Raw genomic sequence first — 72,089 nt, 5'->3', positions numbered from 1 at the left:
TTGGCAAAACTAATACAATATTGTAAAGTTTAAAAATAAAATAAAATTAAAAAAAAAGAATATTAAGGAGTAGAAGCTGGATATGTTTTATAATTATTTTTATTTATAAATAGTATTTATGTTAGTATTTATTCATTTAGTACTTATTTCTTATTTTAGATTTAGAAAAATAACCATGAAGCATTAGTAAGGCTAAAATTTTGAGTGAGAATTTTTGTAAACAGACATTTTATTTAGGCATGTAGAAGCCGGCTCACTGGAAAAGACTGATGCTGGGAAAGAATGAAGGAAAAAGGAAAAGGGGGCTGCAATGGGGATGAGGTGGTTAGATAGAATCACCAACTCAATGGATATGTATTTAAGCAAACTCTGTGACACTGTATAAGACAGGGGAGCCTGGTGTGCTGCAGTCCGTCGGGTTACAAAGAGTTGAACAGGGCTTAGCAACTGAACAACACCAAGCAGAAGTCAACATTGGGCTTAAGTTAAAGATCTTATTTGGGTTATCTGATTTGAATATGAAGAAGACACGCTGGTCAACGCTATCACTTACTTGACTGCCTCTCCACAGTTCCCAGATTCACATCCACAAGTGTCACTTGGTTAAATTTGTGACATATGCCTCCCTTAACAGTTTAAGAAGGGTGAATGATTAAAGCTTTGAATTTAGCAAATCAGTACACTGAGTCATACTTTGCAGTAAATTGTGTATAATTAGCTAGTTGAAATACATAATATATGTATATATATAATATACATTCATAGCAACATAGTATACACATACATATATTATTAACAAATAGTGTGGAACCACATTTCAATTCCTTTTCACTGACACATTCAGGTACCTCTTTGGCCATATTAAAAAAAAAAAAAAAAAAAAAAAACCTCCTATAAATTCTCCCTTTCATCATTTACCCATTATTCTCATTTGCACTCTTACCCTGGCTCAGAGATTATGCTGATCCTGTGATTACTATGATTAATTAAATCTTTATCTCAAAGGTTTTTTTCTTAAGTTGTGCAGTTTTCACACCACCTACAATGTTTAGAATGTTCATTCTACAAAGCAAGAAAGATTCATGTCTATTTATCTTGATCTAACACTTTCTGTCTCTATGGTACTGAATAAACTCATAAAAATGCAGGATTTTAAAGACATGAATCCACTCTTCTAAAGACTGCCTGCCAAAATGACATTTTCTTTAACATTTTTTTTTTTAAAGGATGGATATAGGATACAAATCTCCCTGATTTTAAATGGAAAAAATAACTTTAGGTTAAATGATACCTGAAAGAGAGGTCCTTAAATTTATGGTTTCTAGACTCAAAATCCATTGAGATGTCTCTGGTGTTTCAATATATAGCAATTTCTGAGGCAAATAAAAGCATTAAGACAGATATCTATGGTATATTGGCAGTGGTGTTGGGGAGAGGGGGAGAAGATCTCACTTATTTTCCATTTAATTTCCTCCAAACATCTAATTTAAGAAAGACTGTCAATGAAAGTGATCTCATCCTCAAATCAGTATTTGCTAACTAATGTATGTACATAGATCCCTTCAGTTCAGCTGAGCAAAACAAATTATAAGTGTGCCCAATTTGTCATCTGGTGATGATTAGGAGAAAATATAGTGGAACTTAGCCATACCAGTTAGTCTTAGAAAATCTACTTACAGCGGGAGGTAGATATGTAGTCACATAAATATGGTGACATTATCATCACATTTTGGTGGTATTTGCAAAGTGTTACAGTAATGCATGAGGAAGTTATACATTTCATCTTCGGAGCTGAGGATATATTAGTGTTAGTTTTTGAACAATGACCACAAAGTTTCTAGCTGGTTTGGCAAAGGCAATGCAAGAAATAGAAACTGTACTGTCAGAGAGCTTTACCAGAGCACAGATCTTTGTGAAAACTGTTGTGGTTTCAGACTCAGATCTGTTTGTACACCTGAACAGAGAGTTTTTAATGACAGGGATAGATCCTCTGGAGAAGGAAATGGCAACCCACTCCAGTATTCTTGCCTGGAAAATCCCATGGGTGGAGGAGTCTGGTAGTCCACAGTCCATGGGGTCTCAAAGAGTTGGACATGATTGAGCGACTTTACTATATTAGGAATCTGGAATTGGAAGGTACGTTATTTGGATTAGAACGATAAGGATAATGAACACGTGAACTTGGGCAAAGGTGTGGACGAAAAAGTTAAGTATATGTGTATATATGGTTCAGATGGCACAGAATCTGCCTACAATGCAGGAGACGGGGGTTCGATCCGGCTACCTACTCCAGTATTCTTACCTGGAGAATTCTATGGACAGAGGAAGCTACAGTCTGTTTTACAGACAGGTGTACTACGGTCCATAGCGTTGCAAAGAGTCGGACACAACTGAGCAACTAACACACACACACACATATGCACAGACATATACACTTCTTTGTTATATAAGATTTCAAGATTCTTTTGATAATGGGCCACAACACACTGACGCTTGCATAGTTAAAAAGCAGAAGTCTGTACTAACAGCTCAGAAAGAGGAAAAGGCCACACAGAAAATAGTGTCTGAGCACAGGGAAAGAGCAAACGGGGGCTGTAGGCAACTGCTCACCTTTGGCGCATAGAATGAGGTTAGCCAGGTTTCTCGAGTTCCTGGTGAGTTTCCTAGTTTGAATAGATCCATGACATAGGGGTTGTCCCCAGTTGTTTGGACCTAACCCTGGGAAGATTAGAGCAAGTGCATTTAGTGGCCCAGAATGTTAGAGCTGAATAAGAGATGCGGTTGGGCTGTGGAATTAATAGGCTGTTTGAGGACTAGTTACACCATCTCCAAACAAGATCAAGACAGCATTTAAAATAAAAGTTAAAAACCTGTATTATACTCCTTGTAAATATTTCCCATGAAGTCTACATCTTTTTTCTCCTCTATGTCCAAATTTCTGCATTTCACCTTACCCTTAGAACAGAGTACAAGCAACATTTCTGAAATTCTGGTATTAAGAAACTTAATACTGTATTTAGTTTACTTAAATTTATAGACATTGTACCCACTAAACCATATTCAGGTAACTTTATTTTTCATGGAAAATACATGTATATGTTTTACCCAAAGTTTAGAAAATTCACGCTGGCATGAAGAAGAAAATATAAATCACTGTAGAAATTATAATCCCCCAAATATATCCTATTCAAAAATTTCTCTGTATCTTTTGTTTTCTTCTATAATATAAAAATTTCTTTGTATTTGACATAATCCCATAACTCTACCCTAACTACCATAAGGTTTTATAACTTACTTTTATCATGTGATGATATAGCATGAATATCTTTTCATATTTACCCATGTTATATTTCTACATCATTTTAATAGGTACTTAATACATGAACGGGGCTTCCCTCATAGCTCAATTGGTAAAGAACCTGCAATCACTGCAGATGGTGACTACAGCCATGAAATAAAAAGACGCTTTCTCCTTGGAAGAAAAGCTATGACAAACTTAGCATACTTGAAAAAAATAAAAATAAATAAAAAGCAGAGACATTACTTTGCCGACAAAGGTCCATCTAGTCAAAGCTATGGTTTTTCCAGTAGTAATGTATGGATGTGAGAGCTGGGCTAGAAAGAAAGCTAAGCACCAAAAAATGATGCTTTTGAATTGTGGTGTTGGAGAAGACTCTTGAGATTCCCTTGGACTGCCAGGAGGTCACACCAGACAATCCTAAAAGAAATAAACCCTGAATATACATTGGAAGGACTGATACTGAAGCTGCAATCCCAGTACTTTGGCTACCCGATACGAAAAACTGACTCATTGGAAAAGACCTGATCCTGGGAAATATTGAAGGCAGGAGGAGAAGAGGATGACAGAAGATGAGATGCTTGGATGGCATCACCGACTCGATAGAGATGATTTTGAGCAATCTCCAGGTGTTGGTGATGGACAGGAAAGCCTGGCGTGCTGCAGTCCATGGGGTCTCAAAGAATTGGACACAAGTGAGTGACTGAACTGAACTGATCAATTCTCCCTATCATCATTTTCCAATTATTCTCATTTTTCTCATTTGCACTCTCAGATATTATGCTGATCCTGTAGATTATTATCAGATTAATTAAATCTTTATCTCAGTTTTTTCCTTAAGTCATGCAGTTTTCACACCACCTACAATGTTTAGAATGTTCATTCTACAAAGCAAGAAAGACTCATGTCTATTTATCTTGATCTAACACTTTCTGTCTCTATGGTACTGAATAAACTCATAAAAATGCAGGATTTTAAAGATATGATTCTCTTCAAATATGAATCCGTTCTTCTAAAGATTGCCAAAATGACATTTTCTTTAGCATTTTTTTTCATATGGATATAGGATATAAATCTCCCTGATTTTAAATGGAAAAAAATAACTTTAGGTTAAGTGATACCTGAAAGAGGTCTTTAAATTTATGGTTTCTAGACTCAAAGTCCATTGAGATGTCTCTGGTGTTTCAATATTTAACACTTTGTAAGCCACATAAAAGCGCTAAGACAGATACCTCTAGTATATTGGCAGTGGTGTTGGGGAGAAGGGGAGAAGATCTCACTTATTTTCCATTTAATTTCCCCCAAACCTCTAATTTAAGAAAGACTGTCAATGAAAGTGATCTCATCCTCAAATCAGTATTTGCTAACTAATGTATGTACATAGATCCCTTCAGTTCAGCTCAGCAAAACAAGTTATGAGTGTGCCTAATGTGTCAGGTGGTGATAGTTTGGAGAAAATATAGTGGAACTTAGCAATACCAGTTAGTCTTAGAAAGTCTACTTACAGAGGGAGGTCGACATATAGTCACATAAATATGGTGACTATCATCACATTATGGTGGTATTTACAAAGTGTTGCAGTAATGCGTGAGGAAGCTTTCCTTTTTTTTTTTTTTTCCATTTGCAAGTTGTTCCTGTATTTACTTTATTATTATTTTTTAATCTCTTTCTTCTTTTTTTATATTTATTTTTTATTTTATTTTATTTTTAAACCTGAAACACTGTATTAGTTTTGCCAAACATCAAAACGAATCCACCACAGGTATACATGTGCTCCTTCTTAGGAGCGGAGGACATATTAGTGTTCGTTTTTGAACAGTGACCACAAAGTTTCTGGCTGGGTTGCCAAAGGCAATGCAGGAATTAGAAACTGTACTATCAGAAAGCTTTACCAAGGCACAGATCTTTGTGAAAACTGGTGTGATTTCAGACTCAGAAATGTTTGTTCACCTTAACAAAGAGTTTTTAAGGACAGGCATATTAGGAATCTTGAATTGGAAGATACATTATTGGATTAGAATGATAAGGATAATGAATACTTGAACTACAGCAGACATGTATAGGAAAAAGTTAAGTGTATGTATGTGTATACATTTATGCAGGGACATACACACCTCTTTGTTTCATAAGATTTCAAGATTCTTTTGATGGTGGGACACAACATACTGATACTTGCATAGATGAAAAGCAGAAGTCTGTATTATTTACAGCTCAGAAGGAGAGAAGGCTGTCACTCAGGGCCACACAGAAAGTAATGCCTGGGCACAGGGAAAGAGCAAACTGGGGCTGTAGGAGGCAGCTCACCAATGGCACATAGAATAAGATTAGCCAGGTGTCTTGACTTCCTGGTGGGTTTCCTAATTTGAATAGGTTCATGGGCTCCATAACATAGGGGCTGTCCCCAATTGTTTGGAACCTGACCCTGGGAAGATTAGAGTAAGTGCATATAGTGGCCCAGAATGTTAGAACTGAATAAGAGAAGTGGTTAAAGTGTGGAATTAAATTAATAGGCTGTTTGAGGAGGACCAGTCAGAATAGCATTTAAAATAAAAGTTAAATGCTAAAAAAAGTTAAAATCCTAAAATGTAAAAGTTAAAATAAAAGTATTATACTCCTTCAATGTTTACCACCTCATGTACAACTTTTTTTTTTTCTCCTCTATTTCCAGATTTCTGCAGTTAACTTTTCACTTAGAACAGTGTTAAAGCAACATTTCTGAAATTCTGGTATTAAGAAACTTAAAACAGTACTTAATTTACTTAAATTTACAGATACTATACCCATTATGCTATGCTAAGTCCTTTCAGTCATGTCCGACTCTGTGCGACCCCATAGATGGCAGCCCACCAGGCTCCCCCATCCCTGGGTTTCTCCAGGCAAGAACACTGGAGTGGGTTGCCATTTCCTTCTCCAATGCATGAAAGTGAAAAGTGAAAGTGAAGTCACTCAGTCGTGTCCGACTCTTAGCGACCCCATGGATTGCAGCCTAATAGGCTCCTCTGTCCATGGGATTTTCCAAGCAATAGTACTGGAGTAGGGTGCCATTGCCTTCTCCGACTATACCCATTAAATCATATTTAATAACTTTATTTTTCATAGGGCTTCCCTGAAAACTCACTTGAGAAATAATCTTCCTGCAATGGAGGAGACCCCAGTCCAATTCCTGGAAGATCCACTGGAGAAGGAAATGGCAACCCACTCCAGTATTCTTGCCTGGAGAATTTCATGGACAGAAGAGCCTGGTGGGCTACTGTTCATGGGGTCACTAAGAGTCAGACACGGCTGAGTGACTAACACTTGCTTTTCAATTTATCATGTGATGATAAATCATGAATATCTTTTCATATCTACCCATGTTATTTTTATACATCATTTTAATAGATGTTTAATATATGAATGGGTCATAATTTATAAAATCTTATTTTGTAAATTGCAAGCATTTTTGAATATATTTATTCACATAAATGCCTGAGTATACCTTAAAATAGTTTCTGTTTAAAAATGAACCATTGATTTGAAGAATATGACACATTTTAACATTTTTTGTATGTATTACCATATTTACAGGGCTTCCCCAGTGGTTCACTGGTAAAGAATTTGCCTATAAAGTAGAAGACATAAGATAAAGTGAAGGTGAAAGTCACTTAGCCCTGTCTGACTCTTTGCAACCCCATGGACTATGCAGTCCATAGCATTTTCCAGGCCAGAATGCTGGAGTGGGTGGCCTTTCCCTTCTCCAGGGGATCTTCCCAACCCAGGGAACAAACCCAGGTCTCCTGCATTGCAGGTGGATTCTTTAACACCTGAGCCACAAGGGAAGCCCAAGAATACTGGAGTGGTTAGGCTATGCCTTCTCCAGCAGATATTCCTGACCCAGGAATCAAATCAGGGTCTCCTTCATTGCAGGCCGATTCTTTACCAAGTGAGCTATTAGGGAACACAGGTTAAATTCCTGGGTGGGGTAGATCCTCTGGAAGAGAGCATGGCAACCCACTCTAGTATTCTTTCCCAGAGAATCCCATGGACAGAGGAGCCTGGCAGGCTATAGTCCACAGTGTCACAAAGAGTCAGACATGACTAAAGTGACTTAGCACACATGCATGCACCATATTTACATCCAGAATAGACTATCACATTTGTTACAAGTTCTCCAATTTGAGAATATTTTTTTAATGTTTTCAACTGAACACATGCCAAATGTGACCTGATTTAGTTCTTTGGTTTATTGGCTACTAAATGGCACCCCACTCCAGTACTTTTGCCTGGAAAAGCCCATGGATGGAGGAGCCTGGTAGGCTGCAGTCCACAGGGTCGCTAAGAGTTGGACATGACGGAGTGACTTCACTTTCACTTTTCACTTTCATGCATTGGAGAAGGAAATGTCAACCCTCTCCAGTGTTCTTGCCTGGAGAATCCCAGGGACTGGGGAGCCTGGTGGACTGCCGTCTCTGGGGTCGCATAGAGTCGGACACCACTGAAGAGACTTAGCAGCAGTAGCAGCAACTTACTCTTTGGAAGAAAAGTTATGACCAAACTAGACAGCATATTGAAAAGCAGAGACATTACTTTGCCAACAAAGGTCTGTCTAGTCAAGGCTATGGTTTTTCCAGTGGTCATGTATGGATGTGAGAGTTGGACTGTGAAGAAAGCTGAGTGCCGAAGAATTGATGCTTTTGAACTGTGGTGTTGGAGAAGACTCTTGAGATACCCTTGGACTGCAAGGAGATCCAACCAGTCCATTCTGAAGGAGATCAGCCTTGGGATTTCTTTGGAGGGAATGATGCTAAAGCTGAAACTCCAGTACTTTGGCCACCTCATGCGAAGAGTTGACTCATTGGAAAAGACTCTGATGCTGGGAGGGATTGGGGGCAGGAGGAGAAGGGGTCGACAGAGTATGAGATGGCTGGATGGCATCACTGACTCGATGGACGTGAGTCTGGGTGAACTCCGGGAGTTGGTGATGGACAGGGAGGCCTGGCATGCTGCGATTCATGGGGTTGCAAAGAGTCGGACACGACTGAGTGACTGAACTGACTGACTGACTGAACTAGGTTGAACTCTGTCTCACAATTTATTGCAGTTTTGTTTTCATTTCAGGCTATTTCTTTTCCTAATGATTAACTAATCCTTCTCAATATACCAATCAAGCAACTCATTCTACAGATTTGATATAGCTCTGTGTTTACTTGCTAATCATGTACTTGTAGATGAACGTTTCTGAACTTAACACTTCATACTGACCTGGCTTTTTAACCATGATTTTCTATCTTACTGTTTTAAAAATTACAGCTTTTTAATAGATTTAGATATCTAGCTTTTAATCTAGGCTTATATCACCATTCTCTTTTTCATTTTGTACATTGCTGATTCTAAATAAGTATTAGCCTGGTCCTCTAGAAAGCAAAGCTTGAAATAAGGCAAATGTGATGACATTAGATTTCAGGGGTACAAACTCCCCATGAGGGTAGGGATATAATTGTGATGAAAAGGGGGTGGTGAGAAACAGAAAGGTATGGCGTGAGACAATACAATGTGTTTAACAAGAAGACTGAAAGAACCCACCAGATCTTTTGGTGGGCGTGTTTACTGAGGATTTGTGTCTCAACTGTATCTGTGGGATTTTCATTTATAAAAGTAACTGATTAATGACATAGAAGTCAAGGCCATTGAACAAGAAGCTATTACTTACATTTTCTTTTCCCAAGAGAAGGGTACATGCCATACCATTCAAGTCTACATAGGAAAGAATAAAATTTGGGTCAGGAGACAGAGGAGGAAGTGAAAGCACAGGACATAGCCGTAATTGTGGAAAAGGCATGACAGGATGGTGTAAACATTTAGGACTGGCTGCAGCTGCTACTGCTAAGTTGCTTCAGTCGTGTTCGACTCTGTGTGACCCCAGAGATGGCGGCCCACCAGGCTCCCCCGTCCCTGGAATTCTCCAGGCAAGAACACTGGAGTGGGTTGCCATTTCTTTCTCCAATGCACAAAAATGAAAAGTGAAAGTGAAGTCACTCAGTCGTGTCCGACTCTTCGGGACCCCATGGATTGCAGCCTACCAGGCTCCTCTGTTCATGGGATTTTCCAGGCAAGAGTACTGGAGTGGGTTGCCAGTTCTGTGGGCTCTAGAGTTTAGGGTCTGGCTTCTAGTTGACTTGTATGTGACCCCCAGTTGATTCAGGTAAATAGAAATATGGCTTGATGTATAAAAGATACAAAGATAAAAGTGGTATATGGGCTTCCCTGGTGGTTCAGATGGTAAAGAATCTGCCTGCAATGCAGGATATATAGCCAGCTATATATCCTCTATGTGTCAAAACATTATGTTGTTATACATGTACAAAGTCATGTCCTACTCTTCGTGACAGTTTCAATCCCTGGGTCAGGAAGATTCCCTGGAGAAGGAAATGGAAACCCACTTCAGCATTCTTGCCTGGAGAAGCCAACGGACAGAGGAGCCTCATGGGCTACAGTCCATGGGGTCTCAGAGGGGGCACAACAGAGCCACTTTCACTTTCAAAGATGGTGTGTAAAGATATGAATTCAGAATCAGCTGGTTTGTATAAGAAAGGTGAACTCACTGAAAAGCTAGCATTGTAGCAATTAATAAAGACAACAATTATAATAGAGTCAGAAGTCAGGATGCTCTTTCATCCTACAACAATAGTAGAGCCTAACAGAAGAATGACTTTCTCTTTTTGCCTGACAAGAAGGTAGCCAGTGAGAGACTGTCACGACACAGCCAATGAAAGTCACTACACTTCAAAGTGCAATCACTCTAGGAGACTTTTTTTACTCTACCCAGCTTCCTTTTCCTCTCTGGGGGGAAAAAAAGTTATTTTTGCTTTGTTGTGCAGGGCTTGCATGTGGCTTGCCATAGTTGCAGATCTCCACTTGCAATTCTTTGCTAATTATAAAGAAGCCCAATTTTGCTTTAGAAATAACTGTCAGTCTGTTTTTCTAAGGTCTGCACTATCTCACAAAATTAGCTAAGCTGGAAAGAGCAAACTTTCCTTAGACAGCTATATGTCTCCTATGTGTCAAAACATTGTGCTATTGTTATACATTCACAAAGTCATGTCCAGCTCTTTGTGACTCTATGGACTGCAGCATTCCAAGCTGCTTTGTCCTTCAAAATCTCCTGGAGTTGGCTCAGATTCATGTGTTTCCCTGGTGGATCAGACTCATATGATTTGAGTCAGTGATGCTACCTAACCGTCTCATTCTCTGCTGCTCCCTTTTGCCTTCAATCTTCCCCAGAATCAGGGTCTTTTCGAAAGAGTTAGCTTTTTGCATCAGATGGCCATACTACTGGAGCTTCAGCTTCAGGATCAATCCTGTGAATAAATATTCAGGATTGGTTTACTTTATACCTGACTGGTTTGATCATCTTGCTGTCCTAGGGACTCTCGAGTGTTTTCCAACACTACAATTCAAAAACATCAGTTTTTCAGCATTCAGCCATCTTTAGGCTGAATGAATTCTCACGTTCATGCATGACTACTGGAAAAAAGCATAGCTTTGACTGTAGGGACCTTTGTTGGCAAAGTCATGTCTCTGCTTTTTAATATGCAGTCTAGGTTTGTCATAGCATTCCTCCCAAGGAGCATGCATCTTGCAATTTCATAGCTGCAGTCACCATCTGCAGTGGTTTTGGAGCCCAAGCAAAGAAAATCCATCACTGCTTCCACTTTTCTCTCTTCTATTTGCATGAAGTGATGGGACTGGATGCCATGATTTTAGCTTTTGAATGTTGAATTTTTAGCCAGCTTTTTCACTCTCCTCTTTTACCCTCATCAAGGGATCTTTAGTTCCTCTTCATTCTCTGCCTTTAGAGTGCTATCATCTGCATATCTGAGGTTATGGATATTCTGCTGGCAATCTTGATTGCAACTTCGGATTCATCCAGCCTGGCATTTTGCATGATGTACTCTGCATATAAGTTAAATAAGCAAGGTGACAATATACAGCCTTTTCATACCCCATTCCCTATTTTGAACCAGTCAGTTGTTTCATGTAAGGTCCGAACTCTTGCTTCTTGACCCACATACAGGTTTCTCAAGAGGCAGGTAAGGTGGTCTGGTGTTCTTATCTCTTTAATAATTTTCACAGTGTGTTGTGATCCACACAGTCAAATGCTTTAGCATAATCAATGAAGCAGAAGTAGAATTTTTTTCTGGAATTCCCTTGCTTTCTCTATGATCCATTGAATGTTGGCAGATTGACCTCTGGTTCCTCTGCCTTTTCTAAACCCAGCTTGTACATCTAGAAGTTCTAGGTTCACATATTTCTGAGGTCTACCTTGAAGGATTTTGAGCATAATATAAGTATATATATATATATATATATATATATATATATACACACATATATATAGTCAAATTATATTATATATTACACATATCTATAATGGTAAAACATTATAGAATATAAAATCACAATTAACACAATGTAGTCATTCTTTCTAGAGTTTGGAAAACAAAATTACACCTCAAAGAAATCTTAGGGTACTTATCTTTCCAGTTTCTCTGTTATATGTTGAACTTTGCACTTCCAAAAATGTTGAAGTTCTAACCCTTCATTTCAGTTGCTCAGTCGTGTCTGACTCTTTGCAGCCCCATGCACGGCAGCATGCCAGGATTCCCTGTCCATCACCAACTCCCAGAGCTTGCTCAACATCATGTCCATCCAGTCAGCGATAACATCCAACCATCTCACCCTCTGTCGTCTCCTTCTCTTCCTGCCTTCAATCTTTCCCAGCATCAGGGTCTTTTACAATGAGTCAGTTCTTTGCATCAGGTGGCCAAAGTATTGGAGTTACAGCTTCAGCATCAGTTCTTCCATGAATGTTCAGGGATGATTTCCTTTAGGATTCACTGGTTTGATTTCCTTGCTGTCCAAGGAACTCTCAAGAATCTTCTCCAGCACAACAATTTGAAAGCATCAGTTCTTCAGCACTCAGACTTCTTTGTGGTCCAATGTTCACATCCGTACATGACTACTGGAAAAATCATAGCTTTGACCATATGGACCTTTGTCTGCAAAGTGAGGTCTCTGCTTTTAAATACACTGTCTAGATATATCATAGCTGTTCTTCCAAGAAGCAAGTGTCTTTTAATTTCATAGCTGCAGTCACCCTCCACAGTGATTTTGGAGCCCAAGAAAAGAAAATCTGTCAGTGTTTCCACTTTTCCCCCTTCTTTTTCCATGAAGCGATGGGACTGGATGCAATGATGTTAGTTTTCTGAATACTGAGTTTTAAGCCAGCTTTTTCACTCTCCTCTTGCACCCTTATCAAGAGGCTCTTTTGTTATTCTTTTTGCTATTAGAGTGGTATCATTTGCATATCTTAGTTTTTTGACTATTTCTCCATGTTACAATTTCAAATTAGGTCACAAATTCACTCCCAAACATCTCATGCTGAAGCTGAAGCTCCAATAGTTTGTGTAACTGATGCATAGTGCCAGCTCATTGGATTGACCCTGATCCTGGGAAAGATCGAGGACAGGAGAATGGTGCAGCAGAGGATAAGAGGTTTGAAAAGCATCACCGGCAACCCACTCCAGTGTTCTTGCCTAGAGAATCCTGTGGACAGAGGAGCCTGGTGGGCTGCTGTCCATAGGGTCACACAGAGTCCGAAATGACTGAAGCAACTTAGCATGCGTGCATGCATTGGAGAAGGAAATGGCAACTCACTCCAGTATTCTTACCTAGAGAATCCCAGGGACAGAGGAGCCTGGTGGGCTGCTGTCTATGGGGTTGCACACAGTTGGACACTACTGAAGCAACTTAGCAGCAGCAGCAGCAGCACAGACTCAATGGTCATGAGTTTGAGCAATCTCCAGGAGACAGTGAAGGACAAGGAAGTCTCACACACTGCAGTCCATGGGATGGAAAAGAGTCAGAGAGGACTCTTGAGGACACTGCATATCTGAATTTAAATAACTTAAAGTAACACAGTTGGTTTGATATGTAATTATGATCATCTGACTTACTCTTTCAAATGGGTAATTCCTCTGAATGACAGAAATAAGCTGTTGGAAACTCAAAACAGCATACATGGAGAATTTCCAAGAAGATTTTTTTATGTAAATTTATGTGATTAAGATCATTCATATTTCTGTTTCCAGCTATGGCTCTGCTCTGCTTAGTTGACATCACTGAAGTTAAGATGATCAAATAAGCACATATGTTCAATTAAAATAGATTCTTATATTTAGTGTCAATATTTCAGTTCCTGTCTAATATTGACAAACCCACAAACTAGGAAATCTTTAGTTATATAAAATACCATTAATAATAGAGAGTATATTATGTAACTCAAATGACGATTATACATATTTCAAATTTGTATTTCCGTGTTGTATTACCAATGGTTCATGTTATTGAATCCACTTATGATATTTATGTTTGGCTCAACATTAACATAAAATTGAGCCTAAGGAAAATAACAAGAACAGTCAATCTAAATGTGAAAATACAGCTTAACCTTTCCTTTATAATTGAAGATCTGTCAAAACCAATTGTGTATCTAACAAACATCTACAAGAAATGTTTGCTTTTGCTTATCTATACTTAAAAAACTATTTTAATAAAATAAATCTAGCAATTTCCTACAATGGAGATATAGTATAAATTTAGACAGTGGAAACTATTAATTTAGGACCCATGGCCATCTTGAAAATAAAATGTAAAGTGTATTATTATTTATCAGCTATTTAAAAACATTTACTTTTTGTGTGATGATAATTTCCTGGTAGCAGTAGGAGGTGGGGCTGGGACAAGAAAAAAATCTTACTTTTTCCTCTGTTTTACTCTTTCTTCCATTTGGATTTGTACCTGCCAAAAGAGAAAAGCAATTCATAATCCATTCATTGCCTCCTATTGTTTTGAGGAGTAATGTTAGCAAAATCTTGAGAGGGTAATGTTAACAAACTTTTCTCAAAATACACAATAATCTCAATTTTTTGCTAGTAGTTTTTTGTCTCTTTGTTCTTAGTTTTTCCCTGACTCTTCTCAAAGAGTTCATTCTGGAGAAATATAAGATTGCTATGATCCCACAGAAATTTCCAACACAGTACACTACAGGAAGAGTTCTTTCTTTATTCTATAAATGGTTTAGAGAGAAATCTGGTCAAATACAAAAGTATAACAGATTTATTATCATACCACTGTATGTTTCTATAGGCAAAATGAACCTCAGCTTATTGTTACCTTTTATATCCAGGGGCTTATTCAATATTTTTGTCAGTTATTAAATATTGCATGAATAATACATGGAGATAATCTCAAAATGACAATAACAATTTTATGAGATTTAAAAGACCAATTCACCATCCTCTTCCATTTAGCATGCTCTTTCCATAAATGGGGCCTCTCTGGTGGCTCAAACAGTAAAGAATCTGCCTGCAATGCAGGAGACCCAGGTTCGATCCCCAGGTTGAGAAGATCCCCTGGAGAAGAGAAGAGCTACTTGCTCCAGTATTCTTGCCTGAGGAATTCCATGGACAGAGGTGACATAAATAAAGCACTACCAACAGCTGGTACAGATTATTGGTTCTCAACTCGGGATGGTTCTTGCTCTGAGGTGCATTTATAGACATTTTTGAGACCCACAGTTGGAGGGCATGGAGGCTGCTACTTATTTCTTTTGTGCTGAAGCCAGAGATAATGTTCAATATCCAATAAAGCAAAGGACAGCCTCAAAACAAGGTGCTGGTTCCAACTCTGCCACTAGTCTTTCATTTTCCCCTCCTGGATTAAATTTATACACATGGACATGCATGCTTTGTTTACAGCTATTTGTCCAGACTTAAGAAAGTATCAGGAATATAGTAGTTATATTATACATATATGTATTACATCTGTATAAATGCTTGCTCGGTCGTTAAGATTGGAAGATTTAATACATTATTTGCCTATTAAAGCTACCTTAAAAATGTCTCTTTAGAAAAAAAGTTAGGAACTTCTCAATTTTATAAAACACTTAGCTTTCTAGTAGTTCACTGTAGCATAAACATCAAATAGGTGTTTTAATCTCTTTAAATAAAACTACCCAACTTTTCTATGATTGCTGGATTTCCGTTTGTCACTTCTAAGATTTGTCAAATCTTTGAGTCATGTTAGATTGCTTCTGAACTTTCACTCTTTCCAGTATTGTTTTAATCTATGAGCAGCATTCCCGAACTTCACAGTACTCATCAATAACTCTCTCCACCTCAAGAACTTGTGAGAGAGATGACAGACATATCATGAAAATATTATATGCAGAGAACAAGGTTATGATACACGGTGAGTAAATGAATAAAAATGGAAAAAGTAGAGAGTTATTTTCAGATCTGATGGATGATCTGGTTATATCACATGTGCTTTCTAATAACAAACTAATAAAGCTTACTCTAAGAAGTGTACAACTACAAAATTCTCTCTTTTTTTTTAATTTAACAATTTTAGCTGCAATGCTGTAACTAACTGTTATAATACTCAGTTGACAACTAACTTCCTTTTTCACACTGGAACCTTGTTTCTTTTCAATGTAGATAGTTATAATTATTTCTTTTCCTTCACATTAATAGTCTATTGCAATATTACTGAATTTGACAGATGAAAAATCATCTCTTTTTTAATTAATGGACTTTTCACACAAAAAATAAGGATTTTTGATTAAATATAATAATTTAATACATTTTTAATTTGCTCTATACCAGAAATCTCTCATCGCCTGCATGTGCAAAAAGTAAAGGGAAAAATAAAAGGAAAGGAAAAAAACAGAAGGAAAAACAAACAAGAAATAAGAAAGACAAGGAGAAAGAATAAAAGGGAGAGTCAATAGGGGAAATATATATATAGACGTATATATATAATTTAATAAGAAATAGGCTACAAGAAGGATTTTTTAAAAAAATATCAATGCTGGTAATATTTTCAGATGGATAAGAGTGACATTATCTCTTGAAATGTGCATTTTTTTCCAATTCAAAGCCTAGCAGCACTTCAGCACTTTTCACTATTGTCCAAAAAAAAAAAAAAAAAAAAAAACGCTTAAATACAGCAGTTTCTTGCTGAATCACAGCTTTCCATGTGTGTCACTAAATCCATTTTATAGCAATTCAATGGTCCAGTAGTTTCTACTCCAGTGTTCTTGCCTGGAGAATCCCAGGTACGGGGGAGCCTGGTGGGCTGCCATCTATGGGGTCGCACAGAGTGGGACACAACTGATGCGACTTAGCAGCAGCAGCAGCGGTAGTTTGTATTGGTGGCTACTGACTAGTAGGTGTGCGATGGAGGTAGACCATGCGTAAAGTTTTTCCAGTCTGTCATGAAAGGAGAAAAATGAGGACAGAAACAATCCTTTCCTATAAAAATAGATATTTAATTTGAAAGCAATGACCTTTAACTGATTTTACAGATTAGCTATTCTATAATATTAAAATGTCCTGTGAATTGTTGATATGTTGTATTTTTGCTGTCCGTACTGATTAAAGAAATATATTGCAAACCTAAATTGATGTTTTATAATTCTTTTGAAAAATTATGGTTTGTGATATTTAATAGTATGTAAGGTAAAGGTGTGCATTAGTAAAATATGCCAGGGACACTATATTGCACCCCTTTTTTGTCTCAGTTACATACCATTTGTAAATATTATTGCATTTGAATACTTTTATTCAGCTATTGCAGTTTTAAAGATATTACCTGATTTTTGTGCTTATTTTTAATATGAATGAAAACAAAAGGGAAATTGGAAACTGTTATAATTTTATTCTACTCATTAATGCATGTTCACAATATAATTAGTATTCTGAGCATTATTCATAAACTAGACAGCTGAACTCAGAGTTGTGTTGATGAGAAGAAAGGCAATTTTATAAATAGTAGTACTCAGTAATATATACAGAAGATAAAAATTTTCCTAAAGTATTCAAAAATATTACTTGGATTTCTCTAAGACATTTATTTCCTACATTACTGTTAATACTCAAATTACTTGCTTTACATTTCTATAGATTTTCTAATCTATATTTAAAATACCTCTATCTTCAGATTTCAAAAAGAACTAAAAATTGATATTCTCTTCTTTTATACACATGAACAGCCCACTCCAATATTGTGGCCTGGAGAATTCCATGGAATACATAGTCCATAGGGTCGCAAAGAGTTGGACACAACTGAGCGACTTTCACTGTCATACATATCAACCAAAGACAGCTTTTGTGTATCACTTACTAGATTGTTTATTTCTTTACTGCAGGCTAAGACTCATTTGCTCAAGAGCTGACTTGTGCAAAACTAAATTTTTTCATATGCAATTATTTCCAAAGCAATCAAAAAAAAAAAAAAAAAAAGCAGGTTTTTAGCCATTTAGAGCTTGCCTAAATATCCCATTCGTATCTCATGAAATCCCATCCAGTATATGCAGGCTATTCATAGGTTAGAGACTAACTTGGGGTGGCCTTTTTGAGCTCTCTGACTGAAAGACAACCTGACATTATGCTGAGTGCATCACCTACACTCATAAGCCCATTCTCAGGTCCCCTCTTTCCCAGAGTTCTCTTACCGTCTTTCCCTTCTGTGTGGTGGCCCCCTACTATCACCCAAGCCTAGCACTCATAATCTTCTGCTGTGAAGAATTTCTCGCAACATGAAAGCCTGTCCAAATCTTTCCAGAAAAGCTTTATGTCTGATATTACCTCTCCTGCTCATCTTTTTCCCTTAATCAACCCTCAAATTCCCTGAACTAAAACCTCCTACATTTTCATAACTGTGTGTAAGGAAAATGAAATTGCTTTGTAAAACATGAGGAAGTAAAACATAAAGAGTAAACACATGAGCTTTGCAACAAAGTAGACCTTTTATTAGATTTAAAAATCTCTTAGTCTTGTTTGACACAGATTTGTAAAAAAAGGGAGCAGGCAATACAATAATGAGTTAATTGGAGCCTTGTGAAAGCTAAATAAATCTAAATTGTATAGTATATTTAATTATGTATAAAGATAATATGTATATATATATTCATGTATTGGGCTTCTCTGATAGCTCAGTTGGTAAAGTATCCACCTGCAATGCCGGAGACCCCGGTTCGATTCCTGGGTTGGGAAGATCCCCTGGAGAAGGGATAGGCTACCCACTGGAGTATTCTTGGGCTTCCCTTGTGGCTCAGCTGGTAAAGAAACCGCCTGTAATGTGGGAGACCTAGGTTCGATCGCTGGGTTGGGAAGAACACCTGGAGAAGGGAAAGGCTACTCACTCCAGTATTCTGGCCTAGAGAATTCCATGGACTGTATAGCCCATGGGGTCACAAAGAGTCGGACACGACTGAGCAACTTTCACTTTCATTCATGTATTGGCGTATGAAGACTGTGTGTGTTTATAATTACGTATGGAGACAATAAACTTATGGGTATATTTATGTATGAAGATATATGGCACAATGCTTATTCCCAAATGTGCGATTTAATTTGATTTCATCTCCACCCCAACTCTGAGTCTTACACATTCAACTTTCTATCTCACATCTCCATTCCAATCTAATAGTTCCCATCTAATATTTCAAACTTGAAATATCCAGAATTGAACTCCTGGTTTCCATTCTTACTCAGACAGCTTTTTCTGTTACCTTTAAGGTTTCTGAAAATTATAATTTGCTTAAGCTAAAACATTAATGTTATTCTTGACCACTCTCTCACAACACACTTTGAAACCATTAGTCAATCTTGCTAATATCTTCAAAAAATAATGAGAATTATATTCTTCTGACTAAATGTATAATATCCTTCTAACATCAGTTTTCACATGGTTTTAGTAGGTAAATTGTTTCCTACTGGTAAAGTAGTAAATTATCACATTTAGTAACTTTAAATAACACCTGTGTTACAGTTCTGGGGATCAGAAGTCTGAAATGGATTCCACTTGACTGGAACCAAGATGTTGGCAGGGTCATGATTTCTTTGGAGGCTGTAGGAGGGAAGTCTATTTCCTTGCCCTTTCTGTTTTTTATAGCCACCTGCATTCCGTGGTTCATGGCACCCTTCATCATCCTCAAAGAACATCGCTCCTACATGTTTTCACTGTCAGTTATCCTCTTCTTGACTTGAATATCATGATGCCTCTTTGTTACAAGGACCCTGGGGATTTTATTTGTCCCACCCAAATAATCTATAATCATTTTTATCTCAACATCTTTAACTTCATTACATCTGTAAAGCCTTTTTTGTCACATAGAGTAATATTCACAGGTTTCATGCATTAGGACATGAATATTTTGGGGGATATTATTCAGCTCACAAAACATTAACTTTTGTAATAGCCCTCCAATATTCTTTCTGCTTCTCCCCCTGTACCCTGGACTCTACACTGTAGTGAATGAAAGTGAAATGTATGTATTTTTAAATGAATGTATTTTAAATGAAATGAAAGTATTTTTAAAAATACAAAAATACTTTTGTATTGGGCTGTGTTGGGTCTTATATGAGTCATGCAGGAAATTTGTTGTGTCATGCCAGATCGTTTGTTGCCGCACATAGACTCTCTAGTTGTGGCTTGTGGGCTCAGTTGCTGCAGCTCACTGATTTAGTTGTTCCCTGGTATGTGGACTCTTAGTTCCTTGGCAAAGGATTGAACCCTTCTCTCTTACATTGCAAGGCAGATTCTTAACAACTGGATCACTAGGGAAGTTCCAAAAGTGATGCTTATATATCCAAATGATGCTATTTTACTGTTTTCAAAACCCACCAATTGCTTCTCATCTAAAATAAGCTAAAGTTCTTACCATGGCTGAGGCCATGAACAATGGCTCTTAATCATCTCCCAGTGGCCCCAGTCCCCAACATTCTAACTCCACTCCAGTCACACTCTTGTCCTCTCCAAACTTGAGACACTTCCTGTTTTCTCTTCCAAAAATTATTTTCCAGATTGATGCATGATTATTTCCCCCACTTCCTTCAGTTGAGTGTCTGCTCAATTGCTACTGTTAATAAAGAAGACTTTGATTACTGCTCTAAATAAAATAGAAAGGCATTTGTACCTTCAGAACTCCTTTGATGACCTTCCCATCATTGACTGAACTCCATAGGACTTATTACCAGTTAAAATAAGTCTAATGTTATTTGTTGTTATTGTTTATTTTACATGTGTTTACTGTCAGCCTTTCCAAAATCTTCTATCATAGGAAAAACATTGCTGATATTGTCCACCTCTGTATTCCAAGCTCTTAGAACAGGCTGGACATGAGAAAGATATTTGATAAATACTTCTGGAATAACTGAAATATAATTTATTCCATTCTTACTCTCTAGAGTTTAAATACTTGAATGTAATACCAGTGGCATAATTTATCTCAGACTCAATATGGCAAGTATACATGAATTATTGAGGTAATGACATATTACTCTAATAATATTTGATATCCAAATTTTCTGGCAGTTGTTTTAGTTTCCTTGGGTTGTCCAAACAAAAGGCCACAATTTGGTGGCTTAAAACAGTGAAAATATATTATCTCAAGTTTCTGAAGGCTGTAAGCACACATGTTCAAGCAGCATCATGCTTCCTTTCACAGTTGCAGAGGGATACTTTGTTGCCTTTTTCTAGCTTCTGAGAGTAGCTCTCATCCTCTGGTTTCTTTGTTTTGCTTACAATGACCCAATACCAAATTAGATCACATTCTGAGGTAAGAAAAGTTAAGGCTGTAACATCTTTTTCAGTTCAGTTCAATCTCTCAGTCCTGTCTGACACTTTGAGACCCCATGGACTGCACCACACCAGGCTTCCCTGTCCATCACTAACTCCTGTGGTTTACTCAAACTCATGTCCATTGGGTCAGTGATGCCATCCAACCATATCATCTTAGGTCATTCCCTTCTCCTCCCACTTTCAATCTTTCCCAGCATTAGGGTCTTTTCCCATGAGTCAGCTCTTCGCATCAGGTGGCCGAAGTATTGGAGTTTCAGCTTCAGCATTAGTCCTTCCAATGAATATTCAGGACTGATTTCCTTTAGAATGGACTGGTTGGATCTCCTTGCACTTCAAGATACTCTCAAGAATCTTCTCCAACACCACAGTTCAAAAGCATCAATTCTTTGGTGCTCAGCTTTCTTTATAGTCCAACTCTTATATCCGCACATGACCACCAGAAAAAGCTTAGCTTTGACAAGACAGACCTTTGTTAGGAAAATAATGTCTGAGCTTTTTAATATACTGTCTAGTTTGGTCATAGCTTTTCTCCCAAGGAGCAAGTGTCTTTTAATTTCAAGGCTGCAGTCACCATCAGCAGTGATTTTGGAGCCCCCCAAATAGAGTCTCACACTATATCCATTGTTTCCTCATCTATTTGCCATGAAGTGATGGGACCAGATGCCATGATCTTAGTTTTCTGAATGTTAAGCTTTAAGCCAACTTTTTCACTCTCCTCTTTCACTTTAATCAAGAAGCTCTTTAGTTCTTCTTTGCTTTCTGCCATAAGGGTGGTGTCATCTGCATATCTGAGGTAATTGATATTTCTCCTGGAAATCATGATTCCAGCTCGTGCTTCAACTAGCTTGGCCTTTCGTGTGATGCATTCTTCATATAAGTTAATAAGCAGGGTGACAATATACAGCCTTGACATATTCCTTCTGGATTTGGAAACAGTCTGTTATTCCACGTAGAGTTCTAACTGTTGCTTCTTGACCTGAATACAGATTTCTCAGGAGGCAGGTCAGGTGGTCTGGTATTCACATTTTTTTAATCAAATCCCTTACAATTATACAGTGGAAGTGACAAATATATTCAAGGGATTAGATCTGATAGACAAAGTGCCTGAAGAACTATGGACAGAGGTTCCTATCATTGTACAGGAGGCAGTAATAAAGACCATCCCCAAGAAAAAAGAAATGCAAAAAGGCAAAATGGTTGTCTGAGAAGTCCTTACAAATAACTGAGAAAAGTGAAACACAAACAAGAAAAGGAAAGATATACCCATTTGAATGGAGAGTTCCTAAGCATAGCATGGAGAGATAAGAAAGCTTTTCTCAGTGATCAGTGCAAAGAAATGGAGGAAAACAGTAGAAAGGGAAAGACTAGAGATCTCTTCAGGAAAATTAGAGATACCAAGGGAGCATTTTATGCAAAGATGGGCACAATAAAGGACAGAAATGGTATGGACCTAACAGAAGCAGAGGATATTAAGAAAATATGGCAGGAATACAGAACTACACAAAAAATATCTTCATGACCCAGATAATCACAATGATGTGATCACTCACCTAGAGCCAGACATCCTGGAATGTGAAATCAAGTGGGCCTTAGGAAGCATCACTATGAACAAAGCTAGTGGAGGTGATAGAATTCCAGTTCAACTATTTCAAATCCTAAAAGATGATGCTGTGAAAATGCTTCATTCAACAGGCCAGCAAATTTGGAAAACTCAACAGTGGCCACAGGACTGGAGAAGGTCAGTTTTCATTCCATTCCCAAAGAAAGGCAATGCCAAAGAATGTTCAAACTACTGCACAATTGCACTCATCTCACATGCTAGCAAAGTAATGCTCAAAATTCTCCAAGCCAGGCTTCAACAGTATGTGAACCATGAACTTCTAGATGTCAAGCTGTATTTAGAAAAGGCAGAGGAACCAGAGATCAAATTTCCAACATCTGTTGGATCATCAAAAAAGTGAGAGAGTTCCAGAAAAGCATCTACTTCAGCTTTATTGACTATGCCAAAGCCTTTGTGTGGATCACAGCAACATATCTTTTGCAGGGACATAATTTAATGTATAACATTGATTCTCAAAGGTATGAGCCTTTATTTAATATATATTAATGCCTTATGTATTTTTACCTATTAACAATTAAGCAATTTCTCTTTAGCTTGCATCCAAATTTAGAAAGATATCCTGAATAGGGTTCCAGTCATTTAAATTATTACATATGTTAATATTATCATCAAGTTATCCATGATGAAATAAATTTCATACTCATGATTACCTTATTTATGTATGTATATTCACTTTTGCTAAAACCTGCCATGTTACTATTATGTTAATAGTAATTTCACGGAATAAAATACCTGTTTTAACAAATGAAGGTGAGGCACTTAGAAACCATAGAATTGCAGGTGTATGATGTATTATGATCATTTGGACTACGGTCCATAGCGTTTCAGGGCTGGACACAACTAAAGGGACGTAACATGCATGTGGAGAAGGCAATGGCACCGCACTCCAGTACTCTTGCCTGGAAAATCCCGTGGATGGAGGAGCCTGATAGGCTGCAGTCCATGGGGTCGCTAAGAGTCAGATACGAATGAGTGTCTTCACTTTCACTTTTCACTTTCAAGCATTGGAGAAGGAAATGGCAACCCACTCCAGTGTTCTTGCCTGGAGAATCCCAGGGACAGGGGAGCCTGGTGGGCTGCCGTCTATGGGGTCGCACAGAGTCAGACATGACTGAAGTGACTTCGCAGCAGTAGCAACAGCAACATGCATGCACACATGATATATTTTTATAGATAAATTTCAATCATAGAGATGTTCTTGGGGAATATATTTATTATTTCACTGCATGCTAACTGTGATAACTTGGCTGAGGAGAAATATTATTAATAAAAATATTTTTTTCTTTATGTTTACATAAGCAAGAATCAACTGTGTTCTTTACCAAAGCTCTTGGTTTTGTTTGTGACAGATATCACAACCACCAGTATATTTTGTTTTATATTTTTTTAATTTTATTTTATTTTTAATTTTACAATATTGTATTGGTTTTGCCATATATCAACATGAATACGCCACAGGTATACACGTGTTCCCCATCCTGAACCCTGCTCCCTCCCCATACCATCCCTCTGGGTCATCCCAGTGCACCAGCCCCAAGCATCAATATATTTTAAAATCAGTTTCTTATTGCCTAATATTTGTGTACAGATTTTGTTTGGAAAAAAGTGGGAAAGTTCAGTCATGATCCTTGTGACTAAAATGATTGCAATTCAAACCACTAGTATAAAATATTATTATAATTAATAAAGCTAATTATTTTCTTCAACCTACAACAGATTTGTCATATGCAAAAATGAAGTTGTACACATCAGAAAAACTCAAAAAATATAACTTTGCTACAATAGTATGCTGCCTCTAGAATTATAGATTCATGAATCCTTTCTACTTCTCTACCTCCGAGACAGGTTGCCTCTTGTCCTTGTCATCTGTAGTAAAACCAGGCTCTTTATTCCTAAGCAGTTCTCATGATTGACTTGTTGACCAAATGATCATAATATTATTAATTTCTTTGTGGGGTAGCAGGGGTCATGAGTCCTTAAAAATGTATGTGTTATAAAACTGTGCTTCATATTTATTCACTAATGAATTAGAATAAGTTTTAGGAAGCTTATTTATTAGGTTTCCAAAGTTATAAAACTGAAAGTTTATAAATATTCTGTAAAATGCAATCTGCATCTTAAAATATCTGAATAGATTAGAATGAGGAGATGCATTTTAACAAGATAAAATAAGTTTACATTCAAGGTAGTAAATCTTGTTCTGGGAATTAAAATCCTAAAGGAGAAAATGTATATGGATTTGTGATAAGATAAGATATGTTAGTGAACCAATCTTATGAATTGTATTACTGTTATATAAAATGATATATTTGCAATCAGTGTGTTCAAGTATATGCTGGAAAAGCATTTAGTGAGTGGTAAAACCTAGGAAATTTCAAGACCTTTTGCTCTAAACACACATCCTGCAGGTGTATTAGCCATCTAATTTTAGGACTATAATAGTTTGTTTAAGGCAGTAATAATAATATTATATTCTGTGATTATAACATTTAGTTAAGTTGAATGAATGATAACATTCATACATTCATACAGGAGAAAGAAAGATAATTGGAAATAAATGTAGTAAGTACCCACACTACATGTGAAGAAGTGTAGTGTTACTCGAAGATAGAATAGTTAAAAATGTATGTATTGGAAACTTTATTTTTTTTAAATTTTATTTTATTTTTAAACTTTACATAATTGTATTAGTTTTGCCAAATATCAAAATGAATCTGCCACAGGTATACATGTGTTCCCCATCCTGAACCATCCTCCCTCCTCCCTCCCCATACCATCCCTCTGGGTCGTCCCAGTGCACCAGCCCCAAGCATCCAGTATCGTGCATCGAACCTGGACTGGGAAACTTTAGTCAACCATAAAATATTAAGAGTTATTGCTATACAAAGAGAACAGACAAAATGGGATCATATAAAATGCTCACTTAATCTAATGAAGCTACAGAGGGAACAAAGACTTAATTCAATGAATTTAAAAATAATTATAGATATGACATATATTGAAGCAATTATATTAATGATTGCTTAAACATAAATGCGGAGAAGGCAATGGCACCCCACTCCAGTATTCTTGCCTGGAAAATCCAATGGACGGTGGAGCCTGGTAGGCTGCAGTCCATGGGGTCGCTAAGAGTCGGACACGACTGAGCGACTTCACTTTCACTTTTCACTTTTATGCATTGGAGAAGGAAATGGCAACCCATTCCAGTGTTCTTGCCTGGAGAATCCCAGGGACGGCGGAGCCTGGTGGGCTGCTGTCTATGGGGTCGCACAGAGTTGGACATGAGTGAAGCGACTTAGCAGCAGCAACAGCAAACAGAAATGACCTAAATATATCATCAATTAAAAGATAGAACTTAAAAGAGTAGAAAAGGAAACAAGATAGGTTGTCTGAAGATTCCCTCCTTTGAATATAATGACAAAGACAGTTAAAAGAGTTGGAGAAGTATACCAGAGTAATACCAATCAAAAGAAACTTGGGGTGGAGGGAGAAAATTGTAGTTGCTACATTAAGATTAAATATATTCTAGAATAAGAAAATAGTATTAGGGAAATCAAAGAGTATTTCATAACAATAAAGGGATCAGTTCTCCAAGAAGCAATAACAATTGTTAATGTGTTTGCACCTAAATGAGGCTTCCCTGGTGGCTCAGATGGTAACGAATCTGCCTGCAATGTGGGAGACCTGGGTTCAATCCCTGGATTGGGAAGGGCCCCTGGAGGAGAGTATGGCAACCCACTCTAGTATTCTTGCCTGGATAATCCCCATGGACAGAGGAGCCTGGCGGGCTGCCGTCCATGGGGACACAAAGAGCTGGACATGACTAAGCTAGTAAGCACACATATATCTAACTACAGAAGATTAAAATATATGAAGCAAAAATATATAGAACTACAAAAAGAAACAGACAAATCCACTATTGTAGATGGGCAATTCAACATATTTCTATATATTAGAACATATATGTTTGATACCTTTAAGCAGAAATGTACCATATATCGACTGGATCAAACTGACATTTATAGAATATTTCATCAAACAACAGCTAAATAATGTTCTTCTCAAGCAAACATGAAGCATTAACTAAGGCTACACTTTGGGGCCATAAAACATGCCTTAGCAAATTTACAAGACTAGAAATAATGCAAAGTGTTTTCTCAGAAAGGAATTAAACAAGGGATTAGTAACATAAAGATAGTGGGAGAATATCCAAATAGTTAGTGACATAAAATATTCTTTTAAATAATACAGATGCAAAGGGGAAGTCTTAAAACATTAAAACAAAAATTTTCTAGCTAAATTAAAGTAAAAATTTAATGCTACAAAATGTGTGGGATACAGTGAAATAGGTATTCACAGGAAAATTTATAGTATTACAAAAAGTATTAGAAAAGAAGAAAGGTATTCAAGCAACAAGCTCAGCTTCTGCTTTAGAAATTCAGAGAAAGAAGATCAATTTAAGCCTAAAGAAATTAGATGACTAAAGAAGTAAAAGAATAACATGAAAAGAATAATGGAGTAGTAAAGACTACAACAGAAATAATAAAGTTGAAAATAGGAAAATAAGAGAAAAATCAAGAAACAAAAATATTTCTCTTAAAAAAAGAACTTTTCTTTTATAAAACACCTTGAAACACCAATCAAGGATGAAAAAAGAGAATACACAAATTACTAATATCAGAAATAGAAGAGAAATCACCACTACCAATCATATGGACAATAGAGAGGTAATGAAATAATATTATGAAATACTCTATGTCCAGAAATTTGATAATTTACATAAAATGCACCATTATTTGGAAAGATGTAAATTACCTAAACCTATATAAGGAGAAAGAAATACTTTGAATATCCTTACATCCTTTAATACACATGAATCAATAATTAATGATCTTTTTGAAAAATGAGTATTACTAGGCCCATATTATTTCACTGATAAATTCTACCATTTACAAATGTTGTTCCACTTTTTCACAGATTCTTCCATAAAATAAATATAGAATTACTTTTTAGTTCAGTCTATGAGGCCAGCACTACTTTAATATCCAAGCCAGATAAAGACAAAACAAGAAAGGATAATTATATATATATAGTCTATGAACATATACAAAAATCCTAAGCAAACTTAAGGAAATTATATTCAATAATGTATCAAAATAATTATACTGTACAGCCAGGTAGGATTTATTCCAGTTATATGGTTGGTTCAATATTGAAAGATCCAGTCAATGTAATATACCTTACCAACAGGCTGAATAAAATCACATGATCATATCAAATAATACGAAAAGATCACTTGACAAAATCTAATAATTATTCATGATAAAAACTCTCAGAAAATTTAGAGAAGTGTAAAACTTCTTCAAGTTTATAAAGATAATCCACAAAAACCTAAAGCTAGCATTATACTTAATGTTGAAGGATTAGATATTTTTAACATAAAGAACAAAATAAGGGCATCATTTCTCAGCAAGTATTCAATGTCCTACTGTAAGTCTTTGCTAGTGCAATAATAAAAGGAAAACATAAACGTATACTGAATGGAAAGGAAGAAATGATGTTATTTTTATTGGCAGATGACATAATTGTCATTGGATAAAATTCTTAAAAATCTACAAATAAACCCCTGATGTTAACAAGGGAATATAATAGGGTCTCAAGTGCATGGTCAATATGCAAATACTAACTGTTTTCCCATCTATCAACAATGAACAATAGAAACTTAAAAATTTTAAAAATTATTGACTTTACAATAATATCAAAGCAATTAAATACTTTTATGCAAATGCAATGAAATATGTACAGAATTTCTACAGGGAAAACTGAAAGAGATTGAAAAAGAAATCAAAGATCTAAATAAATGGGAAAATATTTTATGTCCATGGATAGGAAAAATCTGTATTATTAAGAACTGAATTCCTTCAGACTTGATCTGTAGATTCAACACAACCCCAGGAACTCAGTGAGCTCTTCTTTATATAACAATAAGCTGGTTCTCAAATGCAGTGGAAAGGCAAAATATCTACAATAGACTGCAGAATACTGCATAAAAATCGTTGGCGAACTCACAGTATGCTATTGTGAGACTTACTATACTCCTATCATAATAAAAGCAATATGGTCCTGGCTACAGAATAGACCCATAGAGCAATAGAACTAAATAGAGGCAAGCTGTGCATGGGTGCATGCTCAGTTGTGCTGAACACTTTGTGACACCATGTACTGTACACCCCTAGGCTCCTCTGTCCATGGGATTTCCCAGGCAAGAATACTGGAGTGGGTCTCCATTTGCTTCTACAGGGGATCTTTCTGATCCAGGGATTGAACCTACATCTCCTGCATTGGCAGGCAGACTCTTTACCACTTCATCACCAGGGAAGCCCCAGAGGCAAACTACAGATCTACACAAATATAGTCTACTGATTTTTTAAATAAAGATTCAAAGGCAATTAAATGGATAAAGGACAAGTTTTTTCAATAAATTATGTGGAAAAATTGAATGCACATTTGCAAATGTATGAAAATAGGCAGAACTTACAAAGCAAATTTAAAAATGAATCATAAATGTGAATATATATATATATAAGCTTTACAGTAATACTGTAAAGCTTCTGAAAGTAAATCTGTCTGAATTTAGGTTTTTTAATGAATTTTAGATTTAAATTCAAAGCATGATTCATGAAAGAAAAAAAGTAATGTTAGAATTTATTAAAATTAAAAACTCTAATATATGAGAGATATTCAGTTCAGTTCAGATCAGTCTCTCAATCCAGTCTGAATCTTTGCAACCCCATGGAATGCAGCACACCAGGATTCCCTGTCCATCACCAACTCCCAGAGCTTACTCAAACTCATGTCCATTGAGTCTTGATGCTGTCCAACCATCTCATCCTCTGTCGTCCCCTTCTCCTCCTGCTTTCAGTCTTTCACAGCATCAGGGTCTTTTCAAATGAGTCAGTTCTTTGCATCGGGTGGCCAAAGTATTGGAGTTTCAGCTTCAGCATCAGCCCTTTCCAATGAATATTCAGGACTGATTTCCTTTAAGATGGAGTGGTTGGATCTCCTTGCAGTCCAAGGGACTCTCAAGAGTCTTCTCCAACACAGCAGTTCAAAAGCATCAATACTATGGTGCTCAGGTTTCTTTATAGTCCAACTCTCATATCCATACATGACTAGTGGAAAAACCATAGCTTTGACTAGATGGACTTTTGTTGACAAAGTAATGTCTCTGCTTTTTCATATGCTGTCTAGGTTGGTCATAACTTTTCTTCCAAGTAGCAAGCATCTTTTAATATCATGGCTGAAGTCATCATCTGCAATGATTTTGGAGTCAAAAAAAAAATGAAGTCTGTTGCTGTTTCCACTGTTTCCCCATCTATTTCCCATGAAATAATGGGACCAGATCCCATGATCTTAGTTTTCTGAATATTGCGTTTTAAGCCAAGTTTTTCACTCTCCTCTTTCACTCTCATCAAGAGGCTTTTTAGTTATTCTTCGCTTTCTCCCATGAGGGTGGTGTCATCTGCGTATCTGAGGTTATTGATATTTCTCCCAGCAATCTTGATTCCAGCTTGTTCTTCATTCAGCCCAGCGTTTCTCATGATGTACTCTGCATATAAGTTAAATAAGCAGGGTGACAATATACAGCCTTAATGTACGCCTTTCCCGATTTGGAACCAGTCTGTTGTTCTATGTCCCATTCTAACTGCTGCTTCTTGACCTGCATACTGATTTATCAAGAGGCGGGTCAGGTGGTCTGGTATTCCCATCTCTTTCAGAATTTTACCACAGTTTGTTGTAGTCCACACAGTGGACTAAAGGCTTTGGCATAGTCAGTAAAGCAGAGGTAGGTGCTTTCGTGTAACTCTCTTGCTTTTTCTATGATCCAATGGATGTTGGCAATTTGATCTCTGGTTCTTCTGCTTTTTCTAAATCCAGCTTGAACATTTTAGAGTTCATGGTTCATGCAGTGTTGAAGCCTGGCTTGGAGAATTTTGAGCATTACTTTACTAGCGTGTGAGATGAGTGCAATTGTGCGGTAGTTTGAGCATTTTTTGGCATTGCCTTTTTTGGGATAGGAATGAAAACTGACCTTTTCCAGTCCTGTGGCCACTGCTGAGTTTTCCAAATTTGCTGGCATATTGAGTGCAGCACTTTCACAGCATCATCTTTTAGGATTTGAAATAGCTCAACTGGAATTCCATAACCTCCATTAGCTTTGTTCCTAATGATGCTTCCGAAGGCCCACTTGACTTCACATTCCAGGATGTCTGGCTCTAGGTGAGTGATATCGTGGTTATCTGTGTCATGAAGATATGTTTTGTATAGTTCTTCTGTGTATTCTAGCCACCTCTTCTTAAGATCTTCTACTTCTGTTAGGTCCATACAATTTCTTTCCTTTATTGAGCTCAAGTTTGCATGAAAAATTCCCTTGGTATCTCCAATTTTCTTGAAGAGATCTCTAATCTTTCCCATTCTCTTGTTTTCTTCTATTTCTTTGCATTGATTGCTGAGGAGGTCTTTCTTATCTCTCCTTGCCATTCTTTGGAACTCTGCAGTCAAATGGGTATATCTTTTCTTTTCTCCTTTACCTTTTGCTTCTCTTCTATTCACAGCTATTTGTAAGGCCTCCTCAGATACCATTTTGCCTTTTTGTATTTCTTTTTCTTGGGGGTGGTCTTGAATCCTGCCTCCTGTACAATGTCACGAACCTCTGTCACTAGTTCTTCAGGCACTCTGCCTATCAGATATAATCCCTTGAATCTATTTGTCACTTCCACTGTATAACTGTAAGGGATTTCATTTAGGTCATACCTGAATGGTCTTGGTTTTCCCCAGTTTCTGCAATATAAGTCTGAATTTGACAATAAGGAGACATTAATGAAATAATGATGGTAATGAAAGACATTAAGAGAATGAAAATCTTAGCCATAGACTGGGAGAAAGCATTTGCAAAACACATATCTGATAAATGATATATAACCAAAGTATCCAAAGCAATCTTAAAATCCATCATTAAGAAAAAAAACAACACAACTAAAATATCAGTAACCTATAATTCATCCATTTCAGCCATAATATGGAAAAATAATTATAAGCACCATCATATATATTGTTTGCATATACTTATGGGATATATTGAAAAAATTCAAAATTAAAACAAATGAAAAATTAATAGTAGAGATAAATAGAACATAATAAAAGTAAATTTGTAATTGAGCCCAACACAGTTTTTACCTAGATGATTTTCTTTAGATATTAAGTTTGTATTTGTTAAATATAATTTTAGAAAAACAGGTAGGCATATGAACTTGGTCTTTAAGGTCAGTTATTCACCTTTAGATTTGTGTTCTTGTTTCTGAAAAGGCATTCATCTGGTAGCTCCAGAATTACAAGCCTAAATATTTAATAGTAACTTTTCAGTTCCAGGCTTACGCTTGGAAATGATGACATTTGTTAAATTCTGAGGTGGGTTATAATTTGCGTGATGTTTATCCCTCTAATACTCTATTTATACAACTAGATTATGAATTCTGAATTGCTAATGTCATCTTTTGGACTCCATGAAGTCCTGATTAATCGACTGACCAGCCCATTTTAATTTTATGTTTCCTAGTGCCTATATTCAGTTAGTCAATTACCTAAGACCACACACTTTTAACACCATAGGCTAGTTTCTAGGCATTAAACAAACTGATTAAATAAGACTCACAATTCAGTATATTCCCAGTAAATTTAAATATATTTTCTGTCTTACAGATCATGTGGTGAAATAAAAAGTAACTGGCAGTAAAACTGTCTGGTATTAAAACATTATATTGCACCCAAACCACTTGACATGTTTTGGATGCTTTAAATGAAATGATTTACAAGTATTTATACATTTCAAACTGTGTATATAATTGTATATTCTATATAATCACAGATACATTTCAATCACAGCATGAGCATACACATATTTCATGCATGCCTGAATATATGTAATAAATAACAAGGTCTAGCTGATGTCAGCTCTCAAATACTCCACTCAGTCAACCTGTTTGTTCTGACCTTACAGTCATGGTTCTACTTAAATTATCCATAAAGTCTGTTTTAACAGCCTCTTAACTGGTATTCTTGCTCCACTCATACTCTCTTAAATATTTTCAATACTCGGATGCCTAGTGGGCTAAGAGATATATGCATTCCTACTGATTGCTTATAAAAAGAGATCCAAGTTTCTTAACATGATATATAATAGCTAACAGAAGTACAGCAGTCTTTCTAACCAGATTGCGTACATTAACTGAAAAACAAACAAACAAACAAACAAAAACCCCACAACCCTCTAAAGGAAATACTGTGCTGTGCATAATTGCTCAGTTGTGTCTGACTCTGCAAATCCACCAGGCTCCTCTGTCCATGGGGATTTTCCAGGCAAGAATACTAGAGTGGGCTGCTATGCCCTCCCCCAGGGGATCTTTCCCAATCCCAGGGATTGAACTCAGACCTCCAGAATTGTAGTTGGATTCCTTACTGTTAGAGCCACTAGGGAAGCCCAAAGGAAATACCATTATTGCCCTATTAACAGATGAATAAATTGAGGCAAGTACAGCTTAAATTAAGAATCTGCCTATAATGCAGGAGTCCCGGGTTTGATCCCAGGGTTGGAAAGATCCCCTGGAGAAGAAAATGGCAACCCACCCCAGTATTCTTGTCTGGAAAATTCCGTGGACAGAGGAGCCTGATGGGTACAGTTCATGGGGTCAAAAAGAGTCAATTAACTGAGCAACTAATATTAATGCAATATAATGGAGCTAATCAGCGATATAGAGTGGATTCAACACATCAATTTGGATATAAAGTCTGCACCTTATCATGATGCTGCATTTCCCAAAGGTCCTACAAGATCTTTCTCAATTTGACAACACACTACATCTTGTTAAAGGCAAATAGCAAAAGATAATTAGACACAAGTCTGTAGTGTAAAAAAATCAGACTTGTTGACTCGCTGCAGCAATGGAGGGCACCAGAGAGAAAGAGGGAGTGCTTGCTGCTCAAAGAGAAGGAAGAGATAAACTTATTTCATAAGGTTTGGGATAGAGCTGATGGACTCTGAGGAAAGTCTTAAGGAAAATATGGACCTATTTGAAATTAGTTACTGTTTAGAAAGCAGGATTAAGAGAAACATTAATTAGAAACTGTGTGCTGTCATGAGACAAAAGTGACCTAGAAATTTGTTTTCTCTGGTAATAAAAGAGAAAATAAAAGCACTTTACATTGGAAGGACTGATGCTGAAGCTCCAATACTTTGGACACTGATACTTTGGACTCCAATACTTTGATACAAACAGCCAATTCATTGGAAAAGACCCTTGATGCTGGGAAAGAATGAAGGCAAAAGGAGAAAGGGATGACAGAGGATGAGATATTTGGATGGGATCACCGACTCGAAGGACATGAGTTTGAACAAATTCTGGGAGGTGGTGAAGGACAGGGAGGCCTGGCGTGTTACAGCCCATAGGGTCACAAGTGCCAGACGTGACTGAACAACTGAGCAACAACAACAAAAGTGGTTTAAGAATTCATGTCTGAATCTTTGTGATCCCATGAACCGTAGCCCCTGAGGCTCCTTTGTCCGTGGAATTTTCCAGGCAAGAATACTGGAGTTTGTTGCCATTTCCTACTCCAGAAATAAAACAGTAGTCTCTTAAAACGTGGCTGCTAGATATTTCACAAATGCTGTATGGCTTTAGAAGAAGTAAGGTGTTCCCTGAACTTGCAGCAAACAGGTTTCTGATTCCACTCTTCACACCTAATTTCTTAAATAGTTCCATGCTGCTTCTTTGTTTTTTGTTTTTGTTTTTTTTTAACACATCATACTCTTGTGTCAGAAATAATCCCCTCTATATTTTCTTTATTAATTGTTGTATTAAATCGCTTTAGTCATGTCTGACTCTTTGCGACCCTATGGACTATAGCCTGCCAGGATCCTCTGACCGTGGGATTCCCCAGGCAAGAATACTGGAGTGAATTGATATGCCCTTCTCCAGGGGATCTTCCCAATCCAGGGATCGAACACATGTTTTTTGTGTATCCTGCATTGGCAGGCGGATTGTTTACCACAAGCACCACCTGAGAAGCCCATTAATTTCTACTACTTAGTTTAGATAAAATTCAATTATCACTCCTTCTGGGAAAGAGTCTATGGTCAGTTTTATAAAACTGACCACTTCTGTTTGTGTTTTATTTCTTCTTCTTCTTCTTCTTTTTTTTTTTTTACAGTGGTTTTATTTGTTTTTAAAATTAATTTATTTATTTTAATTGGGGGCTAATTACTTTACAATATTATAGTGTTTTTTGCCATACATTGACAAGAATCAGCCATGGGTGTACATATGCCCCCATCCTGAACCCCCCACCCACCTCCCTCCCCATTCCATCCCTCAAAACTTTGTTTTATTTAATTGTCTATGCCTATGTGTTTCCTACTAGATTACCGTTATTGTTCAGTCACTAAATCGTCTCCGGCTCTTTGTGACCCTGTGGACTGTTTCTCTCTCCTTCACTGTCTCCTGGAGTTTGCCCAAATTCATGTCCATTGAGTTGGTGTGATGCTGTCTACCTAACTCATCCTCTGTTATCCCTTCTCCTTTTGCCTTCAATCTTTCCTAACATCAGGATCTTTTCCAGTGAGGTGGCAATTCTCACCAGGTGGCCAAAGAGCCAATTTAAAGCTGGGACATCTTTTTTCTTTCTGTGGTATTTGCTTCACTTCAGAAAGGTGCACGATAATGCTAGCTGAAAGGAATTAATAAATTAATGAGAAATGAATTCTGGCACACACACACAAAATGTTTTATGCCAACAGAACATTCCTTTCTACTGTGATTAGTGGTTTCCATTGCTACCTTGAGAAAGTGCCAGTGGGTGAAAGTGTCCCGCTTACACAAGCCTGGCTAAAGTTTGCATAAAAAGAGCTATCCACAAGCTAATAATGGTGCAACCTCTATTGTTAATTGGCATTCTATTCCTATAAACTCATAGCTCTTCTATGTAATTTACAAATTGCTCTCTTTCCCTGAGGTTGGTACTTATCCTGTGTCAGCTTGCCCAGTAACAGTTTCTTGGGTTCTGTACTTCCTTCAGTCCTTTACATATGGGAATAAATATGCATCAAACCTTTCCTGATTAAGAAGACGTGGCTCTTATGTAGATACTAGAAAACTGTCCTCTGCTTTTGAAGAGAGATGAGAAAATTGGTCATCTGAAACTCAGAGATGATGTTCAAGAAACAGACTCCCAACTTTGCAGTTTTCAGGAGTTTTAAAGATAGACTTTATCAATATTTTTCAGGATTCTTTGCCATTTTGCTACTTTATTAATGCTACATTTAGTGACATGGGTTTCCTTAATTCACACGTTTAATTATTTTCAGTTTATATATAATTTTCAGTGTTGTCTTTGGTAATAAACTTCAAATGACAGTATTCAGCTTCATGAAATATAAATGCATAATCATTGGATTTTTTATCTATTGGATGGATTAAATGTAGAATTTCATGACTATCGAATTTTAGATGAGAGAAATAAGAAATATATGTTTAGTGGGTATAAAAGATAATGGGACATGGTATTTAATTTAAAATATTTATGAACTTGTACTATTCAATGAGAATAAATATTTATAGGTTGATATCTCAAATGGAATATGTGAATAAAATCAAATAAAATCATGACTAAAGGGAATTCATTTTCTAAAGTGTGCATAACAAAGAGTCTTTTGTCAGAACATTAAAAATCATCAGTTATTTCAGTTCAGTTCAGTCGCTCAGTAGTGTCCAACTCTTTGCGACCCCAAATAGTGTAACTCAAAAATGTCCAACTATTGAATATTCAAAATCAAAGCATGGACCTATATTTTTATTGACTTGAAAGCTCTTATCAACATGTTTTCATTACTATGGGGGAAATCTTTCTCATTAAGTGGATCACATTACTATATGTTATTGAAAAATCATCAATAAGAAAAAAAACCTTTGTGATATTATTAATATTTATCAGGTTAAAATAGTAAGTATTTGCTCCTGATATTCTGATTGCCAGAATTTTCTTTGACTACAAGCAATGCATTATGCTCTTTAGTGCTTGTGTATGTATGTGTGCATGTGTATGTTCAGTCATATCCGACTCTTTGTGACCCCATGGACTGTAGCTAGCCAGGCTCCTCTGCCCATGGGATATCTCAAGTGAGAATGCTGTAGAGGGTTGCCAATTCTTCCTCCAAGGGATACTGCTGATCCAGGGATTGAACCTCTGTTTCCTGAATCCCCTGCATCAGTTCAATTCAGTTCAGTTGCTAAGTTATGTCTGACTCTTTGCAACCCCAAAGACTGCAGAACTCCAGGCTTCCATGTTCATCACCAAACTCTGGAGTTTGCTCAAGCTCATGTCAATTAAGTCGGTGATGTTATCCAAACATCTTATCCTCTGTCATCCCCTTTTCCTCCTGCCTTCTATCTTTCCCAGGATCAGGTTTTTCCCCATGAAACAGTTCTTCACATTAGGTGGCCAAAGTATTGGAGTTTCAGCTTCAGCATCAGTTCTTCCAATGAATATTCAGGACTGATTTCCTTCATGATTGACTGCTTCGATATCCTGCGATCTAAGGGACTCTCGAGAGTCTTCTCCAACACCCCAGTTCGAAAGCATCAGTTCTTCAACACTCAGTTTCTTTATAGTCCAATTCTCACATCCATACATGACAACCGGAAAAACCATAGCTTTGACTGGATGCACCTTTGTTGGCATAGTAATGTCTGAGCTTTTAAATATGCTGTCTAGGTTAGTCATAGCTTTTCTTTCAAGGAACAAATGTCTTTTAATTTCATGGCTGTAATCACCATCTGCAGTGGTTATCAGTTCAGTTCAGTTCAGTCGCTCAGTCGTGTCCGACTCTTTGCGACCCCATTAACCCCACCACGCCAGGCCTCCCTGTCCTTCACCAACTCCCAGAGTTCACTCAACTCATGTCCATTGAGTCAGTGATGCCATCCAGCCATCTCATCCTCTGTCGTCCCCTTCTCCTTCTGCCCCCAATCCCTCCCAGCAACAGCGTCTTTTCCAATGAGTCAACTCTTCGTATGAGGTGGCCAAAGTATTGGAGTTTTAACCTCAGCATCAGTCCTTCCAATGAACACCCAGGACTGATCTCCTTTAGAATGGACTGGTTGGATCTCCTTGCAGTCCAAGGGACTCTCAAGAGTCTTCTCCAACACCACAGTTCAAAAGCATCAATTCTTCGACACTCAGCTTTCTTCACAGTCCAATTCTCCCATCCATACATGACCACTGGAAAAACCATAGCCTTGACTAGACGGACCTTTGTTGGCAAAGTAACGTCTCTGCTTTTGAATATGCTATCTAGGTTAGTCATAACTTTTCTTCCAAGGAGTAAGCGTCTTTTAATTTCAAGGCTGCAATCACCATCTGCAGTGATTTTGGAGTCCCCCAAAATAAAGTCTGACACTGTTCCATTGTTTCCCCATCTATTTGCCATGAAGTGATGGGACCGGATGCCGTGATCTTAGTTTTCTGAATATTGAGCTTTAAGCCAACTTTTTCACTCTCCTCTTTCACTTTCATCAAGAGGCTTTTTAGTTCCTCTTCACTTTCTGCCATATGGGTGGTGTCATTTGCATATCTGAGGTTATTGATAATTCTCCCAGCAAACTTGATTCCAGCTTGTGCTTCCTCCAGCCCAGCATTTCTCATGATGTACTATGCATATAAGTTAAATAAGCAGGGTGACAATACACAGCCTTGACATACTCCTTTTCCTATTTGGAACCAGTCTGTTGTTCCATGTCCAGTTCTAACTGTTGCTTCCTGACCTGCATACAGATTTGTCAAGAGGCAGGTCAGGTGGTTGGTATTCCTATCTCTTTTAGAATTTTCCATAGTTTACTGTGATCCACACAGTCAAAGGCTTTGGCATAGTCAATAAAGCAGAATTAGATGTTTTTCTGGAACTCTCTTGCTTTTGCAATGATCCAGCGGATGCTGGCAATTTGATCTCTGGTTCCTCTGCCTTTTCGAAAACCAGCTTGAATGTCTGGAAGTTCAAGGTTCACGTATTGCTGAAACCTGGCTTGGAGAATTTTGAGAATTACTTTACTAGCATATGAGATGAATGCAATTGTGTGGTAGTTTGAGCATTCCTTGGCACTGCCTTTCTTGGGGATTGGAATGAAAACTGACCTTTTCCAGTCCTGTGGCCACTGCTGAGTTTTCCAGATTTGCTGGCATATTGAGTGCAGCACTTTCACAGCATCATCTTTCAGGATTTGAAATAGCTCAACTGGAATTCCATCATCTCCACTAGCTATGTTCATAGGGATGCTTTCTAAGGCCCACTTGACTTCACATTCCAGGATGTCTGGCTGTAGGTGAGTGATCACACCATCGTGATTATCTGGGTTGTAAAGCTCTTTTTTGTACAGTTCTTCTGTGTATTCTTGCTACCTCTTCTTAATATCTTCTGCTTCTGTTAGGTCCATACCATTTCTGTCCTTTAACGAGCCCATCTTTGCATGAAATGTTCCCTTGGTATCTTTAATTTTCTTGATGAGATCTCTAGTCTTTCCCATTCTGTGGTTTTCCTGTATTTCTTTGCACTGATCATTGAGGAAGGCTTTCTTATCTCTCCTTATTATTCTTTGGAATTCTGCATTCAGATGCTTATATCTTTCCTTTTCTCCATTGCTTTTCATTTCTCTCCGTACAATGTCATGAACCTCCATCCATAGTTCATCAGGCACTATCTATCAGATCTAGTCCCTTAAATCTATTTCTCCCTTCCATTGTATAATCATAAGGGATTTGATTTAGGTCATACCTGAATGGTCTAGTGGTTTTCCCTACTTTCTTCAGTTTAATTCTGAATTTGCCAATAAGCAGTGATTATGTGAAGTTGTTCATTCGTGTCTGACTCTTTGCTACCCCATGGACTGTAGCCTACCAGACTTCTCAGTCCATGGGATTTTCCAGGCAAAAGTACTGGAGTGGGTTGCCATTCCCTTCTCCAGGGGATCTTCCTGACCCAGGGATGGAACCTGAGTCTCCTGCATTGTAGGCAGACGCTTTCCCTCTGAGCCACCAGGGAAGCCCATGTCTGTCACTGTTTCCGTTGCTTCCCCACCTATTTGCCATGAAGTGCTGGAACTAGATGACATGATTGTCGTTTTTTGAATTTTGAATTTTAAGCCAACTTTTTCATTTTCCTCTTTCATTTTCATCAGGGGGCTCGTTAGTTCTTCTACACTTTCTGCCATGTGGGTGGTGTCATCTGTGTACCTGAGGTTGTTGATATTTCTCCCTGCAATCTTGATTCCAGCTTGTGTTTCATCCAGCACATCATTTCACATGATGTTTTCTGCATAAAAGTTAAACAAGCAGAGTGACAATATACTGCCTTGATGTGCTCCTTTCCCTATTTGGAAGCAGTCTGTTATTCCATATACAGTTGTAACTGTTGCTTCTTGACCAGCATACAGATTTCTCAGGAGGAAAGTAAGGTAGTCTGGTATTCCCATCTCTATAATAATTTTCCACAGTTTGTTATAATCCACACACTCAAAAATTTTGGCATATTTATCTCCTGCATAGCAGGGTTCTTTACCACTGTGCCACCCTTGCTATCATTAGTGCTTACAGTAGGTCAATTCCTTGGATGCAGTTTCAAGGAGAGATCATTATCCCTTTTTCTTTAAGAAAGTGTGGGGAGAATAAGAGGGATTGAAGTAATCATGAAATTTGTATAGAAACTTACCAGTAAGTAAGAACTTCTAATACTATGACCATTCTACTGTAGTTTCGCTTTCATATTTGATAGTTGGACCTTCACTTACTAATCTGCAATCTTTATAAATTATACGATATATTTGAACTCCATTTTCCTACTATATAAACTGGGTATGACAGTGACTCCCTTGCAGTGTCACTGCTGGTTTATGGAGATGGTAATTGAAGTGGCTTGCATTTATAAGGCACACATGAGGGATAGCTATGGAGATTTTTATATTTAGATTTGGAAAAATTGTTGCTGACAGGTTAATTTTATCTCAAAACTACTCTGAAATTGAGGAGAGAGTTAACTGTCTCTTACTTAGTACACTAAGTATACTTGCAGATACTTCTTTGTTTAAGATCTAATATAATATATAATAATATATATATTTAAAATAATATATATTTAAATATATATTATATATATAATATATATAATATATAATATATATTATATATAATATATATTATATATATAAATAAGATATATATTTAAATATATATTATTTTAAAAATATATATATTTTAAAATAATATATTTTATGTCTTCCTGTTGGTAATCAATAAGTACTTGGAGGGCAACAAATGCATTTTATTAAATATTTTACTCCCAGAGTGTAGCAAGTTCTTGGAATTTTAAGTGTTAAACAGATGTTAAATTACACTGAAATATGTAAGATGTCTGACAAAAAATTGTAAATGAAATTCTTAGAATATTCTATATGTCTAGAGAATAATCAATATAAAAATTAATATGTTTATTTAATGTGTTAGAGTTTATCATGTAGAATATAATTCTGTATACTCATAACCTTACATTTATGTTTGAAGAAAATTTAAACAACTTAGTTTTCAAGTTTATTTTTCAAATATGTCGCCTTGTCTCTGAGTGCAAGCATTTTAGATAATTTTTTAAAAAATTTAACCTTATGATTATTTGTTGATACATGCTAAAACAATAGCTATGTGATTATTTGTATTTTGTACAAATACCAATTTTTTATCCCCAAAAACTAATGAAGATAATGGATTAATTGTTTTTGTGGTCTTAAATGTTAATCTTTTATGAAGAAATGACAAACAAACTTACTTATACTTCCTCTGCATAAGTTAAACAACAATCTCCACTAAACCATCCATGGTTAATGAAAATGGAAAGCAGTTTTATAAAGCACCTTGAAAGTAATTTTAACCAGCTTTTAAACAGCAATCAAAATTAAATTTCATTGTTATAATTTCATAAAAGGTAGTAATATTTATGATTTTATATTGTGGTTGGTACACTAATCTCTTAGTCAGTAGTGTTCTAACTTAGTGGAAAAAATAAAATCTTCATGATGCAAGAAACTTACTAAACACATAACCTGATGTTAATTTTTAAAATTGTAATAGAATTATATAGTAGTTAATATAAACCATGCAATAAAACAAATTCTTACAATTTTACTTTAAAAAGTAAAACGTCTTCATTGAAATGAGAAAATTAGACTGTTTAAAAAGGTTGCTCACTGTTTCTCTTACATTGAGTTTTATCAAGAGAGATAGATGAGAAATAGCTCAACTATAGTTAACATTTTATCAGATTCTAATTATGTATATGACTTAAAAGTAGAAACTACTTTTTTATTTTCATGTACAAACTCATTTAATACCCACAGTGCTTGATATAAATATTTCTGACTTTTTAATAGCTGAGAAACCTGAGAGCCAGAAACAATGATAAATTGTTAAAGGATATGGGTTAGAATCGAGAATGCTGATATAATTTCATATTTTTAGTGAGAAATGTATAAAGTTCATTACTAAATTATGAGTATTAATTACTTAAATAAAATATTTGATTGGTTTTAAGTCATGGTATCTAAATTGAATTATATATATATCCTGTGATAAAAATGACCTTTCTAGACAAAGTATAAATGAAGATATAACAGCTAGATACAATTTTATATTAATTATCAAAATACCACTTAGATAAGAATTGTTTATATAATCCCTAAAACTATTCCATCCAATATATTTTCTATGAGTGTAATGCATTAAAATAATGCTTAGTAATGACCTGAAATATCAGAACACTAAAATGTTATTACTGCAATCAATAAAAAATTTATATTAGCTAAAAATTCAGTTTCTAATACAATGTGTTCTGAACAGGAGTTATTTTGCATTGCAAAACAACCTGGAATTTGAAGCTAGCTGAATTCTATTTCTTGATAAATTCTGATTACTTGAAACCTCTGTGAACTTCTATATCCTTATCTATAAGTGGCTATATTAAGACATATAAAATAGGGTTGTGGGAGGATTTAAAAGGCACAAGAAAAACACTTCTAGCAGTTCATGATGCATATCACATGATCAATAAATGCTACCCCTCATTTATAACCTGATTCTAGAAAGTAAAGGAAACAGATCTATTCATAGAGAAAGAAGCCTAAATTTTCACATGTAAAATGCAACTACTTAGCTTAATATTAAAGCTTTAAAATCCTTAAACAAATCTTTGATTAACATGTTTGACTTCTCACCTCTAAGACCAAGATGGAACAAACAAGGCATGCATATTAGTTTATTATTTAAATACAATTTGATTTATTACATTTTTAATAGTTATAAAATGGAAAAAACTATTCAATTAACTATAAGATAGAAAGTACTTAAAAGAGAATGTAAAGAAGTAAATCCACAGCTTATCTGTTCTCATTTCCATTGTTTTTTCCATAAGATAAATGCATATTATATCAAGATATCAATTATTCTGTGTGTGTGGAGAAGGGTTGAAGTATAAGTGGGGTATGCAGTTAAGTATTATAGGTAAAGAAAATCAAAACTTATCTTTCCTAAAGTCAATAGTTGGAATTACTATTTTCCTACACTTATTGTCCCAAGATTCCTTCTTCCATGACACAATTTTGACCAATGAGAAAAATATTATCAAGAGTATTAGCCCTTAGTGGTTCAGGTCTACATTATACTGGACCTAAAGTAGCTTAAGATGACCCCTGGACCCTCAATTATGTCACTTTCATTTCACATCAGCTTGAACCCCTCTGCATTCAGGGGCTACTCCTTTAAACCGCATCCCAACACTTCAGGAAAGTAAGCACTTCACACTATGCAACAAAAGTATTGAAATTCAAACAAGTTCACATTTCTTTCCTCTTTTAGACTGTTGATTTCTATTCTCATATTCCCATGAACTGTCCATTGTATACGGAGTAAATGCTCAAAAATATCGTTACTATTATAAATGTACAAGATATCCTTAAAATCTGCTTGATTTACCCAAATTGATAACAGGTGTTCAGAAAAACCAACGTGGAATTTGGCATAACAAACATAGCAACATTTGCAATACTCATTTTGATGCTATACATTGGACTTGATGAGTTGAGGCTGCATAAACCAGCCTAGAAAATCTTTTTGTCCATTTTTTTCTTTTTTTTTTCTTCTCTACCCTGATCTTGTTGCTGACCTTCACCCATGTTTTGAACATAAGCAAGTTCAAGATATGAAAAGATATGAAGCTTATCCGAGAAGACACAACACTTAATTAGAGAATGCATGTATAAATACAGTGAGAAATAAGATTGGATGGAATAGAGGTAGAATGTTAAATATAATTTTAAATAACCAAAAATATAGTCTATAAGTTGACACTTTACAAATATTTTAGCTTTTGAATGAAAGAGCAACCAGAGTAAAATATTTTTCTATATTTAGTGATTAAAAAAAAGGTAAACAGATATTTTGTGATTAGCAGGACAGGGTAAAAGAGGAAGTGGCTGAAGACAAGAAAATCAAATAAAGAATTATATTAATAACAGGTATCAAGAAATCAATTTTTAGTAGAACTGTTTCACTTAATCTAGGCAAGAAAATATAAAACCAAAATATAAATAGTAGCTACTAACCTGATAAAGGAGATAACTAGGCTAAACAGAATCAGCGAATGCTGAGCCATTTCTCTTGGGAGAAATTCAAGGTTAATTTTCTTCAAGGTATTGGTCACAACATTTTTGTTAGCCAATCAGTAAAGAATCTTGTTTTATGTGTGTTTCTGTTAAAAGAGATCTTGTTTAATACAGATCTTGTTAAAAGAGATCTTGTTTAACTGTATAGAGAACTACACAGTTCTTACAAATAATTAATAGGCTGTCATTTCTTTTTAACAATAATTCAGTAGCCTTTTCTCCTAATATTTTCTTAATCCTGAACAGCATAACCTAAACTTTATCTGGCTTTTAGCCTGATAACAATGCTGTCCATTAAGCTTTTTAAATTGCTTATCACCACATCCATCCACAAACTTTTAACTTCTATCTTTTTCATAGCTTCATCACGCATTGTAAGTGAGACTTTAGCACTTTATGGAGCAGCCTTATGCACAGATCTGCAAATTTCTTTTTTTTTTTAATTTTTTTAAAATTTTATTTCATTTCCAAACTTTACATAATTTCTTTTTATCCCCTTGATGGATAGTGTTATTGATTCATTAGCATTGAACTCACACCCGAGAGCGTTGTAACTAATGACTGAAAAAGCTTATCTAAAACGTACATTTTCTCTATAAACCACATCACAGCCTTTTTGCGCTTAGAACAGTTGAGAATACTTCCACACTAGAGTTCCGGGGCGGAGAAGGCAATGGCACCCCACTCCAGTACTTTTGCCTGAAAAGTCGCATGGACAGAGGAGCCTGATAGGCTGCAGTCCATGGGTTCCCTAAAGTCGGACACGACTGAGCGACTTCACTTTCACTTTTCACTTTCATGCATTGGAGAAGGAAATGGCAACCCACTCCAGTGTCTTGCCTGGAGAATCCCAGGGACGGGGAAGCCTGGTGGGCTGCCCTCTATGGGGTACGCACAGAGTCAAACACGACTAAAGCGAGTTAGCAGCAGCAGAGTTATGGGGTATTTTAAACAACAAAATCACTAATGAAAAGCACAAAAATTGAATAAATATGGCATTAAATAGGACATGAGAAGGACACATTTTACAATGGGAGAGTTGAAACACAAGAGAGGGTCGTCCTGTTGAGAACTAGAACTTTGAGTGACTCAAACTTTTTGCTGCTCTGCGCATGTCCTCAAGTGACTATAATAAGCTCTCTGAATATTAATTTTCGGGTTAGAAATACATTCTAGATAGCAAATTCATGAACATGGAATTGACAATGAAGATTGCTTGTGTGTGGTCAGTCACTCAGTTGAGTCCAGCTCTTTGCAACCGTGTGGACTGTAGCCCTACCAGGCTCCTCTGTCTGTGGAATTTTCCAGGCAAGAATACTGGAGTGGGTTGCCATTTCCTCCTCCAGGGGATCTTCCCCACCCAGGGATTTAACCCATGTCTCCTGTGTCTCCTGCATTGGCAGGCAGATTCTTAGCACTGCACCACCTGAGAAGCACTTATAATGAAGATTCACTACATATATGTGTATATATATATATATATAAATGAGACTGGCTTGTGAAACATAAATTGGCATTATTCTTATAACACAGGAACACCTGTTTAGGATTTAAGCTTTTTGCATATTTTTAGGGAGAAATCTTCATTATCAGCATCAAGACATTATCAGTACTGTCTTGAGGTGTTTACTTTCTTGAATTTTAGTCATTCTTAATGTTTTTGATTTATGAATGTCAATAGGATTAATTTCATCTTTACAGATCTAATTTGTTGCAGATTACTTGGCAAACTATTTCATTCCAGTGATGTATATGTATATATAAAGAGTGTTTTTACTATAATTTTCCAGTAATTAGGCTTTGAGACATTTGTGTATTGCAATTCACAAATGAATGACTCCATTTTTGTGTGTCTGGTCATCTTGTTATTTATCTACTGTTTGGATGGATGCTATTTTAAGAACTAGCAAGTTACTTATTGATGCAATTATATAAAACTGATGGATTGAATTGGTATTTCAAGATATAAAATTAAATGCACAGTCAATTGTATATTCTATAAACTGAATAATGTTGTAGGCAACCTACTTATTGCAATTTTCTTCTAGTTTATGATAACCTTCTATCAAATGAGACAAAAAAGGCATAGAACACATGCACTGTCTGTAGCTGATGAGACCACTACAATATTCCTGATGTAAGTCTAGGCAATAGAAATATGATTTCCTTAAGTTTTAAACTAACCAGTATCTCTAAGGTAATACTGATTTGTCTTTATTGAGTGCTGGCATGGCTATATGTGGGTTTCCCTGGTGGCTCAGTGTTAAAGCATATGCTACAATGCAGCAAATAAAGGAGATACGGGTTCAATCTCTGGGACAGGAAGATCCCCTAGAGAAGGACATGGCAACCCATTCCAGTATTCTTGCTAGGAGAATCCCATTGCAGAGAAGCCTGGCAGGCTACATTCCAGAGGGTCACAAAGAGTTGGACACAACTGAAGCGACTCAGTGTGCACACATGGTTATATGTGGCCAAGATAGGTGAACACTCAGACAAAGTCATGCTATACTGAAAGAGAAACAGAAAAAGTATATAAAGAAGAAAATGTAATAAAGAATGAGAAAAGTTGAGAGTAGCTGCATCTTATTATTGAGCATATACTTATGTGATAATTAGTATGGACTATGCACTATTCTAAATACTTAATACTGACAATGACCATATGTAGTGGTCCTGTGTTAAGGCCATTATACAGATAAGGAATGGAGAAGGAAATGGCAACCTACTCCAATATTCTTGCCTGGAGAATCCCACAGACAGTGACTGAAGGGCTACAGTCCATGGGGTCACAAGAGTAGGACATGACTTAGCAACTAAACCACCACCACCACCACAGATAAGGAAACAGAGCACTAAAGATTAGGTAATGTGCTAACATCATAGACTTAATAAGTAGTAGTATCAGAGTCCAAGTCCAAGGCAATCTGCAGGCAGAATCCATGTAATTTAATACTATATTAGGCTACTAGCTATTAGCTCTGTAGGTTCTATTTTTTGGTCCATTATTCTTCTATGCACTTTTGACCAAGAGCCTTCCAAACTCCAGAAAATACTTATTCAGTTCCTAAATGATTTCCTTAAAAACAAAAATCTTTATTTACTTAAAGTGTTTCCTCTCTACAACGTGGGGAAAAGGAGGAAAGAGCAAAGCACACTGACCAGATTTTACAAGGCCTGAACATATAATACCATTTGATTGTGTTAGTGAATCCTCACTATAGAAACTCCTGGAAAATAATCAGAATGATTCATTAAAAATTATGTAATTTGTACTTATTTGTTATATTTCATTGCTGTTTCCTAAGTAAAATTAAGTCACTGAAAAAAATCTATGTGTGAATAGCTTGACTATACCCTAAACCTAACATAATTTTCTTTCTAAATCTTGAAAACATGGAGATAGTCTTTATACTGTAGTTTCAAAGAAAGTGAATTACAGAATGCTTTTTAGGAGAAGGTAGAAAACAGTGTTCTTGCCTGGAGAATCCCAGAGATGGAGGAGCCTGGTGGGCTGCAGTCTATGGGGTCACACAGAGTCAGACACGACAGAAGCGACTTAGCAGCAGCAGCAGCAGAAAACAGTATACTTCCACAAAGTATTAACTGGAAGTTTACATGATTTTCTTCTAGAACTTATTTCAAGAAATTGTTTCAAGAGCTTTCTGTATTTGTCTTAATTATATTTGCATTATGAAAAGAGTGAATATGTAGCAAAATAAATGAATAGTTGCAATATAATACACTTAGGGAATCTCTACACTGTTTAATAAAGAATGTGAAACCCCGATATTAAAGTTTATTATTTCTAAAGGTGGAATTCAGTTCAGTTCAGTTGCTCAGTTCTGTCTGACTCTTTGTGATCCCAGGGACTCCAGTATGCCAGGCTCCCCTGTCCATCACCAACTCCCGGAGCTTACTCATACTCGTGTCCATCGTGTTGGTGGTGCCATCCAACCATCTCATTCTCTATTGTCCCTTTCTCCTCCTACCTTCAATCTTTCCCAGCATCAGGGTCTTTTCTAATGAGTCAGTCCTTCACATCAGATGGCCAAAGTATTGGAGTTTCAGCTATAGCATCAGTCCTTCCAATGAATATTCAGGACTGATTTCCTTTAGGATGGACAGGTTGGATCTCCTTGCAGTCCAAGGGACTCTAAAGAGTCTTCTTCAACACCACAGTTCAAAAGCATCAATTTCTCAGCACTCAGCTTTCTTTATAGTCCAACTCTCACATCCATACATGGCTACTGGAAAAACCATAGATTTGACTAGATGGACCTTTGTTTCTCTATAGGTGGGAATCAAATACAAATTCCAATAATTTTAAATCTTCTAACTTTTCTCTCCTGATAAAGAGCTTAAATAGAAAATGTATCCTCTAATACAAAAGACGTTCAATGAATTTTTGCATTAATGAAAGATATCTAGTTCTTCTTGATTCTGCAGTCTGGTCAGATCAATAGAAATTGGAATATGTGCAGATCATTAAACCTCAAAAGTTACTTTCATCTAAACAGTCCATGGACACACAACCTAACATCTCTTAGCATCTGAAATCAGTTCTGAATACAAACTTGGAATTCAACTCTGTCACTGACATTTATAACTTAATTTCTTTGTCCAAACATGCAGGAATAGATAGCAACTCAGTTCCTTTTCTTTCCCTATCTCTTTAAACTCTATCTTCAAATATAGATTTACTCTTGGTGATTCTTCAAAATCAGCTGCAAAACTAACTTAAGATGGATCTTACAACACTGGTAAAGTTGTGACCTCATTTTTCTTCTTTTCATTCTTTTTGCCTCTTAACTACTGAAATTTCAAAATAATCCCATGAAATTTATGTACCCAAATTTTAACTTGGTTATTTCACTCAAAAACCATGTGTTTAGCTTCACTTTTTTCTCTGCTTCAACTGCTGTATCTCTTGGCATGCAGAAGTGTTTCTTCAGGGGAATGTCTCTGTGACACATTCTCTCACTCCCCTGACCATTTCAGTCCATTGTAAATTGTTGCCACTGGCACAACTGAAGGAAGTGATTGCCTTCAGGTAGACAAAATCTCATCTGATGTATCTTAGGCAAGAACTGAATTGAAGAAAATGAGGAAAAATTTTTTCTTCTGAACATCGCTGATAACCGTTTTCATAAGGTCACGTGAGAATCTATTGTATGACTTAATTGATATTTTTTTAAAAATTGGAGCAATTGAAAGCTCTTAAATAACATTTTATTTATCTTTTTTTTCTATTTAATTTGTAGTTTCCTTCTCTGAGAACTACTTCTCCCTGAATATGTGTTCTATTTATTCTCACTGATGAATCATTCACTTTCAGAGTGATTTGCCTAATTTGAAAGTTATTATTTCCCCTTATATCAGCTCAAATGGCTGTTGGATTTTAGGTATGGGTTTTGGCATATGGGCCCTCTCTGTTATAAGTTTCAATTTGCTCCATATTAGAATCAACATGGGAGATTTTTTTTTTAAATCCCAATTTCTAGGCTCTACCCCATACCAATTAAATCAGAATCTCCATGATACGGATGGAGAGTTGAAGGGGTATAGGAAAAAGTTTTTTGTATTTCAATAAAATAATTAAAATCTCAAGCTATTTATCTTGATCAAGCAGAAATTTCACTATATATATATATATATATATATATATATATATATATTTGCTTAAAGTCAGATGGAAGACAATTAAAAGATAGACTTGTATAGTCAAATGTATGAGTATAGTGAAATAGTTTCCAAGATAGTCAAAATTTCCTGACCTTAGTGGAAATGTAGTTTTATACTTATTCTCTTGAAATTTTTCTAATGAATAAATTTCTATAATTTTTATCACTACCAAATGTTCTAGTTGAATAAGATATTTCCAACTGTCTCCTAATCCTGGTTATTATCCACTAATCTCTTCCTAAATTAGAAATCAGAACCAATTCACTATCCTTTAGATATTTTATTCTAACTCAATTACTGGCTTGTCTCATATTACACTGAAAGTCAGTTCCTATAATTCATTAACTAATATACTTGAGAAATGCTGCATTTTAAAATCTTCTCCTGGAGATTCACTTTTACACAGTAGCATGGGAAGGAGTTTGATGAGTGATTCTTTTCATTTTCTTAAATTGTAAAAATCATAAATTTATACATTGATGCATTTTTATATATACATATCCTCATGTAATTAATTCTGACCTGTGATACAGAGAATTTCCTGAACTCTAAAAAGCTCCTTCGTCCTCCTGTCAGTTAGTATTACTGTTCCCATCTTCAGTATAATTTTACCCACCATTCTGGTTTTTATCATCTTTGATTAGTTTTGCTCAATTTTAATTCCATAAAATATAACCATACTGCTTTGCTTCTTTTATGTCTGACTCTTCATTAATATTATGTACAGGAGATTCATCCATACTATAGCAATGAATTTTTCACTTGAGGCCTATGGTAGGTATTTGGGTTGGTTCAAATTATGGCTATTATGTAAAACTTGTCGATGAACATTGTTTCTATTTTGCTGGACATTTGCACTAGTTTCACATAAGTATATACCCTAGAGTATAATTGTTGCATCACAGGCTAAAGATATGCTTACATTTGGTAAGTTTTGCACTGGATCTATAGATTAACCTGGAAAGAATAAAAATCTTACCAATATTGAGATTTCCTATGCATATAAATGGTGCATCACATTGTTTGTGCTCTTGTGAGCTCAGTCCTATGCTACTCTCTTTGACTCTATTTGCTATACCCCAGCAGGCTCCTCGGTCCATGGGATTTTTCCAGGCAAAAGTGCTGGAGTGGGTTGCTACTTCTTCCTCCAGGGGTCTTTACAACCCAGGAGTTGAATCCCTATCTCTTGCCTCTCCTGCACTGGCAGGCAGATTCTTTACCACTGAGCCACCAGTGAAGTCTGGCATCACTCTATTTAGGTCTTTCTTTGCTTAAGTAAAGTCTTTAGACTTTAACTGCAAGTCTAGACTTCCAGACTTTAACTGGAAGTCTATAACTTTCAGTTCCTACAGGTCTTTTTTTTAATTTATTGTAAGTATTTGGTATTTTTGACACTATAGAGTGCAACATTGTTTAACAATTTGGTTTTCAATTGTTTTTTGCTAATATATATAAATATACTTGTATTTTTATGCTGATCTTGCATTTTGATTCTTTGCTATATTCACTTATAAGGACAAGTAGCAGAACAAAACATGACTAATGTAGCAAACTAGAGAACAAGCTCAGAAGTCTGACAGAAATATGTCAGATTTTAAAGACCTTAAATATATTATGGAAAAGGTGATATCTAAAGAAGGGAAATAGGCCTAATCTATGATAGATATACATTTTAGAATGTCTTCCAGAAGAGACTGAGAGAACTAAACAGAGGCTGTAATGAAAGAAAATATATGAAAATATTTCTAGGCAAAACTCAAATATTCTTAAAGACTATAAATGGGCTCAGCAGGAATGACAAAAAACAATACATTCTAAAGTAATTCTACTGTTATTTTATAATTGAAACAGTTTAAATTACTTAAATCTTTAATAGAGTTATAAAAAATGCAGTATGTACTGTAATTAAATTTGCTTCATATTTTATATTTAACACAGATACCAAAAGTAAATGGATAAACATTTTCAAATCTCTAAGGAAAAAAAAACTGAATCATAGCCTTCTATGATAATTAAAATTATATTTTTGGTATTATCAAAATATTATTTTAAAAATGCTACACAGAGAGACGCATCAGATAGTAAGAGTGGAGTTTCCTCTCTCTAAACAATCATATAAGTGGATTTTCAGTACAGGGAATAGGAGGTCAAGGAATGACCAAAACTATAGAGAAAGGAATTCTCAATGGCCAATATTCTGTCCACTGAAATTGGATAACCAGTGAACAGGAGATTTTGCACATAGAAATACTTATTTATGGTCAATAAATTCTCAGGGAATACTCATTTCTATTATTTTTTTTTAAAACATCAAATATCCACCTTCCAGCCATATGGAGGGACATGTAGGAAATGGCAACCCACTCCAGTATTCTTGTCTGGGAAAATCCCATGGACAGAGGAGACTGTCAGGTTACAGTCCATGGGGTGACAAAGAGTTGGACATGACTGAGCAGCCAAAACAACGGTGACAATCCTTGTGAGGCTTGTGGCATGTTAGAGTCCATGTCTAGTGAGGTCCATAACACAACCATGATAGGTCTTCTGAATCAGTAGTTGAGGGCTTAACCCAGTTTGAGATTTATCAGGATTGACTTTCCTTGGATGAACTGGTCAGGTTAATCACCATATCACTTCCTTTCCTGGAGACTCTTTGTAGAGTGGCGGAATGCCATGCTCTGGAGACTCCTGTGGACCATCTACTAGGGAAGCATGGTGAAAGAGGCAATCTCATATTTGTTCTTCAGAATAATATGATTGGGAAAAAATTCTCCATAGGTGCCTTGTATTCCTGCACATCTTGGGAAGAGTCATTGGCGGTCTTTGTTCTAGGATACATTTCAAAGGAAGTTTGTAGAACGGTCTTGAAAGATAAAGATAATGTTCTTTGTGTCAGAGGACAGGTTTGTTTCCTGATCAGAGTAATAAAGGTAATTTCTCCCTCCTGGGTAAAGTTTGGACTGAGTCTTTTTTAAGGGCATCAAATAGGTTGCAAACTATAATATCATCAGTTCCATTCTAAAGCAGCAGGTGAGTTCCTTAAATATCATCACACTGCAAATTATGTAGCAAAACCCACAGACTTTATGAAAATATAGTGAGATAGCCAATGCTCAAAATTGTGATCAGTGTCACATTAACAACAAAATAGCCACATAATAAAAATAATAGCACAGATTTAGGCCTGTTACATGATTCATAAATAAGCATTACAAATCAATATGGCACTTTATCTTAATCACCAGTCCAAGTTTGATGCATGAAACAGGGCACTCAAAGCCTGTGCACTGGGACAACCCTGAGGGATGGGATGGGGAAGGAGGTGGGAGTGGGCTTCAGGATGGGGGAGGGGCACATGTACAGCCATGGCTGATTCATGTCAATGTATGGTAAGAAACACTAAACATAAGACTTATGAACTTATGTCTTATGGACTTATGTCTTATGGACTCTGTTGGAGAGGGAGAGGGTGGGGAGATTTGGGAGAATGGCATTGAAACATGTATAATATCATGTATGAAACGAGTCGCCAGTCCAGGTTCGATGCACGATACTGGATGCTTGGGGCTGGTGCACTGGGATGACCCAGAAGGAGGGTATGGGGAGGGAGGAGGGAAGAGGGTTCAGGATGGGGAACACAGGTATACCTGTGGCAGATTCATTTCGATATTTGGCAAAACTAATACAATATTGTAAAGTTTAAAAATAAAACAAATTTTTAAAAAATTAAAAAAAAAAAAAAGAAACACTAAACACCTTCTCCTACTATGTGTGAGAGGAAGAGAATAAAAGTTGGTTGGAAAATGAGTGAATGTAAAGAGAGAGAAAGAAAGCAAAAAGAACAGAGAACACAGTGGAGGGAAATATATGAGGCAGAGAGGAAAGGGAAACATTAAACAGAGGGGAGTGTGCTGAGCCAGGTTGGCTGCCAGAAGGGTTGAAACTTATGAGCTGTTGTAAATGGATGTAAGGTTTGTTCTCTAAAATCAGACCAGAAGTTGGAATACCAGATTGGGATGAGTACAACTCGTCCTTGCTTCATGTTTTCCTGTGTGCAGTTTTAATTTTTTGGATATTTTTGGATGGCTCCGTTCAGTTGAATGTAGTTTTCTGTATTCACCTCTAGTCTCTCACAGATGAAACCACACATAAGCAGGCAGAATCTCTATCATGCTAAAACTGTTTCCTGATACATCAATTTTTTGGAAAAACATTGGTTTTCAAGACAAGTGTTATAGAAAAACTGATTGGACTCATCAAAAAAAAAAAAAAAACAGCTTAAAGTTCTCATCACAAGAAAAAAAATACACAACTTTATATGGGGATAGATGGTAACTGGTAACTGGACTTATTGTAGGAATTATTTTGTATTGTATACAAACACAGAATCATTATGTTGTATACTGGACACCAATATAACAGGTCAATTTTTTCTCAGTTAAAAAAAAAAAGGATGGGTAAATAAATGTTGATATATCTGTACAAAATCACCACCATTGCTGGATACATGGGTATTCTGAATGACTACTAACTCTAGGAGCCATTTCTTAATGGGTTAAAGCCACAAGGGCCTCAGTTACTAAAACCAAGAGCACATTCCAAAATAATATTGTTCACAGGGATAGGAATGAAGAAGTTAGCCACATTTTACTTATTAGACAACACTCATTTCATGCTTTTATATTCAGCTATCATGATGAAAAATAAAGGATGTTAAGATGAATAAGTTGCACCATTTTGTTGAAAATTATATGCAAAATAAGCATTTCCCTAAATTAAAGTCATGTTTTCTTTGTTTAGATCTCACATTTTTTCCTTAAACATATATTTCATTCATCTAAAATAGTTTTTATAATGATTAGCATGCACAAGAAATGTTCCAATTTCTTTTGCTCCAACTTTTCAAACTATAAAATCAATTAATCTCTGAGGCCACATGTGTTTCAGATTCAAAATAAAAGATAACATGGCTCATACCTTTAATTTGTTAATTTAAGTATCTTAATTTGCCAGTTGAAAGTCATCTAACATTTATAGAAGAAAATAAAATAAATCCGATGGAGTGGTCATAATAATTTTAACTATAACTACCATCAACACCAGTTGTAACCCAAGGAATCAAGAGTCAACATCTCATTTCAACCAACTAGTAACAGCCCTTCTCTTTTATCATGGTGCTCAGTTGTCCTCAAGTAGTCTGTGAAGTTAACTACTGCTGCAGTCTGCTGAGATTATGAAAGCATGAAGCCTGCTGTTTCAGTTAGCAATCGCTTTTGAGGGGGGGAAAAAATATTGGCATTGGTTCCTGTGGTTGACAACTTGTACATTTCACTTCAGTTTCAGTTTTTATTTGGATTTGCATGAGTTTCAAACCAGGTGAAAAATCATTTCATTATGGCCCAGCAGGAACACAAAATAATTTCATTGAAGCCCGGCTGGTTTGAAAAATGCAATGACAGAAAATCAGGTAGGTTTTACATGTTGGCAGCTTTGGAAATTGAAGTTTTACACATCCCTGATTACATTTAAATTAGGATTTATAGTAAAGACACCGGTTGTACCCAATTCTAATGATCATACTGTAATTCTGGAACTACTTTTTATAGCTAGCAGGACTGGTTTGCAATGTTTCTTTCCATCAGATACTTCCCAGGTGGCGCTGGTGGTAAAGACCCATCAGGTCAATACAGGAGGCATAAGAGACCTAGGTGTGATCCCTGGGTCCAGAAAATTCCTTGGAGGAGGGCATGACAACACGCTTCAGTACTCTTGCCTGGAGAATCCCATGGACAGGGGAACCTGGTAGGCTATGATCCATAGGATCACAAACAGTCAGAAACAATTGAGAGACTGAGCAAGCAGACAGGCATGCACTTCCCATTAGCCTCACCTGGGGGCTGTTTAGGAATAAGGGTAGAGCTCCGCAGTCATTTCTAAGTCTTGATCACAAAAGTGAGAGTATAATCTGTTTTTCGCACACCACTTAGTTATCCTTCAGTATATGTCAGAACGTTTGATGTCTGCATCCTAAACTTATGAAATATTAATAAACACAAACTATTGATTATGTCACTTCTTTTACAAGTTTGTGATTAGTGGTCTTCTCTATATCTCCTTTTCTCTAAGACTTTTCAAATCATATAAAAATTAGGGTGATGAGATTACATTTTCAAGATAAATATACAATTAGTGTACACTTCTATACACCATTAAATTCTCATTATAATTAAAGGACCAAATAAACTAAAGTTGATTTAATCTGAACTACCTCTCCTTTATTTTGGGAGTTAGCTGTAAACACATATTAATTTCATGACTGTTCTAATAGGCATCATTGCTAGTTAGGTTTAGATTTCCCCAAAGCACTGCAAATTAAGATGAGGTGACAGAAACTAGAGCTATCACTTCTAATTCACTTATTCATTCATATAAGTTCATTAGGAAAACTAAACCAAGAATTTAAAATTCATTTCATAATGGATTCTACCACACAAATCATATAAAACAATTAAGAAAACAGCCTTAAATATTTAAAAAGAATCCAAATATGTAGCCTGTTATCTAACTACAATGAAGATCAGTCAATCAATTTGCTTTTATCCCACTTAGTCATAAGCTGCTTGTGGTGCTCTTTAGTCTTTGTCTGTCTCACACTTTCATAATCTACAGATGCTTGAATTTTGACTATTGTATAGATTCTTCACCACAATTATTTACAGCAATTTATTTTAAACTGGTCTCAGTTATGTCAAATTCAAGTCAACTTGTTTTGAGTAAATAGTCTCTGTAAAATTCTCAACTGCTTTCTCATTTTTACTCTGAATCAAAATTTCTTGTATTGATAGTTTTGTCACTTCCTCCTTCACCATTAATTTAAGATATATGTACTGAGGGCCTACTGTGTGCCATGCATAGTTTTAAGTGTTGTTCAAACAGATGAATATGACAAATACCTGTTCTCAAGAACTTTACAGATGAATATAAAGAAGTTGTCTGATTACTAATATAGATTTGGATCATAGTAGAAAATATGGTTCGTTCTCTAGCTTGTGAGAGAACAGTGTAAAATTAGGCTTCCTATGGAAGGTCATCCTGGCCCTGAGCTGAAAAAGTCTCAGCCATCTTCAGGGACAGCTTTCTTATCAGCAAAAATGAACTGGAACTGCCTTTTGTACTGAAATCCCTGAGTGGCCAGCCCCTTCCTAATTAACTCATTCAGGTCCTTGCTCTTTCCAAGAAAATGTCAGCACTTTAAAATTTGACATTTTAAAGGAACCGGAGCATTTTGACATCAAATCAAATATATGTTAATTAAAATTAGCTCGTGAAATGTCACAAAGATAAGTGTGGCAAAAGAATCTACTTTTTATCCCCCACAGTTGCAGCAAATTATTTAATAAGGGAAAATAAATAAATAACTATGTGTAAGAGATCGATAGCCTTTCATTTCCTTAAAGAGAGGGAAAGAGCTGCCTAATGCTGCTAGGATTTTTTAATTTACTGATTCAGTATAATTATTTTTTCTAATTTCTGAGTATAGTTTGCAATTATTTTTTCGTTTTTTTTTTTTTTTTTTTTTTTTTTACTTTTGCCTAGCAGAAACACAGTACATACTGAAACGAAAACATAGGCAAACAAAAAACTTTATTTAAAATTTATCCTGAATCTTGAAAGCAAAGGATTGGAAAATCATGTTAAAACAATGAGGGAATTTATCCTTGTCACAAGCTCATATATTTTTCTTATTTCACTTCAGGCATATGAAAATATTCTCAAAACCCAGCACCAGAACACAGATCAGTACTGAGGAATACTTGTCAAGATCGTCAGTCAATCCCTAACATCTGCAGTAGATGGTGGAAATAGGAAGCTGAGGATTGTGGAAACTACTCTTCTATAGGGCTATGGTGACTGCAGCATTGCTGTTCTGTGTAAGGAAGTTTCACTTTATGTTCTTTTTGCCAACAACAACAACAACAAAAAAAACTGGCATGTGCCATCTGTCTCTACAAGGATCAAGTCACTAGTCACTGTAGCCACTGAGCTCCAACACACCCTGAAAGGAGTTCAGGGTGAAGAACAGGAATGAGACATTCTGTTCTCTGGCAGAAGAAACTTTTAGACAGATACTTTCTGGAGATTTTATGAGCCTGATTCTTGAATCTCCCTATATCTAGAAAATCTGTAAAATCATTAACAGGGACATTGGCTCCTTGCGAGTAGTAGCAAGCTTCTGCCAAAATGTGTGCTTGACTGCCCTATACCCCTCTCCACTAAAATAATATATAACACTGATCTCCTCCCCTATCTCTTTGAATTAGTATCTCAGAGCTATTGGAAATGCTGCCTCCAAGGTTATAATCTTCATTTTTTCCCAAATAAAACTTAACTCACAGCACTCATGTTATGAATTGTTTTCAGTCGATACTTTCATATACACCTGCCACTATAAGTTTGGAACAGTGGAGTTTTCCATTTATGTCATACTTGTTTGTATACAAGCAGTATTTTATAATATCTGGGCCATAAGCAGAGCAAATATTAAACCTGTCTAGCACCTATAGTAGGGGCTTCCCAGGTAACTCAGTGGTAAAGAATTCAGCTGCCAAGCAGGAGACACAGCTTCGATCCCTGGGCCAGGAAGATCCCCTGGAGAAGAAAATGGCAAACCACACCAATATTCTTTCCTGAGAAACCCCATAGACTGAGGAGCCTAGTAGACTACAGTCCATGGGGTTGCAAAGAGTAGGACATGACTGAATGACTAAACAACAGCAAAGCATCAATAGGAGTATAAAGTATCTGATGTTTACCAGGCTATGATTACTATTTATATTTTATATCTTGAATTAACCTAATGTTTCCCATTTTTTCTTACTAACTTGCTTTCACTAATTCACACTTAAGAATATTTTAGCGCAATTTTTGAAATTGCCTCAGTGTGTGATAGGAAAGTTTCTTACTGCTTCTTTGGGAAACAGTTGATAAGAAAAGAAAAAACAACAACAACAAAAAACCCAAAATGCTATTTCTCTTAATATAAAATTTGGTATGATAAATGATATAAATAAGCAAAAAGTAGTTAACATCAGTTTTAACACTTAATTTACAGTAAGCACAAATGAGACCACATGGAAAAGATACAGGAGCTCACATTAGTAAGAAATGACAATCTTTTATCTTACCTAAATATGTATCTCATAATAAAATATAATGGGTTCATCAGTACTATTTTTCTAGATTCCATATATATATATATATATATATATATATACATATACATTTGTATATGATATTTTTTTCTCTTTCTGACTTTACTCTTTATGACAGACAAGCTGTAGGTTCATCAGGGGATCAGAGGGAGGTTAAAGAGGGAGGGTACCTATGTTTCCTTATGACTGATTCACAATGTAGTATGGCAGAAACCAACACAACACTGTAAAACAATTATCCTCAAATTAAAACAAAATTAAAAACATAATGTCCATAATAACATGAGCCATGCAGGTTGATGACAAAATACTATTTCAGTGATGTATCACTTGACCATTATACATCTTCCATATTAGAGATCCATGGATGCAAGACAATGAATTTGAAACAGATAGACAGGCCAAGTTCATGAAATCCTTAGACAATGTGTGCTCTTTCATAATGTAGAAAATAAGAAGAAAAAAAAAAAAGAAAATAAGGTAGAGCTTCATAATGAATTTTGTAATGTAAAAAGCACATCTCAGAATGTAGCTTTGTTAAAAGATCATATCTATTCATGTTGGTTAAAACTGCTACCCATACATTTATTGAACAATGTAGCACACTCATTATAAAGTAAATAATTTCTCAATTAAAAAAAAAAAACCCTGAGAAAGATTCAGGATCAGTGTCCTCTAGTGCAGATAATAACTCTGACTATGGAACTCACCACCCTAAGCTCCCTTCTGCCAGTCTCTCTCCCATTACTGATACTTTTCCTTCTTTTCTTTCATGAACAATGACCCTCTTTCTACATCACTCTCTCCTCTAGGTCTAAAACTCTACCCAGCAGACTTTGGGAGGATAGCACCCTAGAGATGGATTGATACCATTGTTTTGTTGGCATACCTATGCGTTATATTTACCTCTATGATGATATTGAATATAAAGTGGCAGAGACACTTGACAATGTGATCTTCAGTCCAAAATCTCATCATCATCTATCACTTCTCAAAGGAAATTTTGCTTTGATTTATGCATCTATTCTTATGCATGAAATTTTCTTCAGAAACAAAACTATAGAGCAAAGTGTCATTATTGAATAACTGTGTTGTGCTTAGTTGCGTTCGACTCTTTGTGACACCATGGGCTATAGCCTTCCAGGCTCTTCTATCCATGGGATTCTCCAGGCAATAATACTGGAGTGGGTTGCATGTCTTTCTCCAGGGAATCTTCCCAACCCAGGAATCAAAAGCAGGTCTCCCTCAGTGCAGGAGAATTCTTTACTCTCTGAGCCACCAGAGAAGCCCAAGAATACTGGAGTGGGTAACCTATCCCTTCTACAGAGGATCGTCCCCACCCAGGAACTTAACCAAGGTCTTCTGCCTTGCAGGTGGATTCTTGACCAGCTGAGCTACCTGAGAAGCTCACTGAATTACTAGCTCTGCTCAAAACCAAATAAATGGTAATATCTTGTATTCAGTGATATATTCAATTCAGAATAGGTAGGGTCTTCCCTGGTGGCTCAGTGGTAAAGCACCCAGTTATCAGTGCAGGATATCTAAGAGACATGGGTTCAATCCCTGGGTTGGGAAAATCCCCTGGAGAAGGAAATGGCAATGCACTCTAGTATTCTTGCCTTGGAAATACCATGGACAGAGGAGCTTGGCAGGTTACAGTCCATGGGGTTACAAAAGCGTTGGACATAGTGACTAAAAACAAACAAACAAAAAAAATGGACACAACAGGTTATATTCAGTCTCCTGCAAAGAAAACACATCATGTAAATGACAAGTTTTAAAGCTTGTAGGCACATTAAGAATCACAGTTAAAGACTTATAGAAAATTAAGGACTACTTCATGGCAAATAGATGGGGAAACAGTGGAAACAGTGACTGACTTTATTTTGGGGGGCTCCAAAATCACTGCAGATGGTGACTGCAGCCATGAAATTAAAAGATGCTTACTCCTTGGAAGGAGAGTTATGACCAACCTAGATAACATATTCAAAAACAGAGACATTACTCTGCCAACAAAAGTCCATCTAGTCAAGGCTATGGTTTTTCCAGTAGTCATGTATGGATGTGAAAGTTGGACTAAAAAAAAAAGCTGAGCTCCAAAGAATTGATGCTTTTGAACTGTGGTGTTGGAGAAGACTCTTGAGAGTCCCTTGGACTGCAAGGAGATCCAACCAGTCCATCCTAAAAGAGATCAGTCTTGGGTGTTCATTGGAAGGACTGAGGTTGAAGCTGAAATTCCAATACTTTGGCTGCCTGATATGAAGAACTAACTCATTGGAAAAGACCCTGATGCTGGGTAATATTGAAGGCAGGAAGAGAAGGGAATGACAGAGGATGAGATGGTTGGATGGCATCACCGACTCAATGGACATGAGTTTGGGTAAACTCCAGGAGTTGGAGATGGACAAGGAGGCCTGGTGTACTACAGTCCATGAGGTCACAAAGAGTCGGACACGACTGAGCAACTGAAATGAACTGAACTGAACTGTGAGTTTTCATAGTATGAGTATGATCACTGGATGACTCCACTAAAGTTACCTAAGGGGTTTATTTATATAAGCAGGTCCCTGGGTCCCAGTCTAGACCTATACAATCCAAGTACTGGAGGAGAGGTCTGGGATTTGTATACTGGAGTGGGTTGCCATGCCCTCATTCAGGGGATCTTCCCGACCAGAGATCCAACCTGCATCTCTTATGTTGCCTGCATTGGTAGGTGTGTTCCTCACCACTAGCCAGATGTTTATTATGCACTCTAAATTGCAGTTTACATGAGGGCTATGGCTTCTTACAAAACCCAGAATCCTTTAACTCTCAGCAGACTTACAAGGTTCTGAAGTGGTGGCCACTGCACCATTGTCAGACCTTGCTGGTTCCTCATCTAGGTCTTCCTTGGCTACAAGCCACTCACAGGACTGAGTTGGCAATTTGAGTGTATACAACATCAGCTGCATCATAAATGTTGGCATGTGTCAGCAGAGGAGAAAAAATTCTTAAAGATTCCTACAGAAAAAAGTCTTTAAAAACTTTCAACAATTTCTTTGATGATATACGTGAAGTCGCTCAGTTGTGTCTGACTCTGCAACTCCATGGACTATACAGTCCATGGAATTCTCCAGGCCAGAATACTGGAGTGGGTAGCCTTTCCCTTCTCCAGGGGATCTTCCCAACCCAGGGTTTAAACCCAGGACTCCTGCATTGTAGGCAGATTCTTTATCAAATGAACTATACAGAGATTCTATTTGATTTGTTTTCCTTGACATTTTCTCTTTCAGAAAGAATAACAGAAATTGTTCTCTTGAGGACATTTGTAGTCTGATCAAACTGGACTTAAAATCACTAAAATACTGAATGCTTTAGGAACACTTGCTAAAATAATTATACAAATTTAGATACTGTTAGGAATCTTTAAAGAAATATACATTACACTTAGGTTTCAACTCTTTGTTCAGCCAGATTAACTATGTATTTTCCATAGTAGAGACATTTCCAAAACATGTCCACACTGTGGAAAATACACAAGTAAATACAGGAATTCTACTTTAACTTATATTTTGATTTTAAAAGGAAAGATTGATTTATCTATGTTGTTTTGCTCTTACAGTGTTACCTAGACATGTCTCTCTTTTATTAAATTCAAGATTTACTGTTGGTGTTTATCAACAGTATTTTATCAATTTTTCCAGGCCTGTCTGCTGCCCTTTGTTATTCCCTCACAGCTCATGTTATAGGTTTCATTTCCTCTATGGGTAGCACCTATGCAGTCATGGAGCAATTTAGGAATTGCTCCTGGTTTTGATTCCTGGCCCTATTTCAATTCTTGAAATTTGACTCTATTCCCGTTTCTTTCCCATTTCCTCACACTGTTTTTCACCCTCTTTTAACTATTTATTTTTGTTTGTTTCCCATATAATGGTTTGCCAGTTTTCAAATTTTGTGAAGTTTCTTTGTGTGTGTGTGAAGTTTCATTTTCTAAAATTCACAGTATTTCTAGTGCTCTTTCACTGTCATGGGTTATGGGTCAATTCCAGTTTTGCACAGCCCAACATCAGATCCAAATCGAGAGCACTAATGGACTGTAATGAAGATTTACTTTAAAGGTAAAACAAAAGACAAGCACAAAAAGAATATTATAAACTTTGTGGCTTTTTTTTTTTTAAGGGAGAATAAGCTACTTTTCTTTTTGAGGCCGGATAAACATAAATATTTGTTAAAACAAATTACTTTCTCTAGCAGTAGATCAGTGGTAAGCATGTTTTATTTTGTAATGCAAATTTGACAGTACTTTCCAACTTTTTGACAAAGAAGTCAGGCTATCAAGAAATTAGCACACTTCTCACTCTAGTTCAGATGAATAATTTGGCAATGAAATGAAGACATTTATTGCCTTTTGCAGCCCAGTGAGCTCAATAACAACTGCTTGAAAAGACAAACACAAATTCTTAAGAAAAAAGTGACTCTAGTTCTTCTATCGAAATACAGAAGTTATACATCAGGGACAGGGTGTGTATCATCATTGGTGTGTAAGAATTAAAATTTCTACTGTAGGATATTCTATTTAGCTTGTTTACAAAGGAAACATAACTAAAAATATGTTGATATTTTTTAGTAAATACGTGAGATCTCAGTGCAATTACTTTATATGCTGTGTAGCTTTTATATATCACTAGTGTATTTTGATTGAAAAACGCGCAAAAATATCATGAATAATATAATGAACATATATTCAATGTAAAATGCATTCTTACATATATTATGGACTGTTAAAATGAAGCTAGTCAAATATTCATTACCTACCAAACACAGATTAAATGCACTCTATGTAAGGTGTATTGCTCGGTACTGGTCAGTGTGTGATATTATGGAGCTCAAAGTTTGGGTGGATAGAGAAAGATACATTTAAAGTTATGGTGCAATGCAATATACAGTTTGATAGTGAAAAGTCCAAGGTGACATGTAAGCATAGAAGACGTTTGTGTAAGTCTGCTAGGGGGTAGAGATTAGGAAATATCTATCTCTGATTAAGCAAAATTGAGCTGTGATTTAAAGGGTTAACGTGTTGAAGGGCAGGCTTCCCTCGAGGCTCAGATGGTAAAGAATCTGATGGTATATAAATGATCCAATCAAAAAATGGGCAAAAGAACTAAACAGACATTTCTCCAAAGGAGACATACAGATGGCTAACAAACACATGAAAAAATGCTCAACATCACTCATTATCAGAGAAATGCAAATCAAAACCACAATGAGGTACCATCTCATGCCAGTCAAAATGGCTAATATCAAAAAGTCTACAAACCACAAATGCTGGAGAGGTTGTGGAGAAAAGGGAACCCTCTTACACTGTTGGAGGGAATGCAAACTAGTACAGCCACTATGGAGAACAGTGTGGACATTCCTTAACAAACTGAAAATAGATCTGCCATACGACCCAGCAATCCCACTGCTGGGCATACACACTGAAGAAACCAGAACTGAAAGAGACACGTGTACCTCAATGTTCATCGCAGCACTGTTACAATAGCTAGGACATGGAAGCAATCTGGATGTCCATCAGCAGATGAATGGATAAGAAAGTTATACACAATGGAATATTACTCAGCTATTAAAAAAGAACACATTTGAATCAGTTCTAGTGAGGTGGATGAAACTGGCACCTATTATACAGAGTGAAGTAAGTCAGAAAGAAAAACACCAATACAGTATAATAGAGTATATATACATATATATATATATATATATATATATATGGAATTGAGAAAGATGGTAACAATGATCCTATATGAGAGACAGCAAAAGAGACACAGATATAAAGAACAGACTCTTGGATTCTGTGGGAGAAGGTGAGGGTGGGATGATTTGAGAGAATAGCATTGAAACATGCATATTACCGTATGTGAAACAGATCACCAGTCCAAATTTGACGCATGAAACAGGGCACTTGAAGCTGGTGCACTGGGACAACCCAGAGGAATGGGATGGGGAGGGAAGAGGGAGGGGGTTTCGGATTGGGGACACTTGTACACCTTTGGCTGATTCATGTCAATGTATGGCAAAAATCACCACAATATTGTAAAGTAATTAGCCTCCAATTAAAATAAATAATTTCTTTTAAAAAAGAATCTGCCTGTAATGCAGGAGATCCTGAGTTCAGTCCCTGGGTGGGGAAGATCCCCTGAAGAAGGGAATGGCAACTCACTCCAGTATTATTGCCTGGAGAAGTTCATGGACAAAGGAGCGTGGCGGGCTACAGTCCATGGGCTTGCAAAGAGTCATGACTAACACACATCTTGTGTTTATGTTGTAAGGCAAAAATAAGGAGTTTTCAGAAAGATTCTATAGTTGATAAACTGTCAAGCACATGTAGATTTTGATGTAGTATAAGAAAAGTACTGTTTTGGAGCTGTAATATAGAGTGTTAAGGGACTTCCTGGTGGTAAGTAAAAGTGGAAAAGCCATCTGGAAGTAGATTTATAAAAAGTCTCTGTGATACACAAGGGAACTTTAATATAGGCCAAGAAACATAGTAAAATATACTAAAATGATAGTTGATCAAATATTTTTTCAGAAAGTAATTCTGGATGCAATGAGGAAGATTGTGCCAAAGGAATGCCACTAGAGGAACACGAGTGACAAGATGCTTTTGTAATAGCACAAATGATTTTTAAGTATAAATTAAAAGACTGAAGCGACTTAGCAGCAGCAAAAGACTAGTACAAAGGGGCAGATTTGAAACATATTTTAATACTTAGAATAATGTTACTTAGCATTCTGTATTTAAATGACAGTGTAAATGAATGGAAAATAAAATAGATATATGAATAAACAAAAAGGAATAAAACATTTTAATTATTCAGAGAAGTTGAAAAAAGTTCTATATTCTAGAATAATGGGGAATAAAATTATGGGTGACTTGTTTCCTAAAAAATAGGATACCAATGGTTCTTTCCATCCTTGTAAATGCATACTCATCTTCTCATCAAGAGGTACAGTCTATCTCCCCTCACGCTGAATGTAGTTTAATCTTGTGGTTTGTATTGACTTCTGTAAGAATTATATTTAAATATTCAAGAATTTATGTTTAAGAACTATACAAATTGAAGGTAATGAATATACAACTCAAATTATAAACAGATGAGTCATGACTTGGAATTTCATCTAAAGTAGGAACTCTCTTCACTCCTTGAGGTTAAATTTTGCATCACTGATTTTACTGTGTGGCAGCTTTAATGAAATAAATATCCACCTAGTGCTTAAATTCAATTGGCTTTTCTTTTTGGCAGAAACTTTAAAAAAAAAAATTTCTCCAGTTATAATTAATGTTATCATACTCCTACGACTCTTGTGCATCACTTGTGCCTCTAGCAAGCACTTAGACATTATTCCCTTGAATTATAATTTCTTATTATTCTTTGTAACTATCTTATGTATATGATATGGTCCTTTAAGTCTAGATCATGGTTGTTACAGGTTTCGTGTATTTCTCTGTATATAAAATTGAAGAAAGTATTCACAGTTAGGAAACTAGACTCCTAGCTCCCTGAATTCAAAAGAAGATAATGTGCTCTTTAAAATAGATATATTAAGTATGTATTATATAAATATGTACATTTGTCTCACATATAACTCTATTTTCAAAAAATAAATAAGGATAGAGTATTCCATAAAAAATAATCTCATATCACATAAATTAAGTCTGAAAACATAAATTTTGGAAAATGAGTGAGATGGGAAATTTGAAAACAGATAAAAATGTTTTCTGTTCTACTTCAAAATGAAATATTTGTCTTAACAAATATGTCAAATTAAAAAAATACTATTGAAATGTTTCTTAATTTAATTTATGTAATTTAATTATGTAATTTAACTTCCATTGTAATATAATTTTCTTGAGGTTGGTAAATCTGGTTTTTTTTTTTTGCATTTTATTTTTTTATTTTTTTACTTTACAATATTGTATGGTTTTGCCATACGTCAACATGAATCCTCCACAGGTATACACATGTTCCCCATCCTGAACCCCCCTCCCTCCTGCCTTCCTGTACCATCCCTCTGGGTTGTCTTAGTGCACCAGCCCCAAGCATCCAGTATCATGCATCGAACCTGGACTGTAATTGAAAATTGTAGTTAGTTACTAAAGGAAGAAGAGACCAAGGAGGTAAATGCTTTGGATGGATACTTAAGTTCTTAACTTCATTTAGGATGTCAAATTAATATCCATAGTCAATATGTGAACAAAATTAAGAATAAATCTTACTAAACTTACTGAAAACTAGAAAACTTTAAGCTGTTAAGAAATGCTTTTATTGCACTTAATATATTTTTACAAATTTATTGATAAACTGCACCCATTTAATCTGTACAGTATCATTAACTGTGATGAATGTTTAAACCCAATGAACCTCAAAAACAATGAAGATAAAGTTCCATCCACATCAGAATTGCTTGCCTTTTCCTCTGGAACTTCCTTGTTGCCTGTAGAAAATGGATTTAAGCTGATGTATTTGGGGTTTCAACCTGCTCCAGATATTCCCTTCATCACTGTCAGCTCTAGGGATGACTAGATTGCTTAGCCAACCTCCATTATTATGCTAACGTTCCCTGACGGCTCAGTAAGTAAAGAATCCACTTGAAATGCAGGGGACAGGTGAGACTCAGGTTTGATTCCTGGATCCTGAGTTGAGCAGATCCCCTAGAGGGAAAAATGGCAACCCACTCCATCATTCTTGCCTAGAGAATACCATGGACAGAAGAGACTGACTAGCTGCAGTCCATAGGGTCATACAGAGTCTCAGTACAAGCACTAAGCACACATCCTTCTAATAAATACCTCTATTTATACCAATACATGCACAAGTATATAAAGATATACACTGTTAAATAGATATCAGCTTGTTAATTTGAAGTGAAACAATTAAAGATGCAAAAATAATCTATAATGCACCCATAATATTAACTCAAAAAACTAAACCCTATTTGTTTCTGACTTCAACTAGAATTTGTGACATTCTTTAAGAAGCACAATTGTTTGATGTTCATATTTTGAAGCCAGAAGGTGAAAAGTAATTCTGTTACTGAAAGAAAAGCATCAGGAATGATTATGACATTTCCATGCAACAGTCTTTTCACATATATAAGGCAAATGAGTTTTGTTCTAATAATTTTTCTGCTCTTTAATGTAAACTGGTTTGAAGTGAGTTGAATTTTGTCACAGTTTATATAGGGAATGTTTGATTATAAAGTGAGGTGTAAATGGCATTAAGATTTCATAAGATTGTAAACAAAGCCTAGAAATTTAGAATATTAAGGTACAGCAGGACTGTCCTTCTGTTCTCAAGAAATATCCCCATTTGTATACAATATAGCCTTCACTCTGTCAAGGAACAATGAGATACAGTTATTTGGAACTGAAAAATATTATACATTGAGTTGATCTCCCTTTATTTTAGGGGTAGTTCATTCCATTCATTTTCACTCCTGAAGTAAAGTAGAGAAAGTGAACTTAGTTTTAGTATATAAATCTTCTATATTTTTGAATGTTTTACCATCTTATTTCTCTTAGGTTCAAGGAAGCTGGTTCAATGGTTAATGGCTGGTTCTACCTCAAGTATTAAAGTCCCCTAAGAAAGACAATGAAACGACTTATTTTATATCCAAAAGTTGACAAATGCTATACCTAAATTATGGAAGAGACACTTTTTTATTTAACTTAAAAGCATTTTAAAATGACATATGTTAACATTTTTAGAATTCAAACTATATTCCACTTTAGGAAAATATTATACCTATGAAATTCAATAGGCTTGTTTTCAGATATTTTCTGAAATGTTATATCTAACAACTCAAGGGAATTTGAACTGATAACTGCTTTCAAATATATTTTTCTCTGAAAACTAATCTACTTGGAAAAAAGCTATATTAGCTCTTAAATCTTGGAGTCTCATTTTTTCCTCTCAGGGATTTGATGGGGTAGATTTCTATGAAAATAGGAAATAGATGTTCTCAACAAGTCATTTTTTGCTTTGATTCTGTCATTAAGAAAATGTCATTGTGCCCTGGTACCCAATGAGAAGAAACAAAATGGTAATAATTCCCTTCAGCACAGAATGTGGTTCAATACAGCTGTATTTTAAAAGCCTATTTTAATCATAAGATTATGTCCATAGAATATATACCCAGATAATTTTACTTTAAATATACTGAGAATTTTTGTAGCACTTTCATTTTAGTCAAGATTCTCTTAAGCAGGATGTATGTGGTGATTTAACAAATGACTTATCTAGAAAAATAGGGCCAATTGAACAAACTGTTAATAATAGATTTTGACTTAGCTAATTTCCCAAGGGAATTTATACTCTATATTCAGTATCATCCTAAAACTGTTCAAATGAAGATTGAAAATTTTGAGTTAAAGTCCTTTCAAAGACTTTATACAATTGTTACCCTTATTATGATGTCTGCTCTGTAACCCTCATGTTTCCAGGCCTCACATATACATTTTCCATGATTTTAAGGCCATTCATTGGAAACATTATCATTAGCTATTAGTATTCAGTGATTAATAATCAAATTTTCACATTGGGTTTTGATGTAAGAGGACAGAGTCATAAAATAGATTTGAAAATATACAGCTTCCATCACATCATAACTCTAAAAACGTTGCACCTTAAAATATCATTTATACATACAGAAATAGGAATATGAATAATTACCTCTCTATGAAGCATCAATATCATGTCTCAACCTCACTAATATTTGTAATCAAGTCTTTATGACCAGAGACTTAAAAAGGGTTCTGTTTGATCTAAAAAATTATGGCTTATACCAATAATTTAAACTACTGAATACTTTTAAAAATGTTTGACACAACTGTTTTTTCACATCAGATCAGAACAGTCACAAAGCATTTCTTTCCTGTGCCTAGGAATGTGCATCCAGTCAGGACTCAATAGCATAGCTACATTTCAGATCTTGAAATGCTCAGATCATGATTGCAATTCCTATGAGATTTTCAAGTACCGACCTCACATCTCTTACCACCGAAGACTAATTTTCATTTCTACCTCTTCTGTAGATACTTTTGAAATTTTCCATTTATTGATTCTGTCATATTATTTTTAAAAAATATTCCCAAGTATACTATTCTATTTTGGAGTGCATCCCTAACTGTTGTAGAGACTTTAGGTAGCCCTCAGTATCTATTCTTTCCATTATCTTAGTGATACAGTCCACAATATTTAGCTTGATAAATGTTCACTTAAGAATAAAGATTGGGAACTTCCATGGAGGTCTGGTGGTTAAGAATCTGCCTGCCAACACAGGGGACACGGGTTCAACCCCTGATCCCTGGTCTGGGAAAATCCCACATGCTGCAGGGAAACTGACACCCTGTGTCAGAACTACTGAGCCCACATTCTAGAGTCGATGAACCTCAACTTCCAATCTCATGCACCACAACTACCAAAATAGCAATTCACTCCAGTATTCTTGCCTAGAGAATTCCATAGACAGAGGAGCCTGATGCACTACAGTCCATGGAGTCACAAAGAGTAGGACACAACTGACAAACTAACAAACACACATACACAGATTTGTCATGGGCTTCCTCAGTGGCCCAGTAGTAAAGAATCTGCTGCAGTGCAAGAGTTGCAGGAGACATAGGTTCAATCCCTGGGTTGAGATGATCTCCTGGAGGAGATTTTGGCACCCACTCCAGTATTCTTGCATGGACAATACTTTAAAAAACAAACACACACTTTGTAAACAAAGATTCATATAGCCAAAGCCATGCTCTTTCCAGTAGTCATGTACATATGTGAGAGTTGGACCATAATGAAGGCTGAGTGTCAAAGAATTGATGCTTTTGAACCATGGTGCTGGAGAAGACTCTTCATAGTCCTTTGGACTGCAAGGAGATCCATCCAGTCAACCCCAAACCAAGTCAACCCTGAATACTCATTGGAGGGACTGATGCTAAAGCTGAAGCTCCAATACATTGGCCACTTGGTGTGAAGAGCCAACTCACTGGAAAGACCCTGATGCTGGAAAAGATTGAAGGCAAAAGGAGAAGGAAAAGACAGAGGATGAGATGGTTGGATGGCATCAAGGACTTAATGGATATGAACTTGGGGAAACACCCAGAAATGTTGAGAGGCAGGGAGGCCCAGTGTACTGCATGCAATGGGGTCACAAAGAGTTGGAGATGATTTAGTGACTGAGCAACAACAAAAAGAACATCAAAATGATGTGTGTGATCTTCCAGTAACTTGATTTATAAGGAATCTGTTGTGTCCCTTTTCCCCTGATCATTTCATCTGGATGAGGATGTAATGTAGAAGCTTCTGCAGGCAGAAATCTTTGAACCATGAGGTGACAGTTATAACTTTGTTGTTATTTAGTTGCTCAGTCATGTCCGAGTCTTTCGGACCATATACACTGCAGCATACCAGGCTTTCTTGTCCCTTACTATCTCCTAGAGTTTGCTCAAACTCATGTCCATTGAGTCAATGATGCCATCCAATCATCTCATCCTCTGCCACCTTCTTCTTTTGTCTTCAAACTTTCCCAGATGTGCGGTCTTTTCCAGTAAGTCTTCTCTTTGCATCATGGGGCCAAAGGATTGGAGCTTCAGCTTCAGTATAATTCCTTCCAATGAATATTCAGGGTTGCTTTCCTTTTTGGATTGACTGGTTTAATCTTGCAGTCCAAGGGACTCTCAAGATTCTTCTCTAGCACCACAGTTCCAAAGCAACAATTCTTTGGTGCTCAGCCTTCTTAATGGTCCA

The sequence above is a fragment of the Bubalus bubalis genome, chromosome 19 (genome assembly GCF_019923935.1).
Source record: "Bubalus bubalis isolate 160015118507 breed Murrah chromosome 19, NDDB_SH_1, whole genome shotgun sequence".
In the NCBI taxonomy this organism is placed as follows: Eukaryota; Metazoa; Chordata; class Mammalia; order Artiodactyla; family Bovidae; genus Bubalus; species Bubalus bubalis.
This window is presented reverse-complemented; position numbering follows the sequence as displayed.